Source organism: Polypterus senegalus, chromosome 6 (genome assembly GCF_016835505.1).
Source record: "Polypterus senegalus isolate Bchr_013 chromosome 6, ASM1683550v1, whole genome shotgun sequence".
NCBI lineage: Eukaryota > Metazoa > Chordata > Cladistia > Polypteriformes > Polypteridae > Polypterus > Polypterus senegalus.
Genome location: NC_053159.1, coordinates 109,487,046 through 109,541,070, shown reverse-complemented (window position 1 = coordinate 109,541,070; position 54,025 = coordinate 109,487,046). Strand labels below are relative to the sequence as shown.

Sequence of the window (54,025 nt, the reverse complement as noted above, 5' to 3'; positions counted from 1 at the left end):
TGAGTTAGAGAAGACTTCTAAATTGTAGTTAAGATTAATTGTCAAAGCCAAAGCAGGGCCTCCTCTTCTGTCACCTTCACCCTCTGCCAGTCTCCTTTGGAGCCCCTGTTGCTAAGTTTGTCTAGTAGTGTAACGGTTTCATCCTGGTTTAGTTTAAACGGAATTAAAAACTACAGTACTTACATTAAAAGAAACAAAAAAACTGAACTTCATTCTCACGTTTCCAAAGTAAATAACTGGTAGACAACATACTGAGGTGGAGTCACTTTTAGCAACATTACTTATTATGGTAGGAAACGGGTTCATTAATTAGGCCTTTTCACATCGGCTGGTCCTGATCTCACAAACGTTTTCTGCTGAATATCTGAAGCACTTGGAGAAGATTTTGTGTTTTATTGCAGTTTTAAGTCTTAAGGAATACTCCACCCAAAAATATTTTTTTTATATGTTACCTAACCTATTTAGTTTGTAATGATGGCCAGAATAATTTTTAATCTCATGTTTCCATGTAGAACAGAGAGAAAATTATTAATTTCTATTACATCATAAATTGTGACCAGTGCTAAAACGATGTGAAAAACGAAAGACATTACTTGTGTTGAATAACTCAGTTATCTGGCTATATGCTCAAAACTTGCAAAACGCATGCATTTTTTGACAAAATATTGTTAAATTACTTCTGGAACAAACAGAGCAAATCATAAATAGAAAATGCAATTCAGGCTTTTAAATTGAAGGTTAATTGGTCAAGAGTTAATGCAGAAGCGCAGTATTATGGGAATATGTTTCTGAGGTGCGCTAAACTATATGGATTAAAGTGGGAAAATACGCTCACGCCAACAATACATCTAGTTTATAACACCTGCTGTAAGCACATTTCTATGCAATTTACCTTTATTAGTCATGTCTCATTTATGAATGTGCCTCATACTTTGCCCAGTTGCCCTCCTGACACAACCATGTATGGGCAATGCAAATGAGCCTCATACATATGCAATCACAACACAGCCTCCCTCCAGATGCATTCAGACTCCCGCTGCACTCTGCAACTGAGAGAGCCAAGAGCATGTGTGGCATTGTATCACCTCTCCTCTGCACTCTGGGGGTGGGAAAAGCATAAGGTGCCAGTGTATGAGTTGGTAGCCATTAACACCTGGCACATGTAAGGAAATAATTGCTGTTACAATGAACAGCACAGGCCATATGAATCACTGAGGGTTCAGCCAGGCACCGTTGCCTCTGTCAAAGCTACTTTGTCTCAAAATAAACAAATCACGGACTGACCAAGGCCACGGAGATGTAAAGCTTCACTGGCAGCTAATGGGTTCCAACACAGCAAGAATGAAGGAGTGAAGCTTGGCTGAGATATTTGTCACCCACCGGCCAGTTCCCTGAGGAATGACAACATGTAGCCAATATAAACTAATGAAAAAACAATAAAGTTCTTCAGGGCTATTGTCCCTCTAAAATTTGGAACTTAAAATATTCTGTACATCACATTCATCACTTTTAAGGTGTAATATGTTTAACTTCCCTGCTTGATCAAAGGTGTCATCATTTTCCAGTTTCTTCAAAATATTGTATTTGGATTGGTCAGAGTTACCATAAACGGATGCATGTACTCCTATCAAGTTTCTTTTAGAAATCCTGACATTTGCGTGGAAAGCTGTGTACACAACCTTTATAAATCTGACTCCATGCTGTGCAAAGTTTCCATCTCAACAACTGAGACTTTAAAGAAATAAGGTTTGTAATCTACTGGGGAGTTGGAGCAGTGCCTGCCAATTTAAACCCTCGGATAAAGAGGAATCCAAGGTGACAAAACACGGGAATGTGCTGCAGTACCAGGAGTCAAGCCAGAATTGAGGGGAGAAAACAGAAGAAGAAGCCCAGCTGGCTGGCGAGTATGATGACTCGATGGTAGAGCTGGGCTGTGATCCAGAGAACATTACTTGTATATCCATCTCTTGATCTTGGACTTCTAAAAACATTACCTTCAGTGTGTTTTGATCTGTCCTTGGTCTACATGAACTAAGTACCTCAGAAATACGATGATCCACCACCAATACACTCACTGCTGAACTACTGGAGCTTTGGAAATATGTTATATTAACCACTTCAACATTTAGCTTTGAAAATATAAGGTGGCACTCATGCATTGCTAGCTCTATATATGGAATTTTGGTGGACTTTTGGTTTATTTCAGTCTCAAATGTTTGGTCAGATGTTATGTACAGTATAGCAAACAAATACAGTTCAGTTGGAAAAGAAACAACAACCAGAACAGTTGTTCAGTGTATAAGGAGGGCAGTATCAATAAACACATGGGGTTTTACCAACTCTTGATTTTAGTAGATGGGGGGGTTGAATATACATCTGTTAGTGCAATATAAAATGACAAGGGCCTTCACAGAACAGCACTTGTCTTGTATAGAGAAGGCTGCTGCTGCTTTTTTCATCCATTTCTGGAGTGTCTTCTAGTTTTTCTTGAGTTTGGAAAGGACGTATCATAAGACAAATGTCCAACAATGAAAAATTTACGATGTTAACGTGAAAAATGTCAGTAATTGTGAGGTTAACAATGCCAATGTGTTGCTATTAGCTGTATAAAGTGAAAGACAAAGCAGGCAACATGCATTTCCATTTGAACAGAAGAGACAGAACAGGGTGTCACTTCGTGTGTGTGAAATGTGCTGCCACACCACACACCCTGAAAGACAAAGCACTGAACAAAAGCGTTCTTGGAAAAGGGGGAGCAGTGAAGGAAGAGGACTTTAACAAGGCCCATTGTGTTTCCAAGGAGGGTTGGTCAACAAGCCAGGGTCACGTTTGCATTCAGTGGTTGTGTACAAAATAGAAAAAATAACATTAACTTTCTAGTACTATTGCAATTTATGAATCACTGGAATGAGGATGCAATCCCCAACCCATTCTCAAAGGAGAACAAATGGCCCCCCTTGTCAATACTGGAGGCTCAGAATAACTTAAGAGCAGAGAAAAATATATCAACACTGCAACACATACAGTCATATGGAGGTCAGGTGACTGTCTCATGAACCTCTGAATAAGAGTCCAGAAACACTTGGACACTGCAGTGTACTACAGCATTAGGGGTTACTAAGACCCACACCTGCAACAGGGATACCTTGAGCCAGCCCACCGGGCTTAATCCACCTCCTCAAGTGTGGCTCAGGTGGCAGCATAAAATGGCTCTTGAGGGATGGGGTGGCACTTTGCTGGTGCAGACAGATTGGTCAGAGCGTTAATAATCCATTATAGATGCTGTTAAACATTCCTGGAACACACACACCTGGCCTTCAGCATGGCCGTTGTAAGTTTCATGTCATTCTTGACTTGACTTGACTTGTGAAACAGGCACTAGGCATATACTGTAGGGTTACGCAAGCTTCTGGTTGGGTGGCGAGTTTCTGATAGTTACAAGTAAATGATTTGTTTTTAAGTATGCACACACTATTTACACCACTTACTAAGAGTAGCTTTTGGGATTCCAAACAGAACCTACCAACTTTAGTAAGTATTTGTAGATTTCAAGTTCAAATTCATTCAGAATTAACTAGGAGTGATAAGACTCCTGAAAGACTGTGACCAAGAGGAATAGCCTGCTCGATTTGCTGCTAGTGCTGGATTGTTTACAACAAAAATACTTGGCTTAAATATCGGCTTATCCATCAAATGCACACACACACACGAGTGACAAGTGACAGAGGTCCTTAATATCCGGATGCTCATGTAAAGTGTCAATAACTCTGGTCAACAAAGATTTTGCTTCCTGTTGTGGATTTTGGCCTGCTAATCATAAAAAAAATCACCTTTAACTTTTCCTACTATGGACTGTTTTATGGTATTTACCTATTTTAGTGATTTCCTCTCATATTATAAATAATACATAACTGGAACATCTGTGGTGATCTTAAAGTAGTGGCCCTGTTGCTAAGAATGCAGTTCAGATATACCAAGTCCTGTTGCTTCATTTGTGACTAGGACGGCCACGGAAAAAAAGTATCAGTGTAAGTTCAATTTAACAATGATGGCAACTATCACCGGACACTGAAAGAAGCAGCATCAGATGACGAGAACCGATGAAAACGACCTTTTTAGCTGTAACTGATTGATGCAATTTGTCAGTATCAGCATCAAACATGAGAAATTCAGTAAAACTTAATTTCATGCTTCTGCAAATTCACACAGATGAGGAGGAAGATATTTATCCAAAAAACAAAGCAGCAAAGGTTACTTTTTTTGTTGTTTCTTGGTTGAAAAAGCCAATTTTAGTATCAAAGGAAAGCACTATACACGAGTATGAGCAGGCTGGAGTAATGGTCACCATTTTCAAAAACAGGCAAGAAGGGAGCACCATGCCATTTATCTTTGTATTTAAAGAGTGAGAAAGGAGTCTGAAATATCTGCATTAAGGAAAACCTGATTAACGTGGTTGAAAAACTACATGAACGCTGCATCTTTCCTACCCCCGCATTCATGGTTTTATCGATAAAATTTCAGTGTGCATCAGAGACTTGTAGGGCACCCAATTGATAGACCACAGAGTTGCATCTCTGACAGGCATAGATGACATTACTTTAGATGACTTTAGTCGCATTCTTTGTGGCCGGGTGTAAAGCCTGATAAGCAGATTTACTGATGTGCCACCAGATAAACACCGAGTATCTAATCAAGACGGTCCTTGACTCATGACCACTAAACAATAAATAAATTAAATAAATAAAGCCAGATGTTCCTTGTAAAGGGACAATGAAGAAGCTTCAGTTGATGAGCAAGCTGAGGATGTCCCAGTAGTAACTTTGTGGAGAAATGTCTGGGGCCCTCTACTTCACTGGCTACTACTGCGACCTTCATCCCAGATGAAGTCATGCAGATTTAGGAAAAAAAAAGAATAACACAGCCCTATGTTAACTGTAGAAATTCTGAATGTCACAGGATAAATGTAACTGCATTCCTCTTCGTAGGTACTGGTTCTGGTATGTGGTAAAATACAGTCATGCGTCTACTTACAAATTATAAAGGGCATTGCAAACTGGGGCTCTGTGGGTCTGGTGTGTGCAAACTTTAACTGCAGGTAGGGTGTGGCACAAACCAATCTTGACATCCACATGGTGGGTTCATGTAAGAGAGTGTTTCTCAAACAATGCTGCGCTGTCAGTAAATTGCTGGTTTGTTGTTGGCATGCGAGTGGGTCGCCTAAGTCAATGTTTTTGAACCACTTGGTCGCAAACCCATGTTGCTGCCAATGAGTCTCAGATTTTGTGAGTGGCTCGCCACAGTGATCAGCAGCAATGTGCAATGTTTCCCTGTTTCACCTAGTGGGGCCCGTGATGAGGTTAGTTTCACCATGAGGCCGGTTTCCAATTGATGCTAGGGGGTCGTTAATGAACTTGAGGCAAATCTGGGTCGCAGAACCATAAAGAGTGTAAGGGAAGGCAATGTGGGCCATGTGGTGATGCGCCAATCAGCACAAACCTTAAAAGGGCTCATCAGGAGTCAGAAAATATATGAAACCCTGTAAAATATTAATGATAATGATAGATTACTGTGACTGTTTCTTGTAATTTCCAGAACATTACTCCCCTACTGCTTTGCTATGGCCCTCATCTGTCAAGTACGAATCGGCTTAACTTGGCCAGCCATATATCACCACATGACTGTACTTAAAAAATCTACAATAAATTCTACCTAAAATATTACATTAGGAGTATGACAGACTTTATGAACAGAGAAACACCATAGTTAAATCCTCACTAAGAACTTGTGGATTTGTTAATAAGCCACAAGTCAAACTTAAGACACTGAACTGGAAATCAGCATATGAAGAACATGAGAATATTCAAATCATTGGGAACAGAAAAAATGCTACTTGATAAAGACAAAAAGCCATAATTTCTTTGGGACTGTTTAACTAAAAAATGACAAACTGGCAAATTTGGAATATGTCAGTCAAATAAGGATATGGATACAAAAGCAGATGTCACAGTTACAGTCATATGAAAAAGTTTGGGAACCCTTCTCAGCCTGCATAATAACTTACTCTACTTTCAACAAAATATATATTAGTGGTATGTCTTTCATTTCCTAGGAACATCTGAGTACTGGGGTGTTTTCCGAAACAAAGATTTTTAGTTAACCAGTATTTAGTTGTATGAAATTAAATGTGAAAAATTGGCTGTGCAAAAATGTGGGTCCCCTTGTAATTTTGCTGATTTGAATGCATGTAATTGCTCAATGCTGATTACTTGCAACACCAAATTGGTTGGATTAGCTCGATAAGCCTTCAACTTCACATTCAGGTTTGTCCAATCATGAGAAAAGGTGTTTAAGGTGGTCAATTGCAAGTTGTGCTTTTGACTCTCCTCTGAAGAGTGGCAGCATGGGATCCTCAAAGCAACTCCCAAAAGATCTGAAAACAAAGATTGTTCAGTATCATGGTTTAGGGGAAGGCTACAAAAAGCTATCTCAGAGGTTTAAACCGTCAGTTTCAACTGTAAGGAATATAATCAGGAAATGGAAGGCCACAGGTATAGTTGCTTTTAAACCCACGTCTGGCAGGCCAAGAAAAATACAGGAGCAGCATATGCACAGGATTGTGAGAATGGTTACAGACAACCTGCAAAGACCTGCAAGAACATCTTACTGCAGATGGTGTATCTGTACATCGTTCTACAATTCAGCACAATTTGCACAAAGAACATTTGTATGGCAGGGTGATGAGAAAGAAGCCCTTTCTGCACTCACGCCACAAACAGAGTCGCATGTTGTATGCAAATGCTCATTTAGACAAGCCAGATTCATTTTGGAACAAAGTGCTTTGGACTGATGACAAAAATTGAGTTATTTTTTCATAACAAAAATCGATTTGCATGGCGGAAGAAGAACACCGCATTCCAAGAAAAACATCTGCTACCTACTGTTAAATTTGGTGGAGGTTCCATCATGCTCTGGGGTTGTGTGGCTAGTTCAGGGACTGGGGCCTTTGTTAAAGTCAAGTCAGATGAATTCAACCCAATATCAACAAATTCTTCAGGATAATGTTCAAGCATCAGTCACAAAGTTGAAGTTACGCAGGGGTTGGATATTCCAACAAGACAATGACCCAAAACAGTTCAAAATCTGAAAAAGGCATTCATGCAGAAGGAGAAGTACAATGTTCTGGAATGACCATCACAGTCCCCTGAATAAAATATCATTGAAAATCTATGGGATGATTTGAAGCAGGCGGTCCATGCTCGGCAGCCATCAAATTTAACTGAACTGGAGAGATTTTGTATGGAAGAATGGTCAAAAATACCTCCATCCAGAATCGAGACACTCATCAAAGGCTATAGGAGGTGTCTAGAGGCTGTTATATTTGCAAAAGGAGGTTCAACTAAATACTGATGTAATATCACTGTTAGGGTGCCCAAATTAATCCAATAAACTTAATGTCACTGCTGAAATACTACTGTTTCCATAAGGCATGTCATATATTAAAAGGAAGTTGCTACTTTGAAAGCTCAGCTAATGATAAACAAAAATCCAAAGAATTAAGAGGGGTTCCCACACATTTTAATATGACTGTATCTACTGTGTATTAGATGAATCCATACCTAAAGTACATGTACACAGAAGACTGCTAAATATAAATGGTTAATACAAGCACATCTTGCTATATGTATCCAAGTTATTCAATGGAAAAAAGTAATTAAAAATCTTACTGTCCTAAATGCTGATGTTTTGAATGGGATTGGGTGTTTAATTATAAACAATAAATTAATCAAATGCAGAACTGTAGTATGTGAACCATATTAAGAATACAGTATTTATAGCTTGAAGCTAATTGGCTGACAACAAAAGAAATTACATGATAGGGAGATTATAGTAATGAAACCAAAAGCTGCAGGAATCCAGCTATGCACCAAACATGTTTAGTCAGTTGCATATTCTTGCAATATCTGTGCTATTTTTTTTCTTTATGACAATATTAATATAATTAACACTAAAATTATGAAATCCTACGGAAATTCATAACCGTGCTGCTGTAAACGAATTCTCGGTAAAACCATGTTAATTTTAGTATAATGCAAATTAAAGTGTTAATATTTCAAATCAGAGGGAAACTTAATCACAAAACGTAGGTTATTAGTCATAAAAGGTTTTCTATAGGTATTAATTACATATATATTTACAGAACAATGGTGTAAAAACCAAATACTGCAAAGCTGATTAACTGTAGCATAAGACATTTATGAATAGGTAGGTATACATGAGAACACAGGTTTCCACAGCAGAATTGTCAGCCTCCTGTTTTATCAAACAATACACATTAATGTTGGTCACAAAAGAATAAATATAATTTACCTGTGGACTGATATCCAGTGTCTTAAACCAAAAAACTTGATTGTGTAGTTAAGAATTCAGTGCGTTCCCATTATTTAAAAAAAAAACTTTTTAAAATTAGACCATAGTAAACAAACCTTTCCAATTCAGCTATTTTATGTCAAGAAAATTATGACTATTAACTCATAACTACTAGGATTTACAGAACCAAGCAAAAAGTCATCTTATGAGACATGAGTGAAGTCCTTTGGTAGAGAGCTGGAGCTGCACCTGCTAAAACATTGTTAAGTGCAGAGTCCAAATACTTCATGGCATCTTTTATCACCTAAGGTTTCTTAAGCTGTAGTTACATATATTGGACATTAATGGCAATTTAAGTTGCCTCCAATATTGGATTTGGCACTTAATTATAAACTAAAGAACATTCCCAGTCCAGCAAGTGCAATCCCTTCTATAGCTATAAACTATGTATTCAACTTTAAATGGACCACACAATACCCTTCCTTCTGCTACAGTTTTTCTTTCTGCTATAAAGACAGACTCTGGTATCTAATAAACATGAGAATACCAGCTGGTCTCCATACTAACTGAAAGTTAAATGGTTTAAAATATTAGAGTGCCGTTGTCTAAGTGTGTTTAAGTGCATGTCCTGTAAGGAAAGATACAACTTAGTGTTCAAAGCTTCCCTTTATATAGGTGCAATTTTATCCAAGTGTTACTGACAGATCTCAAGAGGTGACAAAGAAAACACTATTCATTCAGTCATGCCTTTCTCATTTTGGATAATGTCTGCATTTTACCCTAGCAGATTAACAGATTACTCTGGATTGCCCTGTAGTACAAATTTCTATTCTGAATGGTAAATTAAATGTGTTTTTGGTGGGAACACCACAGTAAAATAGTAGACCACTTAACCTTGATTTTCAGCCAGATATTTTCTGAAAGCTGTACTATGCAACAGAGGCATCTAATTTTGTTAATGGAGGGGTATAGAGTAGTTTTGGTATTAATTTCCCATCAATGAACCAAGGAAGTGATCAAACAAAATAATTAACCGGTGTCTAATCTATGGAATGGTGTTAATGAAAAGGTACTAAAAACATCTGGGATCATCTGTCTGGCATTGATGTTTGTCTTTAGCATTGTCCAATCAAATGATACTTTACTAACTCTAAATGTTCACCTGTAAAAGAAATGAGTACAGTTTTATACTTGTATATCCCCCCACTTCAAAAACATGTGCACGAAACACTGGTCCACAATTGCTAAGCAAGATTTTTTAAACATACAATATTATTTTGCTACACTCCTAAAAAGCAATCCTGGGGAGAAAAGGTGTCACATAATGGTGACATTTCACTGGTAGCTTTTTGAAATCAATTATATTTTATACTGTTCTGGTTGATCACAATATATATTTATGTTTCCATGGTGCAATGAATTCAAGTAAAACTCCTTCTGTAAATAGACATACTCAACCTGTGTATATCATACCCTTTTGGTATTTTTTGTTTTGCTTAACTATTTTAAAAGTGCCATGGTCCCAAAAAATAGAGGACAGAAAACAGACCAAATGAAATCTGTGTTTAAAATTTGCTTGAAATAGGTTAAATAATCTTTTAAGACAACACATTTCCTTTGATAATGAATAGGAAAGTAGAGTGTGATTACAACAGTAAGCTGCTGGTGTTAAAAAGACTTGCTCATTATTCATCACTGAGAGCTGCCATCTACAAAGAAGCAAAGCTCAGTCCATATGTGAACTGGCAGTCCAGGATCTCTGTTTGTCAACTCCTCCCCAGATTGCTGGGAAATGGGCTGCAGAATAGCATTTCACAGTATAAGATGTCCCCCTTGTGCTATAAGAGGCAAATCTGTTTAAACAAGTTCTGACTTTAGCAGCTTGGTCCTTCCAGGCAACTTTGAGACAGGAGAAATGACTGGACCACTTCTTCTGTTGACTGCATGCTGGTGTTTACATCTTCTAAAGCATCTGCAACAGTAAACTGACGGTCTCGCAGGCGGTTCCAATTTGACAAAACATTGTGGTATTCATAAACCTTTTCATAGTTCCCAACAGAATTATACAGTTTAATGAGGCCTCTGTAGTCATATTCCAAGCCACTGTATCCTTCTCCAAACAACTTCTTACCTATAAAATACAAAAAACATCAGGCATGTATATGATTCAAAAACACATTATTTCAAGGTAGCCGACTAAATTAAAATGTTTGTTACCACACCAAAAAGTAACATTTTCAGTTTTGCTTAACAGCAAATACTAAGCAATATCCCATCAGGTTTCACTCCAACAAAACATCTGGTTAAGAAAGACATTTCTGGTCAATCTCCGATTACAATGCAATAGTAAACTCTATAATGTACTACAATGATAATTTTCAAGTACAGTGGAACCTCGGTTTACGAGTGTTTTGCAAGACGAGCAAAATTTTTTAATAAATTTTGACTTGATAAACGAGCGATGTCTTGCAATATGAGTAGTATGGATACACTTTGTCTGCTGAGCGTCATGTGATCACAACTGAGCTGATGGTTCTTCTCTCCTTATCTCTCTCGCTGGCGCTGCGCTCTCTCTCTCTCTCTCCTTATCTCGCTCGCATCTCTCTTCTCTTGAGGGGGCAATCGTCTCCTATTCTCCGTATACTGTTTACTACAGCATTGTGACTGTGTGTGTGTGCGCGCACGCTGTTATTTATTGTAGCGGGATCTTTATAATGTTGCTTGTATCACCCATCGACGGCAGGCGCTTATAGCATGTCTGCGATCTTTTTGGATACGCTTATACGGCGAACTGCTACACCGCTGGGAGACTGCGATTGCTTTGGGATACTCCTCCGCGTGTCGTCCCGTTGGGTGGAATCCCACATGAGTTTAGAAACTCACTCACACCAGCCATGATTCTTTTAAAGGTTAAGTGCAAGTTAATTTGTTTTATGTATTTTTATTTTATATTTTGTATTAGTCATTTTTATATGAATAGTTTTGGGTTGTGAAACGAAACATCTGAGTTTCCATTATTTCTTATGGGGAAATTCACTTTGATATACGAGTGCTTTGGATTGCAAGCACGTTTCCGGAACGAATTATGCTCGCAAACCGAGGTGCCACTGTATTCTGTATGTGCACTGTACACTTATTTCTGTAAGCATCAGTGAAATTCAATCACTAGTTGGTCTGTTACTGTACTGTGTACTTTGAGGTATTTTAACCTGCTCATGAAATACTACTCTTTTACTTATTTTACTGTGCTAAAGTTTACATTTACAATGCACAATTTCTTTTTGTTTTATTATTATACTGTATCAAAGAGTAAGACAGTATTTCTTGGGCTCTGCCCAAAACAAAAAAAAAGTTTAAATTTAAAAAAAAAAGTGTTACCATGCCCTGGCACTTGAAACTGCTAAACCCTAGACATCCTGAAGCACAACTACTGCTGACTAGTACCACAGTGGGACTTTAGAATTTTTGCCCTCCATAACTTTCTACCTTGTACATTTCCATGCTCGTTACAACACCTGGACAAGATAACAGCTAGAGAACTGAGAACACCCTTAGCTAACAGAGAGACAGCATCCTAAAAGCTACAGCAACATTCACCCTGATATTTGATATGGGTCTCCTGGCAGAACTTTAATTATCTTCGAGTTGTGTCTAAAACTTGACAGGAGTCCACCTGAGGCAAAATGAACTGATTGGACATAGCCTAGAAAGGCACACACCCGTGCATAAAAAGCCCCACAATTCACACTGCAGGTCAGAACAAAAACCAAACCAAAAAATCCAAAAGAGCTCTCTGTAGATCTTCACAATAAAACTGTGGAGAGTCACAGAACAGGGCAGGGGTATAACACAATTTTTTAAGCTATAAGTGCTCCCAGCAGCACAGTGGCCTAAATAATTGTGAAAAAAAAAAAGATGTATGAAACTATGAGGACTCTTAATAAAGCTTACCATGTGGAAAAACTGAGTAACCAGAAAAAAAAGGCCTTGGACAAGGAAGAGATCAAGAGATGGGAGAACCTGTAAGAATTACTACCATTTCATGATCCCTCCAGCAATCATGTATTTTTGGTAGAGTGGCTAATTCCCACTGGGAGTTTGACGAACAGCAATTAAAGAAAACTGAGAGCATGAGGAAGAAGATTATTTGGACTGATGAGACAAAAATTGAACTCTTTGGGCAGAACTCCAAGCACTATGTCTGGCAAAGACCAAGCACTGCGCATCATCTGTATAATGAAACATGTTGGTGCTTCTTAGTGACAGGTACTAGGATATTAGTTAGAACTGAGGGAAGAATAAATGCTGCCAAATACAGAGAGGTCCTTAAAGAAAATCTGCTCCTGACTTTACGCGACTTCAGACTGGGGAGACAGGTCACCTTTCAGCATGATGACCCAAAACATCACTGGAGTGGTTCTGAGACAAGTCTCTGACTGTAATTGAGTGACCCTGCTGAAGCCCAGGCTTCAACAGAATACTGAATCAAGGGTCTGAAAACTAATATAAATGAGAGGTTTCAGTTTTTGATTTTTAACAACCTTTCTGAAAACATGTTTTCACTTTGTAATTAATGAATGCAAATTTATAGGCAAAACCAGCAAATTTGTGAATTTAAAATGAAATCTACCACACAACCAAGTATGCAGAAAGCGAAGTAGTCTGAATACTTTCTGAATCCACTCTATGTGCTATTTTTCCTTCTTGTATGAACTGTGTATGGTCTGAATAACATGGAATGCTGCCTTTCAGGAACCAATTGCTTCTTTTTGAAAACATATACAGTAATTGGAAGTATTTATAGCACACCCATGTGATTTCAGCATACATGACTCCACAGAATACAAGATTAAATACCGCTTGTTGTTCACTGATCTCTCTTAAATGGAATGTTAAATGAATAAATTAAAAAAAAGATATATTGCATAGTATTTTTTCAGCTATACAAAAAGAAACTTGTTTTTTGTGTGAAGGACAGTTGTATACTAAAGTTCAACAAACAACAGTAGGCTTTCAGTCGCCACCTACAATGTGGTGTTTTGTACTGTACACAGACAATAAGCAAAAAGTAGTGAACAATGAAGTCTAGCAGTTAAAAAAAATAGTGACAACAGCATATCAGGGTCTGTGTGTCCTCTAAGCGTGTTGTGCAGCAGTTTTGAATTGCATTGCTCCCTTGCCCATCTACACAGAAGTTTGGAAGTGCCGCACAGCTGTTTTCACATCTTTCATCAGTAACACAAAATTCACCAAAATATTTATGCTGAAGTGAGTACAGCAATCATTTGTGAAGCAGGATTAGGTGAAAGGTTTAAAGGGAGAGGGGGGCTACATAAGTGTTGGCATTAAATCTATTAGGTTCAATAATTCTAAGGAACAGTGGGACCATGGAGGAAATAAGGTAGAGAATATGAGCAGGTTGGAAAAAGTGGAGAAAGTGTAATGAAAAACTGTGTGAAAATGATAGATTTAAATATCAAAGGAAAAATGCACATGATTTTAATTAAATAGGCAATGTTGTACAATGCAGAAACTTAAGAGAACAACTACATGTATGACTGAAAAGGATGGGCAGGGTTAAGAAATTGTATCAAATAGAAAACAAGTACAACAGGGTGGGTTATAAAGTTGGAAGGGGATATAGCAGAAGATGATGAAGATAAGACTCCGCTGGGCTGAACGCTTGTGAAGGCAGAAGAAAACAGTGTACTAAATTATGGATAAGTAGTTGCCAGGAAGAAAGGAGAGGGATACCAAAAACCAGATGGAAAGATGTGGTTGTGAAAGATAAGCAGGAGACAGCGTGCAAGGAGAAGCTGGCCTAAATTAGAAAGCAATGGAAAAGAGAGATGCACTTTCACTGGAACCACCCTGAATAAGAGATAGAAGAAGATGAAAATTTGTACTTAAATGTAGTGGTGATGATTTCACATAATATGGTAACATTATCTTTCACATGCACAAATTAAAAGTTTTGCTCCATTCAATATAGTATTAGTGCAAAGAGTCCTCTTTGTGACTTGTATATTGCTATGGTTCAAACCACAGTATAAAAATTTTAATAAGCACGTCTTATCACACAGAGAAGGTATATTACTACTATTAAAGAAATTTAAGACAGCCTACTATACTTCTTTAAAGACAAACTCCTACCCTAACATGTACACTCACCTATTGCTATTGATCTCAGATATAGTTTCTCTGCATCTTCATATTGGTTCATATCGTAATTGTACAATGATGCAAGGTGTCCAACAGAAAGTGCTACCTCATAATCTTCCTGGCCCAAAAGTTGCTCTTTTATTTTGATTGCTTTGATATGCATTTCTTCAGCTTCCTGTTGAGAAACAGTTAGCACAACACTTAACACGGTAGCTAAAACATATTCAAGAAAACTAATTTATTTACACACCCCTCACCCCACAAAAAGGTATAAAGACATTATAGCTTTGAACATGTGTTGGTTTTTGTTTGTTTTGTGTTAACTATACAAGTAGCATCGCTTCTAAAGTATTTATTTGGTGCGGACTCCACAAGTGCAAAATAATAACTTAAACAGAGTTTTAAAACAAAAACAATCTTCGTCCGAGCGGCACAGTGGCGCAGTGGTAGCGCTGCTGCCTCGCAGTTAGGAGACCTGGGTTAGTTTCCCGGGTCCTCCCTGCGTGGAGTTTGCATGTTCCCCCGTGTCTGCGTGGGTTTCCTCCGGGTGCTCCGGTTTCCTCCCACAGTCCAAAGACATGCCAGTTAGGTGGATTGGCGATTCTAAATTGGCCCTAGTGTGTGCTTGGTGTGTGGGTGTTTATGTGTGTCCTGCGGTGGGCTGGCACCCTGCCCAGGATTGGTTCCTGCCTTGTGCCCTGTGTTGGCTGGGATTGGCTCCAGCAGATCCCCGTGACCCTGTGTTCGGATTCAGCGGGTTGGAGAATGGATGGATGGATGGACAATCTTCATCCATGCTAGAGCTTTCACATTATTTACAAAACTAACTGTGTGCATAATGAAATGCCTGAAAAAACATATGGCATAGACCTTCACCTTCACTGGGTATGCGTACATTGGTGGCAAACTTAATGAAAGGACCATGTAGTGAAAAACTGAAGCCCCGAGAAAATCAGATTGTGCTGTGCTTTGGAAAGAATCAGCACATGGGAATGAAATGGCTTAATGAGCAGGATCAAATCAAGGAAGGGCCACAAAATGGCTCAGCATTTACAAAAACCTCTGCCTTCAACTATACAAAACAAAACACTGTGCCTAAAGTTTCAGACGTTTACAACTCTGGAGAGCTTTTTTCAATAGTATAAAATTTTTTTTCATAGTATAAAATGCCTGCATTTTTAAATGAAAACATTAATGTGGACAGGGCATAATTTAGTCAACCAATTTAGTGTTTAAAATTTCATTAATCAAAGCAAAACTTCGTAATCATTGTTTTCCAATTGTTCAGTCCTATCTCTCATGCACATACGGTCACGTACTAAAATGCTTTCATCAAGTTTTCAAATAATATCAAGGAGAAAATAATTGCTCTCATTTTAATACACATCACTCAGTAGATTTGCATGCTTTTATTTACACATGAAAGAATTTTCTTAATCTGAAATTTGTAAACTATGCTATTCCACTATTAAAATATATTTAACTTTATTTATAAAAAGAAAATGTGGTCGGAAACTAAAAATCTCTCACCTTGAATTTCCTCATAGACTGATAGAGCCTGCCAAGATTACCATAGTGTTTTGCTGTCTGGACATTAAATTCTCCAAAAGCCTTTTTGGCTAGTTGCAGAGAAGACAGGTGTAAGTCATGTGCTTCTTGAAGTAGCCTCTGTTCAGTTTCTTTGTTGTGGCAGTCTATTGCTATTTCTTCAAGAATAAGAGCTTAAGTAATAAATGTTAAAGAAAAAAGTCAGCATGTTTATGGATATTGTTTTAGACAATCTCCAAATACATATTTCTTTAACACTTAATATAATGATAATGGTTAGGCAAAAAAATCTCAGAGAAGGGAATTAATTATTATGGACAACTTTGTTCATGCTATTTCAAATGTATTCATTTAAAGGGAACATGATCTGGGTAGAAGTACTATATGTCAGAGGAGGACTGACATTTGTGTTACTCTTGAAAAGGAACACACCAACTACATGCTCTAAGTCAATTAAAGTTCCTTTAGACCACCCACACCTTTGACCCGTTTAGATGAGGCCAGCAGCAGATGATCCTCTGGTAGAATGTGAGTAATGATGTCTATGGCACGTTCAGCATGAAATCTAGAGAAAAGAAAGACAAATTAAATCTTTTACTGGTCTTCCATGGCATAAACAGTGCTGTTTACTAGTTTCTAATTTAAGATGTTTTGCTTGCAAAAGCAAAGTAAATTCTTGGCTAAAACTTAAAAATTTCAATAAAAACTAGGGTAAAGTATAAACTTCTCAGAGGAAAAAAAAATATTTTTCATTATAAACAAGATTAACTACACTAACATGCACAAGCAGCCTATTACCAGACATTGAGTAGTACAAAGAAGCACAGTGAAGGCTCACAATGCATTGTCAAATTTGCCAGAGCTGTACTGGTGAACATATGACGAGTAAGCCAGGTCTTCATGGGCTGTTGCTACATGAATATTTTTTCCTCCAAACACTGACTGTCGAATATCCAATGCAGTCTGAAAAGAGGGAGAAATCACATAACTAGCAACAAATGTAATAGTTTTCACAGAAGTAAAGATATCAATTGATAAATTATCTTAACACTGACCTGATAAATTGCAACAGACTGACATATATTGTCCACATTTAACAAGTAAAACCCATAATCAAGGAGTGTATCCGAGTATTTTGGGTGTTTATTTCCAAAATGTTCTCTGGAAAATAAAATGCAAAAAACAATATGCCAGTGAAAGAGGAGAAATATGTCCTGGAAAGGTATGATTCAATAAGTACAGTAACTCACCTTGCTAAATAGACTGCATGTTTAATTAATTGTTCTGCTTTTCTAAATTCACGTTTGACTACACATGCCTGAAAAAGAAGAACAAAACATTCTTACTGCATTTGAAGCCATGATTTTATTTATAATTTTACTGTACGAATCAGTTTCTACTTAACAGTGAGTGCTGAGTCAATTGCTAGATTAAAGAAAGCTTACTAAAAATAGATTTTATATACCAGCGAATAGTTCTCCTAAGTGTATAGTGGTATAACGTGTGGGTCCAACATTAGAGCACTGTTGAGGATTTTGTAGGAAATCTAAAAATAGTACCAAAAACTTCCTCCAGCTCATAATGACCTAGTGCAGACAATTTCAAGATGTACAATGTAACAAGGATCAAAACCATGATTTTTACATTTTTTAAACCGTAAAGCTCTTGAGCATTGCCAAATTAAAGGAAAGGCTCTGTATTTTTTTTTCAAATCAAGTTTTTTTTAATAACTTCATAATCCTGGTAATATTTGTTTGCCACATGAAATTGTATTCAAAAGTGAAGTATATTTTATAAATGTATATATATTTATAAATAAAAAATAAATAGCACCTCTTGAGTTTTATAATAAAACTTATAGATACTGTGGTCTCATCATAAAAAAGCCATTGCACCCCAGTGGCACTTCAAAAAGAACTCGCTTAGGAGCGATCATTAGCTAAATCATCAACCGCTTTAATAAACATTTGAGAACTCTACACCTAAAAGAATACAGACAGTATTAAGAATTTGCATAAGCAATGGCCACGGAGATAAGCAAACCTATTCTCAGTCAGCTTTCAATAACAGCAACACTTAACTTTGAGCATTACAGTATAAGTAGCAAGACAGACATAGATATTACCACTAATATAATGGAAGAGATAACTAACCCTTTGAGACCGAAGATCCAACAATCCATCTAGGCATACCCTGGAATTTTTGTAATAATATATCACTCTATCATAAACTACCTTATATGCTCAGATTCAGCATAAATTCAGTCATTTCCACTCATGCAAGTTATGAACTGTACTATGCAATATAAAATATAAAAACAGCGAGAGAGAAAAAAACTGACATTTTTAGCATTTTTATTGGAAAAGCAACCAAAATATACTCAATAAAACAAACTAAAACCAGTTTAACTCCGAATTAAAAAGATAAAATGGCAGTCCATTAAAAATTAAAAGCATTGCTGAATAAAATCAAAAACGTCATTTCATTATAAATAAAAAGCACTGCTCCTCTTAATCTCATGTATTATCTTTAGTACTATCACTGCCAAATGTCCTCTTATCAATTATAAGAAACCAAAATTTTATGCACAGACACAGCATACCACCACCAAGAACTCACTTTCAAAAATCAGTTTTTTAATACAGTTTGAAAATGACACTGAATGTACAGCGCTCAGATTGGTTCTAGAAAATTGCAAATGATCCCCTGGTTGAGTGCACTGTTAGCAGTATAGCTTCTGGCTGGATGAGGAGGGTTAATAAGCTAACCTCTAACTAGTCAAACTTTTGCTGCATGTCCTACAATTGGCAAAGTTTGACATCAGTCTACAAACATGGGTGTGATGCAATCTGATGAACAGGAAGTAAAATGGAATATATGTAAACATGGAGATTTCAGGGGAAAGCAAACAACAAATGGAGAGGTGATTTATCTCTTTAGTAAGCTACAGTTCTCTGCTTTTACATGTCAAATTAATGTCTTGATTTCTGAAACTGATCTTAAATGACACATAAAACAATACACACAAAAAAACAGATACTAAGCAAATATGTCAAAAAAAATTATCATACAGTACATAAAACTTGTTTAAATGTAAAATTTGTTAACTCAAAATGCTAAATGGTAAAATATTTTTCTTAGATATAAACATCTTTAGATATTTAGTGCAACAGGAGTCTTAACAGTGATACAACATGACTTTTATTAACTGGTCAGTGTAGCACAAATGCCCATCTTAGGCTATGCATTTACAGCAAGCACTTATGGTCAATAGTGTCATTCCATGTTCCTCCAATTCTATGCTCACACACTGACATAAAACAACATCTGTCTGTGTCTATATATATATATATATATATATATATATATATATATATATATATATATATATATATATATATATACACACACACATATTATATATATATATATATATATATATATATATATATATATATATATATATATAGACACAAAAACAACAAACACAAAAAAAAAAAAAAACACAGATGCAAGGTCTAGAATGTCCGAGAACAAAGACAACAAAAAACACAGAGGTAAGGGCTAGAATGTCTGATGAATAAAAGCAACAAGAGGGACAGAAGGGCTAGCATATCTGGTGAAAAGAGGTTTCTAAATGCATAACGTGATTGAAACAGACGGACTTACCATTGTACCCATTTTACTTAACAGGCATTTTGCTGAGGTAGTGTTAAATATTTAAATAAAAAAAATATATCACTCATCACTAAACAGGCAGTGTGGCACATTGGTCAAGGTTATGGACGTCAAACCCTGAGGCTGTGGGTTCAAATCCCACTACTGACACTGTGAGACCCTGAGCAAGTCACTTCACCTGCCTGTGTTCCAATTGGAAAACCAAAAGAAATGTAACTCTCAGACATAAAACAATTCATAAGACATTAGGTTCAAAAAGTCAGAATGACAATCTAGATGTATCTAATTGTAAAGACTATCATTTAAGTCATCTCCGTCATCTACCCATTAGACTCTGTCTTCTGTGAAAGGTATTTCCTTTTAATTTTCATAAGCTCTAAATACAGCCAAAACCTCAACTGAAAACAATTATGTAAACACTTGCCACCAAGTCTGTCAGCTCAGAGAATGTCAAGGTAATTGAATAGATTAATCAACAACTAAAATAAAAGTTAACTACAGAGATAAACTGAATGTTTGTGTTATTCTTTGCTTTACCTTTGATGCTTGTCTTAAAACATCCACTACCACCTTCACTGGTAAACCAACTGTGATCTCCTTCATTGCTTCGATGCACCATTTATAAGCCTTCAACAAGGGGGAAAAAAGTTTTCAGCATAAATTATAGTTTTCAGTTTAAGAAAATGTAAAAAAAAAAACTCCTGTTCAAAGGTATTCTTTAGTGGCATCATATAGCTATTAAAAGATTTATGCCACTAAGGTATAACTCACAGCCTAACTATTAAGGGCCATCATTCCTTCACAGAAAAAGGGTATACCGTAAAACTATTATAGTACATGCATTTGGTTGTTCAGCTTACTTTTGAAGTAATAAACAATGTATTGTAATGAAACCCTACTGAGCATTTTTAGTGTTTCAATATTAAGATACCAAGCTTCTCCAAAAAATGCATCTGTTTACACTGAGCTCAACATAGCACAAGATCACACAACTTGCTTTGCTTTTTAAAAATCTCCTATTCCTTAGAAGCACAGGTAAAAATACAACAATCAATTGCTCACTTTTAAAGAATCCCCTTACAAAACCACCAGTTTAGGAAGCAAAATATTCAAGCAGAATTACTACTGAGTTCTAGTAATGAATTAATTTTATTTTTATATCTTTAACTCATTATTTACTACTGCTTCACTTAGTGTTAGTTTGCAAAGACATAATCTCCCAGAAAGGCACTTGGCCATAACAAAACGTATAATATTACACCCAGATAATGCTCATTTCCTCAAAAAGTGTACACTAATGTAGCCTGAATATGTTTAGGAAATGCCCTACATGGCGAAGATTGTTTGTTACAGATCTACATAAACATCTACTTCCCACAAATCAATCCACCCATTTATTTACAATATTAGTTTTTTTTTTTCATTCGTTAAAATAAAATGATAATAATACCTGCCTGCTCTGCTAACATGCTACAATAACTTGCAGCAGGGAAGTGATCAGTTTTTGGAAGATGGGCCAGATTACAAAAGCAATTCTAAGGTTCATTTTAAAAATCTACTTATTTACATTAATGTAATTGTTTGGAATGATGCCCATTGAATTTTCTAGTTATTTTCAGGAATACTTCCCTCTAAAGCCATTGTCACATTATGCAACTTCTAGTCATTAGGTATGTCGGACTTGCCAACTGCAGGTGCTAATCTCATCACTTGTCTATGTTAATTTACAGGACCGAAAATCAATGGGCACGTCACAAATAACCATCCAGCACACTTGTGCTCACCCCTTTTTTGACAGCTAATAATATGCTACCTGACGGAGCATGTGCTGTACGAATGCTTATAAGGTACGGCGAGTTCAGTCACAAATGTGGCCCTTTTCTTAATTTTTCCATTCTCTCATGGTACATAAAACTTGTGAGGTGTAAAACATCCGAGTTCCTTATTCCTCATAACTGCATTATATGTATGCATAGCATTTCCAGATGAGCATGCATTGATTGTCCACTCTCATGCACACAAAACATGCCTAAAGGCTGCCTGCCTAAGACTAAAAATAAAATCAAACCTTTCTGATTTTGTCAATATGAGAAGTGGATTAGTTGGTCAGAGTCACTGGGCACTCAGACTCTCTAAATTTATATAAATAAAGTCTATGACTGAAAATCACTGGAAAGGTCTTCCAATGTGACATTGCCTTAAGGCTAGCTACCAACTGGAAAGTGTTCCATTGTGTGATAAGTGTAAGCATGTGTGTGTGTGTGCGCGAGTGTGATCTGTGGCAGAATGGCATCTTGACCAGGCTTGGATGCTGTGGCAGTTGCCAGTTGCTTTGACTGTTTTGAATGAGGTAGGTACAGCCTAACATTATGCCATATCAAAACAACTTTAAGAATAAAAATCTGGTTTAAGTATTAACACAGTGAATTGATCTAAAGTTTAAACAAGCAAAACATCATAAAAGGACATACCTCATCATAGTGGCTTTTAGCAAACAGCAATGCACAAAGTTCTCCATAAAGGGCAGCCTTATTTGCTTGGTGTCCATGCTTTGCAAGTTTTTCCATGTAGGACTGTGCAAGCTTAAATGTTTCTTCACCTAAATGATACTTACAGTTGCCATTACGTACATGAAGTAACCTATGGGGACAGGATGAATTGAACATTACTTTGTCACATTTATTATTCAAGCATGCAAAGTGCCAATTCTTTACACTTTTTAAAGTCTATTGTAAACACCATGTCAAAATGTAACTATAAATAACTTTTAAAGATATGTTATGCTTGCAGAAATTCTAATTCTAGTCTATAAAAAAAACGAACCACAGGTGGTGTGGTATGATGTGTACAGAAGTCAATATTTTCTCCCTTGGACACCAATATATCAGTGAAATATTCCAAGCAACTAAAATATATGGAAATCATGAAAAATATTTTGTGTATCAAGTAGTACTTTTTAGGACAGCAGTTCCTAGTAAAAAAAAAAAAGAAACAGACAGTGACCTGTTGATTCCTATCCTCAAACCAAGGCATATGAAATGCCATGGAAGAAGCAACACCTGTTTTAAGTTAGCACCTGCTACTATTAAAATCTGCCCCTATGCCATTTTCATAGTTATTACAAAACTGGCAATGACAAAGTAGCAGCTTCTGAAATGGAAAGAAAAATCATAATGTATCGAGAGAATCATCTGCACATCCCCTTAAAACTGCTGTTTCAATCACATTTTGAGAAGGGCCTTAATTTGAATTACTGTCCCACTGATTTGGCTTAATTAAGCCCCAATTTTCAGTCCAACACCCATACTCTCCTCCCAATGCCAATTGTGTTGGATATATGCATTAGGGCTGAACAATTAATTTTGAAACAATGTGATCAGCAAATAGTAAAGGCTACGATTTAGGGTATACATTAGGCAGAGTGTCTGACCAAAAGGGCTTTTAGCTTGTATGTTGCTATTTGATTGTAATTCGAATTTATTAAAATAAAAAAAAAGGTCTTATTCGAAGGCAAATGCTGACAGTTGATTGTAAAAGAACAATTGTTTAATTTTACCCACACTAGTTCTGGTAGTGTGCTACTCCAGATGCACCATGCAAAGCTGTGGTATTTTGTAAATTTGTTTTTGCACTTCCATGATCAACTTTTTTGTAATTTTGAACAGTTAGCTTGTTTTCTTCATTAGTAATATACTTACAGCTGGACCCCTAAATAGTGCTGGGCTGTATGACCAAAATTCTATATCATGGTATTTTTCAAAATTATACCGGTTTCACAGTATTCTTTTCCGTGCAGTAGACTGGTTAAGAATAACCTATTCTATTGTACAAAAAAACATTTTAATGTGCACACAAGTATGAATACAGGTTTGCATGGCCCCATAAAGTGATAGTTTTCAAGGGGATGGCACTAATGAAGAGAAGGAAACACATTGCATGACAGCTGCAGTCAAAATATAGAACCTTTTTATGGAACAAATTTTGTAAACAACTTAAACTATAATTTTGACAACATATTTTCAACCATCCAAAGAGGCATTCAGACTTAGTAAAATATCCAGAGGTGATTGTCAAAAGTTGTATTGCACTGAAACTATCTTAGAAAAGGAATAGTCAATATTTTTTGTAAACCAACTACACTTTCTGTTAATGTTAACAATCTCTGTCCACTGACACGTTAAAGTGACTTTTTAAACAACGTTACCATCATTAAACTGCATAATATTTAAACTAATAAATAATAAAATAAATATAAAATAAATAATAGTGAAACTTCCAGTAATAATACTATTACTTCAAGGCTTCAAGCCAAGGTACATTACACAGTATTCGCCAAATAAAAACGAAATAAAATAAAACAAGTGCAACTTGGTGATGACATCTTTACCAACTGATCCATCATATTGCAAACCACATTAATATGCACCTTGCTTCAAGCTAAGCTATATACATAAACAATAAAACTGCAACTTGCATTTATAATGCTATTTGTGATACAGCAGGTCTGTGGCTTCAAAAAAAATATCGCCAGTTTTTAAATCCAGTTATCTGTGTCGGTTTCCGTGGGCGTGATTGCATGACCGCGGGGAGTTGACGAGGTAATTGGGGCAAGTCGCACCTGCACGTGCCAGTGTATCATTTTGAATTGCTTCATCAGCTTCCTAAGGCGTGTGATTAAGGCGCTACGTCCACGGAGACATATATTTATGGGCCGGCAGAAGACAGAACAGAAGGAGCTTAATGGAGGGGAAAAGGCAGTCATGGTAGATGAACCAGACACCAGGAAGGAGAAGGCAGCTCGAGCTGGGGCTCTGTGAGGGAGCGCACAGGCTGAGGTGCTCTAGGGGCTGGTTCGCCCCACTGACTAAACGTGTAGAGTGGGGTGAGCGAGATGTAAGGCAATAATAATAATATTAATTCATTTTATTTATAATGCACTTTACATAAGTAGTAAATCTCAAAGTGTTACATAAAAATATTTAATAAAGACAAAAGTTAAAAACAGATAAAACGACAATAAATATTGGCATTCTTGTTAATATGCTTTCCAAAATAAAAAAAGTCTTTAGCTGTTTTTTAAAACAGCCCACAATCTGCTGTGTTCTTAAGTTCTCTGGTAGGGCATCCCAGATAAGTGGAGCAGTGACTGCAAAGGCCTCCCAAATGGATCTGAGCAGCGACTGAGTGTGCGCTGGACGTAGCCCCATTTCGTAATTACATAACTATCTGCCTGATATTTCAACAGAAGTTCCTCATTTAGGCAACAGAATTCAGGTACCAAATGGTATGAGCAAAGTCACTAAAGAGAGTCATACTGAATAATATAAATAAGCCAAGTTCGATCACTGTAGATGATCTGGGCATGGAAAATGATAACCAAGTTGTACTGAGGGAGCTCTATTTCTGTACTTAGCTGTGTGTGGGTGTGTACGGTGCAGCTGCTGCTATACATCACTTTTGCTATATACATAAATGCTATCTGGCTTGGTGATGCACTGTTCTGATATCTAGTGTGTTATTAATATAGTCTGTAGCATTCAATTAATATTCTAAAGCCTGCAATGTGTTTATGGACTGGTTTTATTACTATTTTGAGGGCATCGGTTTAATGCTGTTCTTTGGTTAACTCGGTTGAGTGGTGTGTGTGCAGCAGACAAGCTCAAATCAATAGAGCAGATCTCTTGTTCAAAGTGGCACTAACCTCTCGTTACAAATCATCTCTTCAGACTAGCGCTTGATTAATTATCCTGTAAGCATCTCCGCTGTTCATTTTTTTTTAAATCAGTTCTTTGTAAAAAGGTGCAATAGGATTCACTATATTTAAAATTAGAAATTCACACTGACTAGTGATCACCAACAGAAATGCAAAGGCTTTTCTTAAGATTTGGTCTGGGTGACATTTCTGCCATGAGTTTTAGTGATGTAAAAGTATAATTTTGCATCTGAATATACTGGAGGAGAAAAAGTAGACCGATTATATGACCCTGACTCAATACCATTAGGATCACACATTTCTGAATGCACCCAAAGGTGCAGAATGGCTTTTTTTCTGAATGCTGTGATATTAAACTGTATACTGAAATTGGCCACTATGTAGTGGCCACCTCCAAAATAATAAAACAAGTCCTCTTTCGATATGCCTGCTGTACTTTGTTCATTATTCACACACTGTCACGGTCTTACTAACTGACTGGCCATTCTTGATTCGTCAGGACAGGGAGCCAAAAAAGCATCCATTAAAAGATGCCTAAATCCTTACAAGGTACAAGAACTGGGGTGAGGGATAAGATTGTGCTTTCGCACCAAACGATGTATGTGGTTTAAATGTAAGCATCTAGCTATCAATATTAGACTGGAAACAAGATGTTGGTGTTAGTGCTTCCTTTTTATAGGGTGCTTGGGATTGTGATTACTCTTGCAACTGCAGAGTACTGCTGCCATTTTTTTTAAGTTGGTGTTTGTTTTTGCGGTCTTTACCATTATAGTAAAGTATAAAAAATCATGTACAAACTGTCAGTGCCACATGGGTTGGACGAGCATCCAGACCAGAGGAGGGGATGGTTCCTTGCCTGGACGAGAGGCTCCAGGCAGGCAGATAGGGATCCCAGCCAGGAGAGAGGAATGAGCCAGACCCAGAAGAGATGGACAGACAGCCCATGAGAGATAAAAGATGCCACAGGGGATACGTTATTACCCCAGGACATGAGATGGTAGCAGCCCTCTGTAGTATCGACACTCATTTGGGAACCAGCAGGGAAAGCTGGGAGATGTAATATGGCAACACAGCCCTGCTCATCTATCGTGGGTGCCACAAAGGGCTGCTGTAGGGAGATGCGCTCCTCAATTTATGAGACTTCCATGTAACCCACAAGTGCTTCCATTGGCACAGGAAGTACTCCTGGGTTCTAAATAAAATTGACCAGGCTCCTTTATCCAGGCAAGTCAGAGCTGGGAAGCAGGAAGAAACACAACACTTGACTGGAGTTTGCCATCAGAGAGTCTCTTTAGTGCTTGGGGAAATACAGTCAACATGTCTGAAACCAGCAAAGGTTAACATGCTAGTGAGAATCTTTAAGGACCACAATGAGTGTTGAGAAGATGATGCCAGGAAAGCAAATATTTTATAAGGCGTCTGTCATTTGGAGTAATTTTAACATTTTAGTTATTATTTACTATATCCTACAGTGATAGCCTATGTGAGAAAGGTTCAATAGATAAATGCTGGTTATCTACAAATAAAAGTTTTGCTTGAATGTGCAATATTTAGATATTTTGTGTAACAGGTTTAATTTCTATTATATTTAGTGATCACTTTTTTGATAATTATTCTGTGGTTTGTTAATGTCCAAGCTAAATTTTGGATAATAAATAATGTTCTATTGATTACAGATTGTGTAATATTTAGATGTTGTTCCTAAGCCATAAATCATAGCTTTGGTGATAATTGTGCTTTTGTTTGATTGTTCTATTTCAATTAAAATATGTAATAAATATGTCTTCCTTGAATTAGAAAATAAAGCAGTTCATATATTGATATCTCGTGGTAATTAGGTGTGTGCAATGTGTATTGTCTGGGATAATATCTTAATTGTTGTTTTATCGATATGCATGCTGAAGCTATCACGTATGTCACTCATTTAGCAAAAAACAATCAAAAACACACCTTGAGAGTCCACGTCTTCAATGTCTCATGTAACCTAAAAGGATAGACTACTGCGCGTGCAAAACACGAGCACATAGGCGTCCATGATCAGCAGATGTATGTTGCCCCGTTAAGTGTCAGGCAAAAAAAACAGTTTGAAAAAATTACATAATTTGTTCAAACAGACTATTATTTTCGTAAGAAGCATATGCCTATCGGCTGGGGGAACGTGATTTCAAAGCACTTTTTTTCTTTCATTATTTAAACACTCACTCACATCCCCACCACCAAACTGATGTATACATCTTATCCAACCACAGTTGGGTGAATAAGAAAAAAAAGAAAAAAGTCTTTTGGCAGCTATTTAAAAAAAACACAGGAATTCAGGGAAGGCAAGTCTCTGCACACTGCCATTGAAACAGAGATCAAGGGCTACTTGATGATACCTGAGGTGGACTGTGATGTAAATCCACTTGAGTAGTGGAAAACACAAGAAGTGCATTTCCCCAAAATGGAGAAACTTGCAAAAATGTATCTGTGCAATCCTGCCTCAAACAGCCCCTCTGAGGGGGCTTTCAGCAAGAGAGAAAATGTAACATGTGACTGTGCTGCTCTGAAGCCAGAAACTGTGGAGATGCTGATGTTTAATTTATATTTAACTTAATTTATTATTACCCTTGTCTTATTTTATTATTTATTTTAACTGTGTGTTGCTTTTGTTTTGCACAATCTAGAGAGTGAACCAGCTTTTCATTTCACTGTATGCTGTACCTGTGTAACTGTGTGTGTGTGTGATGAATAAAACTCTTGAATCTTGTTTCAGTCAAACAACTTCACATTTCCTCAGTAGAATTTTACAATTTTATTTTTCTGATGTCTTTGTGCAATATTGGACAGACCTTGAAGTTAGTAATCTGTTTAAAAATGTTACAGGTTTGTTTTTTGTTTTTTTTATCTTTGTGCAATATATGACAGAAGTTGTTTATAAATTCTACAGTTTTTTTTCTCAGTGTAGTATTTGGCAGAACTTTGGATTTTTACACAAAGGTACAGTATGTTAAGATTTTGTTCTTGCTTGTATGCTGCACAATTCACCTTATAGCAGAGCAGTTTATGTTTATGTTTATCCAGACTGTAATGTTTATACCCTGTAGTTCATTTATGATTAATATCTTATTCCCCCCCTCCTCGGGACCGTCACCTTATCGTGGTGGAGGGGTTTGCGTGTCCCAATGATCCTAGGAGCTATGTTGCCCGGGGCTTTATGCCCCTGGTAGGGTCACCCAAGGCAAACTGGCCCTAGGTGAGGGATGAGACAAAGAGCGGTTCAACAAACCTCCAATGAAGAGCTAGGGAAGGAGCCTGAGCTAGTACGCGAGGTCGAGAGGTTCCAGGTAGATATAGTCGGACTCACCTCGACGCACAGCTTGGACTCTGGAACCAATCTCCTTGAGAGGGGCTGGACTCTCTACCACTCTGGAGTTGCCCCCGGTGAGAGGTGCCGAGCAGGTGTGGGCATACTTATTGCCCCCCGACTTGGAGCCTGTGCATTGGGGTTTACCCCGGTGGACGAGAGGGTGGCTTCCCTCCGCCTTCAGGTGGGGGGAAGGGTCCTGACTGTTGTTTGTGCGTATGCGCCGAACAGCAGTTTGGAGTATCCACCCTTTTGGAGTCTCTGGAGGGGTGCTAGAGGGCATACCTTCTGGGATTCCCTCGTTTTGCTGGGAGACTTCAATGCTCACGTGGGCAATGACAGTGAGACCTGGAAGGGCGTGATTGGGAGGAATGGCCCCCGATCTGAACCCGAGCGGTGTTTTGTTATTGGACTTCTGTGCTCGCCACGGATTGTCCATACGAACACCATGTTCAAGCATAAGGGTGTTCATATGTGCACTTGGCACCAGGACACCCTAGGCCTCAGTTCGATGATCGACTTTGTGGTCGTGTCGTCGGACTTGCGGCCATATGTCTTGGACACTCGGGTCAAGAGAGGGTCGGAGCTGATCACCACCTGGTGGCGAGTTGGCTTTGATGGTGGGGGAAGATGCCGGTCAGGACCTGGTAGGCCCAAACGTGTTGTGAGGGTCTGCTGGGAACGGCTGGCAGAGTCCCCTGTCAGAAGTAGCTTCAACCCCCACCTCGGCAGAACTTCAACCACGCCCCGAGGGAGGTGGGGACATGAGTCGAATGGGCCATGTTCCGTGCCTCTATTGTTGAGGAGCAGTGGCTGTAAGGTGGGTGGTGCCTGTTGTGGCGGCAATCCCGAACCCGTTGGTGGACACCGGTGAGGGATGCCGCAAGCTGAAGAAGGAGTCCTATAGGACTTTTGTCCTGTGGGTCTCTGGAGGCAGCTGATAGGTACCGGCAGGCCAAGCGAATCGGCTTGGTTGTTGCTGAGGCAAAACTTCGGGCATGGGAGGAGTTTGAGAGGCCATGGAGAATGACTTTCGGACGGCTTCGAGGAGATTCTGGTCCACCGTCCGGCGTCTCAGGAGGGGGAAGCAGTGCAGTGTCAACACCGTATATGGTGGGGATGGTGCGCTGCTGACCTCACTCGGGCGCTGGGTCGGTGGGGGAGTACTTCAAGACCTCCTCAATCCCACTAACATGCCTTCAATGAGGAAGCAGAGCCTGGGGACTCTGAGGTGGGCTCTCCCATCTCTGGGACTGAAGTCACCGAGGTGGTCAAAAACTCCTTGGTGGCAGGGCCCGGGGTGGATGAGATACGCCCGGAGTTCCTCAAGGCTCTGGATGTTGTAGGACTGTCTTGGATATCGGGGACAGTGCCTCTGGATTGGCAGACTGGGGTGGTGGTCCCCCTCTTTAAAAAGGGGGACCGGAGGGTGTGTTCCAACTATAGAGGGATCACACTCCTCAGCCTCCCTGGAAAAGTCTATTTGGGGGTTCTGGAGAGGAGGGTCCATCGGATAGTCGAACCTCAGATTCAGGAGGAACAGTGTGGTTTTCGTCCTGGTTGCGGAACAGTGGACCAGCTCTACACCCTTAGCAGAATCCTGGAGGGTGCATGGGAGTTTGCCCAACCAGTCTACATGTGTTTTGTGGACTTGGAAAAGGGTTCGACCGTGTCCCTCGGGAATCCTGTGGGGGGTGCTCCGGGAGTATGGGGTACCGGACCCCCTGATAAGAGCTGTTCGGTCCCTGTACAACCGGTGTCAGAGCTTGGTCCGCATTGCCGGCAGTAAGTCGAGCCCGCTTCCAGTGAGAGTTGGACTCCGCCAGGGCTGCCCTTTGTCACCGATTCTGTTCATAACTTTTATGGACAGAATTTCTAGGCGCAGCCAGGGTGTTGAAGGGGTCGGTTTGGTGGACTCAGGATTGGGTCACTGCTTTTGCAGATGATGTTGTCCTGTTTGCTTCATCAGGCCGTGATCTTCAGCTCTCTCTGGATCGGTTCGCAGCTGAGTGTGAAGCGGCTGGGATGAGAATCAGCACCTCCAAATCCGAGACCATGGTCCTCAGCCGGAAAAGGGTGGAGTGCCCTCTCAGGGTTGGGGGAGAGATCCTGCCCCAAGTGGAGGAGTTCAAGTATCTCGGGGTCTTGTTCACAAGTGAGGGAAGAATGGGCCGTGAGATCGACAGGCAGATCGGTGCGGCATCCGCAGTGATGCGGGCTCTGCATCGGTCTGTCCTGGTGAAAAAGGAGTTCAACTGTAAGGCAAAGCTCTCAATTTACTAGTCAATCTACATTCCTACCCTCACCTATGGTCATGAGCTATGGGTAGTGACCGAAAGAACGAAATCGTGAATACAAGCGGCTGAAATGAGTTTCCTCCACAGGGTGTCTGGGCTTTCCCTTAAAGATAGGGTGAGAAGCTCAGTCATCCGGGAGGGGCTCAGAGTAGAGCTGCTACTCCTCCGCATCAAGAGGAGTCAGATGAGGTGGCTCGGGCATCTGATCAGGATGCTTCCTGGACACCTCCCTGGTGAGGTGTTCCGGGCACGTCCAACCGGGAGGAGGCCCGGGGAAGACCCAGGACACGCTGGAGGGACTATGTCTCCCAGGTGGCCTGGGAACGCCTCGGGATTCTTTCGGAAGAGCTGGAAGAAGTGGCCGGGGAGAGGGAAGTCTGGGCCTCTCTGCTTAAGCTGCTGCCCCTACGACCCAACCCCGGATAAGCGGAAAAGGATGGATGGATGGATCTTATTCCCTTTGGATTCATATCTTGTTTACATTAAGGGAAAGTGTCTGTTTAAAATGTTCTCATTATAATAGTTTTGTTGGTCTTTCGTATAAATCCTGAAAGCCACTTTGAAATGGTTTACTCATACTTGCACTGTTTGATCTCAGTAATACTTTGGTCATTTAAATGTTATGTTATTTTTTTTCAGTTTTAACTAAAAAAATAAGACGTGTTTTCCTTAACTGTTATTTCCATTAATCTCATTAGTAAGCTAAAATTAATATCCTATTAAGCTAGATCAATACACATATAAAAACGCATTTTTAAAGGATGCAAAATATAATCTAATTACCATTATCGAAGTCCCAGAAAATATAGAGATATCATTTTCTGCCAGTATCACAGACCCCTAGAGGTAATGCTCCATCATGTTTTAAATCTATTACAAATTAAAATGAACTGAAGCTTGAGTTTAAAAATTATATCACAGATTGAATCACAATCGCAGTATCTGTCAGAACAATCACAATTAGATATTTCCCTCGAATAGTTTAGTATTTGATGAATACATGTTAGGACTGAACATATGGCCTACCAAATGATTTCCAGTTTTATTTTAATACAAGATAACATGCATAATAGCAGAAAATGTCCATTAACGTTCAAATCTAAGCTAATTTTTTGTGGAATGTAACAACAAAAATAAATACAGATTAAAAGACAGCACATGTATGAAATAAAGTTTTTAGTTTGGTGAATAAGCAGATTCATAATAAAAAAAAATCCCACCTTACACAACATTCTAAAGCGCGATACCAGTGAAGCACCTCATCATGTAGTGTGCAAAGTTGTAAACAAGACAGAAACACTTTTTCGGCATCACTGTACCAGCCTGCATCTGAAAGAAATCCCCCTGAAACAAAACAAAAATAAGATGTAGAAATTTTCCAACTTTCATTGTTTTAAACTGAATAGATCAAAGCTAGGCCAATCATTTAATAATGAACTGAACTTCAATTTTGGAGTTAACTGAAATTTTTTTATCTTGATTTTAAATATAACAGCAGAACCACAGATACTATAATACAAGTTGATAAGCATATAAACAAATATCAGTCTGTTTTACATGTGCTGCATTTAAATATCTTAAGAGAGGGAGATAAGGTAGTGCACAGATCCAGTGTTCAAATCTTTCAGTATCACCAAATGTGTGCTGGTAAGGCTAACTGGTGATTCCAAAATGCTTGTGTGTATGTTTGAGTGACCCTTGCAACATACTGTAACATTTACCAGATCGGTTTTCACACAAAAAACAATGTATAATTTTTATGCCGATTTTGAAGGCTCCCCGCTGACATTAGCAGCAGGTTAGAAAGCATCAGTCTTTAAACAAATACCTTTAAAAATACCATAAACATGCAACCTAATAACATGAAGGAACATGCATTTTGTATAAAAAACCAAATGATTAAATACAACAAACCCAACACAACTTACTATTGTTAAAAAAAAAAACTTAAACTAAAACTAAAAAAAACTTAAACTAAAACTAAAAACTTCTAATGTCTGGAAAATCTTCAGATTTCTAAATGATCATTTCACAGACAAACATTTAGGTCTTTAAATAAATAGTAATGAACACATACAAGAGTAAAGAAAAGTCAGGTGAGTTTTCAAGAAAAAAAATCCTTACCCAATACAAATCCAAATTGGATGGCTTTTTCTTTTACATGGGCATCTGACTCCGCTATATACGAGCAGCGTCTGCTAAATGAATTTGCCAATACTGATGCAACTTTTACTCCATGGTCCATTAAAGCCTGGAAGCAGTGATGAAGGAGATGTCTACAAATAAAGCAAATTATTAAATTTACTTTTTGTTTCAATAAAATGCTTAACTATTGAATGGAATAAGCTACAGGAACATGACATTCTCAGATTTATTGTTAGCTAATATACAAAAACTTGGTTGGTCCAGGACGAAGTGTTGGAGATGAGATCAAATAAAGAAGAGTGGAATAAGGCACAGCACCATGAGATTCTCTGATTATTTCTTTGCTAAATTACAAAAACTTGATTGGTGTAGGAGGAATAGATGGTGAAAGTGAAGAAGAATGGAACAACAGCAGCAGCCAGAAAAGACAGCCTGTCTATCCACCAGTAAGGACATATCTATCTTCATGACTTCTGATTCTTCTCTGATAATTCATTAACATCAACTGATTTACTTTCCAATGACACAAACAATTTTTAACATTTCACATGAACAAAGAATTGAGAATTTTAACATTTTGATTATATTAATAATGTTGTACTACATTAAATGTGTTTAATTTGATTAATAATTTTACCATTCTTCCTACTTTGGAGATTTATTCAAGAAATCTATTGAGTATTGAACTTTATCTTCTTTATTCTTAGTATTACTAAAGGACCCTTGGTACTTTACCCCACCACCTCCATTGAGGCCATCTTTACATTCCAAATGAGCAATACAGTAGACACAGTAAGTTCATAGTGTTTTATTAGTCTGGCAATGAAATGTGCTTCAGATCTTGAGTGTACTTGAATGGAAATATGGTATAGTACTGTATTATTTTAGTTGTACCTCATGCCACCTACTTACTTCTCTAACTCAATGTACTCATCAGAATATGCTGATTGGATGATTTGCACATAGTGCAGGGTCATCTCTTTGACATAAATAAATAAATGTTTGACATATATAATACTTATTTTCCGTACCAGCCAAAGGTACAAAACTGACTGAATGGAATTTTTCATGATCTTAAATACATTTTGGTCTAAAGGTTTATGCTTAATTGCTTAAAATTGATTTAGAAAAGCTAACAAATTAATGACTATGCATGAACATCCTTCAAAAACAATTTATTCGGACATAAAACACTGAAGCAAAACACAACTTCTTTGGACAAATAAGATTAGTATACACTTCATAAACAAAAACTAAAATGATTTTGAAATGCTCCTATACAAGTCAGTGTTACCCATACAATTTTAAATTTATAATTAATCTTCCCAGAAATCTTACATGTTCAGTAATCCATAGACACAACCTTCAGGAGGAGAGATTAAAAGAATTGTGCAATCTAATTTTAAAATGAAATGAACTGATTTTTTCAATTGAAACGAATTGTCAAAAGGGCAACCGAGTTCACATTGTAACAGAGTTGTACATTTACTTTTGTGCAGTGCTCCTGTACTGATTCTGGCATTCTTTGTTGACTGGCTACCAAGGTTACCCTAAGCTTGCACTACTCACAAAAGACAGCTTTGCATCAGTGTGAAAACCTGGAAGCAGGTTTGTAATTAATCATACAGCACAATTCACTTAAGGTTAGATCTCCGGCAAATGAAGAGTGGCAAGAATTTAGAAATGTGAGTCCTTAAACGTCCCATGACTTTCATCTAAAACACATCTAAATTTTAAACTGTCTTTAGGCATTAACACAATTCTCCCTTGTCCCCAATTCTCAATTTCATTTATAGTACAAACCAAACAATAGTGTTTCTACCTCTTGTTTACCATAGTAAGATAGAAAATATTACTCAATAAAAAAAAAATATGCCTGCTTTTTTGTGGAGATATTTCTATTGCAATTCAATGAAAACTTTGTATGTTTTTGTAGTAAAATTGTATTATTACATAATATATATTGTGAGATCCTGGCAACCCCGAAATACCCCAACAGGCATTCGACAACCCTCCAATTGCATTGTGCACTAAAACTCTGTTAAAACAGGCAGGGATGGTTATCCACTTCCGGTTCAACATTAAGTTCGCAAGCTCACTGCTTAACATGTCTGTCACCCGATGGTTGATGTGGGGAACATTTAGAACTGGGCACTTGCCTGGCCTTGCTCACTTTCTCTCTTCTTTCTTGTGCACTCTGTGTGCTTAAGTGACAGCTCCCATATGAATAAATGCTTTGAGAATGTTCCTGTCTTCAAACAATAAAACTGATTTTCTTGGAAGCCTGGACTCACCTCTGTCTCTCTTGTGCAAGTCTATGACTCACATTTCACAAGATAGAGTATTTTAACATTGTTTAATATCATTATTTATTAGTTCCATAATCAGTAATCAATGCTGCCTACAAATACAAAGTGTCTAGGGGAAACCCTGCAGGTACTTTTCATTTTAAAATTAAGTGAATTTTAAAGATTAAATAATTTAAAGGAGGAAATGTTGAACCACAATCATTATATACAACACTATACTGCCTCCAGTTAATTTACAAAATATCAATGCCTTCCATCCATTTCATTTACTGTCCACTCTCTTAAATAAAAACAGCTGCCTTTGTAGTTTGTCGTTTTTGTGTGTGCATTATTTAATGGCTGTGTATCAGTTATAAGATAAAGTGCAGTACTAGTCATTTGACTTTCATTTTGAGTTTGCATTTTTTATTTATCTATTGAATAAGCAACTAACTACAATAAAGGATATTCAACTTATACCAAATTAATTTTGCTTTACTATTTTTTAAAATAATGTCCTGGTAATCTTTGAATTCATTGAATCCGATACAATTTACTTCATTAGTATTCAAAATAATGCCGTTGATGCATCACATGGATTTTTCATTTATTTGGCACAAAAATAGTAAAAATACTCCCCATTACACCATCTCCCTTCTTGTAACCAGTTAATCTAACTTACATGAGTTATAAGGAAAGGGAGGAGAGAATGACGTAGGGGAAGGGACTGCAGTGCTAGCTTGAAATGTCAAAATTAAAGTAGCGGATGTAGCATAAGACTGTGACAATTTTCAGTGTGCTATGAAGGGCAAGTAAATAGGGTGGGGGTATATATGGTGCATTGGCAGTATTATATACTAAAAGCAGTTTCAGAGGCTATGGATTGTTGGTCACTGTTTTATGTAGTGTTTGTTATTACGCCATATGTCTGGTTCAAATCTGTAGCAGAGGTGGAAAAATAGATTTTGCATTTAGTTTAATGTGCCTTAGTGAGGAAGAATTGTTTTGCATAACATTATTTTTAAGTGGTTTGATAAATTTCAATCAACTGGCAGTGTAAAGAACATTTTGCTGGACCCCTCGGAACTGTAACAACTGCAGAAAATTTCCCAAAGGTTGAGACAAGATGTAGAAAATTCTGAACTCATCCGTCAGTAGCACTAAAGATTTCAAACTGGACTGTACACTGAATTATTTGTCAAGATTTATCCTATCATCATATAAAATACAAACAATGCACACATTTTTTAGAGTTTAGCTACTTTTCTAAATCAATTTATTGAATTGGCAAATGTATCGATTAATTGTTTTTAAGTACTTTATTCCTCCTCTACTGCCATGAATCAAATGACTTACGTTAAGTGATCATTCAGACAGTCCTTTCAAAAATCAACATGTACTGATGCTACTCCTGTTATATCATAAATTATTTTTCTCAACTTTACTGAACATTAAACTAATTATTTACTCTGGCAGTAATATACCTCAAGAATATATTCCTTGTTTTGAAAGATAATGATAGTTTTATTAAAAATATATCTGCTCTCTACTTCTCTTTTTGGGCCATTGTTATTTGCCTTTGAATGGCTCTCCTATAATTCGCTTCCTGGGTCTCAGTAAGGTAACATTTTCTTATTTGTGTTCTCAGATTATAAAGTTTCAGAACCCCTGCTAACAGAAATGAGAAGTCAGGAACCTGTTAAGAACACTGTATGCAAAATATGAGTTACCTGGCCACAAATTCAGTACTTCCTATGTTGAAGAAATTTTACATAAAAGAGAACCTCTACATATCATACAGTTACAGGTGAGAAAAAGAACATATATGTAAATATCTAATTTGGAACCATTACAACTAATGTAAATCAAAAAACAATACGTATAATATGCATATGTATATGCATATACAAAAAGTTAAACAGAAAGATTGCCATGTTTACTGACTGCCAGACACAGATGATAACAGACACAACTATTCATGAAATTATTACATTTTGGAGGGGAAAATTTGTTTCCTAATATCTCATATTACTGAAACTGACTATACTAGGTTTTGAACTATATACAGTATACAATGTCTGCAAGGTGCTGAACTTCAATCCTCAAAGTGCTTTAAAAGCATATCAAGAAATATCGATCATCACATTTTGGGCCAAAATAATCACAACAATATTTAAATATCTATCGCCCAGTGCTAACTGCTACTAAATTGAAAATAAGGATATAAGCTTAAAGTGTAGACTTTCAGCATTAAATCAAAGGTATTTACATAAAAAACCAGTGGATATTATAGGAATTGCAGCATTTCTTACAGTCTCCAGTCCCCTACTTTAAATACATAAAAGAACCAGGACAACTTGCTGCTTAGCTGGTGTGTGTTACTGCATCATCAAATTATGCATAATTATCATTCTAAAGGGCCTTTTAACCATGGCAAGTTATTTTCCTTTGGAACCTGTTGCTGTTGTCAATCAATACAAGGACCGAAGAATGCCAGCAGAGGAGACCATTACGATGATGAAAACAAATCAGTAAAAACAATTAGATACACACCAAAGAACTTAGTTTACCAAATTAACTGATACCATTCAAGTCATTTAGTATGTAGAATTTAAGCTTTCTCTGTATCTTCATAAGAGGTTTACTTGTTTACCACCAACTGCCAAAACAGTGCATGTTAAATTGACAAATAGTTTAAAACTGGCCTGTGATGTGCATGACACTGTGCCCTGCAATGACAGGCAAAACCAATGCAGGGCTGGTTCATGCCTTAGACTCAGTTTTGGCAGGTCAAAAAAATAGGATAAATTACATGCAATAAATATGCATGTAGGACAGGACACTCCATACAATGAATGCTGATATGAGTAACAAATATCCTTTTTTTTTTTATTTACAGTATACTTCATGCATTAATCAAACCTTTTACTTCAGAATTAAGCAGGAATATCTGCTTTGCACATATTTCCTCCTTTGTCCTATTAAATTCCATTTGGGACACCTCTTTTTACATTTATTCTTAACATTTATTATGTATTTTTTCTTCATTTATGGTATTAAATAATTAATTTAGGTGTTGATCTATTTTATAATTGTAATTCTTGTACTTCTTTTAAAGCACTTTAATTTACACTTCTTGTATGAAAATGTGCTTTACAAATAAACGTTTTCAAAATGTTTGCAATTAGGCAAGTCTATTTTGAATTTATCACCAGTCTAAACTTGGGCTAAAGAACATGTGCCTTCCTTAATTACGTGAAGGTTTCAGGTAAAGACAAGATGCTGGCATATATCTTTCAATTAAGATTTACATCAAACCACTAAAATAAAAAGTCAGATTTTCATAACTTATTGAATTTAAAATATAAATGAGTGATTTATCCTGAAAAAGAAAAAACATAAAATCCAATTCACATCAGGAACAGTGATGAAATTGCAATTGGAACTTTATATAACATGTTCTTTACAAAGCATATAATCCTGACATACTATAAAAACACATTTAAAAAGTACCTTTTATCAGCAGCCCGAAGTACTTTTGCAAAAACTTCAAGTTCACAGAATTCGCCTCCAAGTTGGCAAAGTCGTCCTTGTTGATAAAGCTGAAAAGAAACACAACTTTCAAATAAAGGAAGTCTACTGCATTTAAAAGAATTTGCATCACAGTATTGCCAAATTATTAGTCTAACAGATATTCACAACCCATTATGCCACCTTCATTTGTTTAATTATGGTGTATTTTTATAGGAGATTATGAGCAGGTGCAATCAAATGACATATTGTGTAAAAAGTTTCCTGTAGCTATCCCACTGTCAGCAATTGGGTCTATGGGTTTTCAATCACAGTAATAGTTTCTTATTTTGCTCAACTGAATATTTACACTGCTGTCTGAAGATTGATGTATTTTTATTGTTGTACCATTAGTGTAAATACAGCCTCAATTCCAATGAAGTTGGGAAGTTGTGTAAAACGTAAATAAAAACAGAATGCAATGCTTTGCAAATCCTTTTCAACAATATTTAATTGATACACTACAAAGACAAGATATCTAATGTTCAAACTGATACATTTTATTGTTGTTTTGCAAATCTTCACTCATTTTGAATTTGATGCCTGCAACACATTCCAAAAAAGCTGGCACAGGGGCAGCAAAAGACTGGGGAAGTTGAGGATTTGAACATTCCACAGGTGAAGAGGTTAATTGGAAACAGGTGTTTGTCATGATTGGGTATAAAATGAGCATCCTCAAAAGGCTCAGTAGTTCACAAGCAAGGATGGGGTGAGGTTCACCACTTTGTGAACAACTGCATGGGCAAATAGTCCAGCAGTTTAAGAACAACGGTTCTCAACGTACAATTGCAAGAAATCTAGGGATTTCATCATCTACTGTCCATAATATCATCAAAAGATTTAGAGAATCTGGAGAAATCTCTGCACGTAAGCAGCAAGGCCGAATACCAACACTGGATGCCCGTGACCTTCAATCCCTCAGGCGGCACTGTATTAAAAACCAACATCATTCTGTAAAGGATATTACCACGTGGGCTCAGGAATACTTCAGAAAACCATTGTCAGTTAACACAATTCGTCGCTACATCTACAAGTGTAAGTTAAAACTCTACCATGCAAAGCGAAAGCCATATATCAACAACACCCAGAAAAGCCACCAGCTTCTCTGGGCCCAAGCTCATCTAAGATGGACTGACACAAAGTGGAAAAGTGTGCTATGGTCTGACGAGTCCACATTTCAAATGGTTTTTGGAAATCATGGATGTTGTGTCCTCTGGGCCAAAGAGGAAAAGGACCATCCTTATTGTTATCAGCGCCAAGTTCAAAAGCCAGCATCTGTGATGGTATGGGGGTGTGTTAGTGCCCATGGCATGGGTAACTTGCACATCTGTGAAGGCACCATTAATGCTGAAAGGTACATACCAGTTTTGGAGCAACATATGCTGCCATCCAAGTGACGTCTTTTTCAGGGACGTCCCTGCTTATTTCAGCAGGACAATGCGAAGCCACATTCTGCATGTGTTTCAACAGCGTGGCTTCATAGTAAAAGAGTGCAGGTACTAGATTGGCCTACCTGCAGTCCAGACCTGTCTCCCATTGAAAATGTGTGGCGCATTATGAAGCTCAAAATACGACAACGGAGACCCCGGACTGTTGAGCAACTGAAGTTGTACATCAAGCAAGAATGGAAAAGAATTCCACCTACACAGCTTCAACAATTAGTGTCCTCAGTTCCCAAACGCTTATTGAGTGTTGTTAAAAGGAAAGGTGATGTAACACAGTGGTAAACACACCCCTGTCCCAGCTTTTTTGGAATGTGTAGCATGCATCAAATTCAAATTGAGTGAAGATTTGCAAAATAACAATAAAGTTTATCAGTTTGAACATTTGATATCTTGTCTTTGTAGTGTATTCAATTGAATATAGGTTGAAAAGGATTAGCAAATCATTGTATTCTGTTTTTATTTATGTTTTACACAATGTCCCAACTTCATTGGAATTGGGGTTGTACTTAAAAGTCTTAGCGGCTAAAAAATAAATATACCGTAGATCCCGTTATATAAGCCGAGAATTTCGACCTAGATTTTTGGCTTGGAGTTTGGGGGTCGGTTTATACAACGAGTATCGTTTCAGATTCAAGATTTCCAGCGCAATGCTGGTTTTGCCAATGAATACGGAAGTAAATAATGACGAAACCACAGAGCCATCTTTCAGATGAAGAAGTAACTTTGCATGCCGGTACTTTAAATTAAATAAAGAATTTATTCAAAAAAGTGTTTTAGTTGTTGATTTTATTAATAAAATTTATAATAAATTATCGGGAAGTTTAAAATAAAATTTTTTGTTTTGATTTACGACCAACATCTTGTGTTACGAAACGGATGCGGTCACGTGTATCCGCTTGCGCGATTGTAAACAAACAACCGAGAGCGTTAGTAGCGTCAGTCGGAGCTCAGATACATGTGTTTGTGGATGTAATTTCGGTCATTGCAGCGATTTACCCATATATCTATATATATATTTTCCCATTAATCCTATACCCTTGTTAGTGATAAAGAACTTGACGATTGTCATTACTGATAAAATGGTGAAATTAACCCATGTTTAGAATGGAAAATAAAAAGATTCACATAAGTAAGACTTGTTTTTGAGAAAAAATGGACCATTAGGATACAGGAAATATAATTTTTAAAATGTCCGGACATTCCCACAGTGCATTAAGCTGGTCTGAAACTTAGACCCAAAATGATTTTTTCGCATTTGAGCAGTTTGCTGGTCAAACCCTGATGCAGTTTCTTGTTTGTTTATAAACTTTTGAAAAGCCCTATGCAGGTATCTAAACATGGAATTTTTTTTCAGCAGGCTGTATTAGTTAGAGATATGCTTTCTGAAAGACTAAACATGGCAAAGCCAAAGACTCAAAATATTTTCCCCATTTTTGAATGTCTGCTCTTACCAAATGTTGTCATCTGGAACAAACATTTTGATTTTGTTACGTACTATACTTATAAAGGTACCAGTATAATTCAAGCTTGTTAGGTGGTTTAGTTCTTGAGACAAGGTCTTGTGAAACTGATGAAAAACAAAGCCACGTCAAATTTGACACCCTCTCGCCTCACAAAATTGGCTGTATCTTGTAAAGTATTGATCTTATACCAAAACAATTTTACAGGATGTCACCTGGATAACATGTGTACACCTGGTATTTTTTTCTCTATTTTTTCACACAGAAGTGCGAGGGATTTCTGGAAAATGGATTGATTTGACAAAGAATGTCTAGGGTGTAAGAAGTCTAGATACCATTATTACTACCACTGTAACTAGCTATCTCTCCTACTTTAACCCATCAAGTAAGGACAGAATTCCTTAATTTCTTATATATACCAATACCAAATGGGATCTGTAAGGAGACTGGTAACACATTTATGAATGCAGTTGAAATGGGGTGTTCAGTTATCCAAACGGGGTTGTATTTTATTGCTGCAATATGATGTAATTTGCAAAACATCTCTGATAAAAATAAATCAAATCAAGCTTCAGCTTGACTGCTCTTTTACTTTGCTTGTTATTCTCATCCTGTTGCAGTCTTACTAACTGACCTGTATTCCTCGTGATCCTTGTCAGGACAGCAAGCCATAAAAGAAGACATGAAAAGGAGCTTAAACCATTAGGAGCCACGTGTGCTGGCAGAGCACTCTGCTACATTATTAATATTTTTTACTTATTACAATGTTGTGTGGGTCTTGTAGCAGTCAGCTGGTGTTTACGTATAATGAACAGAATCTCTGACCTGAATTTGAATATATGCAAATATTTACTTATTTTAAATTGGAATATTCAAACCTTATTTTAGAGCTAATTTGACAGCCCTATTGCATACGACATATGCCCCTCTCCCTCATTCATTAGTCAAGAGTTCTGCTTTTAATTCAAAAGTGTGACCTCATGTGAATAGGCTGGCTGTTTGTGAACTACTTTCATTTTCAGTAGTTATTTAACAATATTTTAGCAAAAAACACATACGTTTTCCAATTTGTGAGCATATGACTAGATGGCCTGACGTGGATTACGCAACACAGGTGAGATGTTTTTGATATTGTTTGTTGTTGTTCAGCATTAGTCACAATTAAGTCCCATTCTAAGACAAACTTTGTTATATCCATGTTCCATGAACACGTGACTGAAAAGTTTTCTCGACTATGACTACAAACTACAAGGGGTATGTACAAAAATTTAAAATGTGGATTGTTTCTTTTAACACCCTAAATGATGCCTTTCAGACATCTGACATACAAGTTTGTGGTACCCATTTTACACAGGAAGACCAATACCGCTTAAGTACAAAGGATGTTTTTGATTGACCATTTCTAAAACAAATCACTGCTCTAAACAAGTAGGTGCTAAAGTTTTAGCAATATTTTCTCTAGAAAACTAAATATGGACAAATAACGGACATGTAAGTGATTCTGTATCAAGAAAAACACCATCATTTGTCCTTGACAGAAATTATTTCACATTTTGTACAGGTACACCTGAAATTACCTGTTGTCCCAAGATTAACAGTAGATACAGGCTGTAAATGTTCCTCTCTCTATTTATGACAGCCATGTCATTTCAGCATATTTGACCTTATACACATTAAGGTCTAGCAATAGAGGTTTAATACATTATATCATAATTACATTTGCTTTTTGGCTTGGTAAACACCTTTATCCAAGGCAACTTACAATACTTCTGATACAGTTGGTTACATTTTTTGGTTTTGCAATTGGAGCACAGGCAGGTCAAGTGATATGCTCATGGTCACAGTGTCAATAGTGGGACTTGAACCCACAACCTCAAGGTTTGAAGTCCATAGCCTTAACCACTACACCACACTGCCTGTAATCTTTGTAACCAGTAAAACCCCAATTCTCTAAAGAATCGCCAATCCAAGAATGGCAATCACTTTTTGTTTTTTGTTTTGGGCACCATCTACTGACACTGGGAAGCTGCTGGGTTTGACTCTGGTGCACTGGGACATTGTGCATGTGTGCTTTCGGCGCCACCTAGTTCCCTGATGGTGACGGCGGCAGATTCACGTGCTGAAGTGACCACGGCGGCAGATCCCAGCTTGGAGATCTACATTAGTAAACGAAGGTTGTATATGCGGTGGTGTGCGCGTTCGTACGGCGGTTGTATTGTGCACGGCTTGCTTCTGGCCTCTGGCATCCGTGCATATATAAAAATTTTCGTTTAGTAATGTAGATCAGTGGTAGCTCACACAGATAGGAGCTTGTACATCTCAAAAAAATTTAAATTTCAATGGAAAATGAATAACCTAAGGGATATAATCATTACCAAAGTAAAATTGCAACTGCTTCTGCAAAAATATGCTTTCTAAAATCAAGCTGATCAACAAATCATTTTATTAGGCTTATGACAGTTACTGCTAGATCTAAACTGCATTTCTAAATTCAGGAAATGTGATCACTTATGAGATTTACCTTGAAAATAACCAAGAGACGACATTTGCTTTTACACAAATCTTATAGACAATACTGCCTTCCAACAATTTGGGGTTTGCTAAATTATTTTTAGCACTTAAGCAGACAATTTTAGCAACCACAATAACTGTGCTTCTCTGTGATTCAGTATTGCCATTAATGCATTACATAATGCATCATTCCAGCAGGACTCCCTTGTGCTTCCTAGCATTATCATGAGCAGAGCCAAATAAATGTCTCACCAAAGCAGAGGTTTGCAAATACTGGCTCAAAAATTGTATTTTGAAATTATCACAGAATAGAGAGCATCTTATTTAGTCACCATTGAAGAACAGAAACAGGTAAAGGCATAGCAACTAACGTGAAACCAGAGTCTATTCTTTGCCACAAGTCAGCTATCAATGCCTTTGAAATCTCCACATTCTGTCTTTGCTTCAGCATGGAGCTTCCCTTTAGGCACTCGTTTTCCACCGATATCCTAAAGAAAGGCACATTATGCTGAATGGTACCTGTAAATTAGCCTTGCATGAGTGAGTGTGGGAGTATGAGTGGGTCCTGCGATGGATGGGCACTCCATCTAATGTTGGTTTCTGCTATGCAACTAGTGTTACTGGAAGACACATTAGCTCCCTGCATTCTTAAAGAAGATAAGGAGGTTAGAAAATCAACAGATTGAAAACTATATTTTTGTCTTTAGATTCAGGGGAGAAATGCAAAGACTCATTTTTTTATCTTTTATGTGTACCATGTTTTATTAGCCATTTCATTCCAATTTTCTCATTCAGCCTGATTTGATAACTTCCTAGCTGCAAGAACATACACGTTAAATTGTTCTCCTAATATTGAATACTCATTGATCAAGGTTAAGCTTTTTTATCATCTCCACTAGCCAAGAAAAACAATGAGCTGAACTATCCTTATACCATTACTGCAGAATACAAGTGTTTACAGCCTGATGGATTATTTATTGTTACTGGGGACTGACTGATCACGTTTATGTTTTCTATGCTCCTTTTGATCAAAACAAGAAGTCTGCATTCAATGCAGCACCACACGATTCATCCTTTTTTTGTTTCTGTGCATAACATAAGGAGGACTTACATTAACATCCATAAGGCATCTGACCCAGACAGAATTTTAGGGCAGATTTTAAAGAGCTGTATCAACCAATTAGTTAAAGTCTTCAGTGACATCTTTAAGAAGACTAAGGGAACCCTTTGCTCCTGTCTGTTTCAAAAAGGACAGAAATTATCCTTAAGCTGAAGAAAACAAAGGTGGACTGTCCGAACAACTAAATAGCAGTAGTACTCACTCAAGGATGCCAAAGTGCATTGAAAGACTGATGCTGGAACACAGTAACGACAACATTCCAAGATAATCATGATCAACTTATTTCCACAGAAAATGTTTTATACCTTGTACCTCCCACCATCCTGGCACATGTGAAAAATATAAATTGCTATGCTAGAATCCTATTTATAGACTATAGCTCAACATTGCTGTACTATTAAAGCAGACCATCAAACTCCTCAATGCAGACTTAAGGCTCACCCTCTGCAATTTGATTTTGAACTTCATAATCAACAGACCTCGGCATGTAAGGACAGGCAGAATCATATCATCCAGGCCGACTTTCAATACAAATACTTGACATGGTAGTGCGCCACGGCCCCTAAAGTACAGATCTGACTATGAGGCCGGACACAGCTCCATCTCCACCATTAAATTTAATGAAGAAGCAGGCCAGATTACCAACAATGATGAGCCAGCTTACAGTGAACAGGTCTACCTGCTGACTCAGTGGTGCAAGAATAACTTCACCATTAATATCAGCAAAACTAAGGGGCTGGTCATTGATGTCAGGAAGCATAAGGGGATGGTGTTAAGATGTGTACAAAACATTTCAGATCACCAGTTTCTCTACTTCAGATATCTGATGACACCTCATATTTTTATACAAACTTATAAACTTCTACAGGTGCATAGTGGTATATGTTCTCATTGGTTGTATCAAATCTTGGTACAGAACCTGCTTGGCTCAAGATCATAAAGCACTGCAAAAGACGGTGAAGGCTGTTCCTAATACTACTAGCACCCAGCTCTTCCCTTCAAGAGATGTACAACATTCACTGACTTGGAAAAAGAAACAGGAAAATTGAAAAAATCAGCCACTCTGGATGGTCACTTTTCTCACTACTTTTTTAGCAAATGGTACAGGGTCATTGGAACTCACACCAATTGATTCAAAAATCCTTTCTACCCACAATTCATAAGATTGCTGAATAGTCATGCATAAGATTTAAAATGCTGCAACATAAAAAGCAGCATGTAAAAAATATATATGTGCAAATATATACTTGTATACAATTGCATATATATGTTGTAAGCTTAACATGCTTCTCATATTTATTTTTGTATTGGGTTTCTGTCAGCTATAAAAACAGACATATACAGGTATACAAATTTCATTGTACCATGTACAGACAACAATAAACATCACTTAACCTTATTTGACAATAGAGTTGCTATGATGTTCACAAATGGATAGCACAGTGAACAGCACTATTGTTTAACAGCTATATATGTCCTGGATTTAAATCTCAGCCCAAGAACAGCATATGTCAATGAAATGTAATTGGTGACCTTACAATGCTCTCCACAACTTTCTATGTATGAGTTTGGTAAGTGACAGACTGGACCCCCATGTAAGACTGCTTCCTGCAAAATGCACTCTGGGATAGACTCTGGCCAAGGCTACCCTAGGCACAATTAAGTGGGTTCAGTCATGGACAGGTGGATGAAATTCCATGATACTCCTTGCTGGATGGCTACAGCATTTCACTCAAGGGAATCTTCATCTTCTGCATTATTTTTCCACTTTATCTCAACAGCATATTAAGAATCTTAAGTTGTTAATTATTTATGAATGTCTCAAATATAATTACATTGGTCAGCATGAAGGGAAAAAATGCATAGGTAAAATATAAAAACATACGTCTGTCTACTAAAACTGTCACAGAGGTGCAAGAAACTGGGTTTAAATCCTTGGCAGGTAACTATTTAAGGGCCATTTGCCTTTGTGTTTGCTTAGTTTATTCCTCTTCTAAATTGCTCCAGCATCTGTATGTGTAGCTAGGGTAGTGCATGTGCCCTGCAACATATTGATGAACAGAGGTGCTGGTCCCTGCCATGTGCTCCATGCTGCCAGAGTAGGTTCAAGCTTCCCATAATGCTTTATTAGTGCAAGCAAGCAACCCAAAAAAATATTATGATTTTAACTCATATTAATATGATCTGTACAATTATCAATTTAGACACAGGTGGGCCAAACTAATTAAATGAGAAACTCAATTAACACTGAGGTTCGGTTCTAATTTGTTTCTAACACACACCAGCGCCCATAGAGTGTCCACAAGACCAAGAATTAAAATTCCACACCTGAAACATAAATATCACGATATTATATAGCACATCCTCCAGTAAAAACTCGAGAATCACGGTTACGATTATTCATTTGACATTCTGAATCAATCGTGTGCACTGAGAAGTTGACAGAACCATCGTGACCTTCCCTGTCTTAAAATACAAGTAAAATCCATGCTTGTAGAATATAACCCTCTCATGAAAGGTAATGACTGCTGTCATATAAGGCTAGAAGCAAGAGTCGAGATACGTGAAGTAAAAAGCACAATTGTAGTTATGATGACCACTGCGTCATGGTGTGCCCTAGTACACCCCATACAAACCCCCAAAACCGGACCTCTTGTCAACATTCGAAATTGTCGAAATCTGAAGTCTGCCTGTAGAAGAAGCTTAAATCAGGTGAACCACCTAAGAACATGTGCATGGTATTGCAACAGTCTGGCGACCTGTAATGGCTGTAATTAATTATTTTGCAGTTTGAAATTATGAGTTATATGCGCAGCTGCGGTAGTACGAGAGGAGATGCAGCGATTGTCCGCGCTCTTGTCTCACCTTGTAGTAGACGTCAAACTGAATGTTTTCTGGAAGTGAACGGATCTCCCTTCGGGAGCGGCTGTAGTTATCAACAACGGCAGAAATGGCAGTGTTGTATAGCGTCTCCGGGACCCACTCCAACTCCAGTGCCGCCATGTTGTTTTTCTTCTCGGGCTCCACTCAGTCCCACCCGCCCGACTCTGCACCTCACTCCAGAGACAGGTTCGCAGCTTCTTCGATTACCGGATAGTGTACTTTGGACTACTTTTTCCTCTTCTCTACTTCTTGACCCACTATTTTCTAGAGGTATGTAAAGCCAAAGAGCTTTTCCCGTACTTCTTGCTGTGTTTTTTTCTCATCCGCTTTCGTCGACGCGATGACGCCACCGACAGATCCGCTAGAGGCGAACCACGTGACGAGGGAGGCATACCAGGCGCGTGTCCTGAAACTCCAAAGGCAAAGGCAGAGACTGCAGTGACAGCGAGCGGCCGGCGTTGGAAGAGGATTCGCTTCTCCTTACACTATTTGGCAAGCAGTCTTCAATGCCTTATGACCGACAGCGTAAACCACAAACACGATTTATGGCTAATTGGGCCAGACGTTTGTCTTATTACTGTTTACAGTGTATCATGTTTTAGTATATTTTTACAGGTCTATGCTTAAATATGTACAGACTTCATCTCATACTTAACATTAGAGATAGAATTGCACATTAATGGATACTACACAGAACGTATTTCACATCCATGCAACCATCCATCCATTATCCAACCCGCTACATCCTAACTACAGGGTCTCTCACATCAAGGGATTCAAAACAATATTAACAGACCTTGAAGATGCGAAACCTGGCCCGGGAAAATTTTGGGGTCGGTTCCTGACTCCATATAAGACCTACACAACGTCAATCACACACACACATCAAGAACAAAAAATATATTTTGTCCATTTTAAGGCTAAACGAAACAGTGGAAAACTGGTGTGTCCCGTTACAGGCAACAGGCGGGTGAATCTGAGAAAATCTGCACAAGTTAGCTAGACAACAAACTGATCCATCACAATAAAAAAATAAAAATTCCATATCAAACAACTGGAACAACAGGCCATTGCTAAACTACCAACAATAACATCCATGCTTGAAGCATCACTGGAAGAGAGAGTTGGCCAGTGCCATAAATGGAGCAGATTACTGTACCAGATCGAGCATCGCAGCAAGTGTTACAGAACAGCTTGTCGTCCTTGCCTGGCTCTTCCCATTGCAAACTAACATGAGCTTATGTGTAATGATGGGCCAAGCAACCTGAAAACTCCGGAACCATGCAGAAACATAAATGTTCAGTATTCGAATGCAAATAAGTTAAACACCGGGATTTCCAAATGTTCCATTGTTACTGTATATGATAATACCACAGCAGTTTCTCTCTGAACTGCAACAAATTGGGCAGGCACAGTGCAGGTGTAATTTAGACTCCAACCCAGTTGTGTTTGGAAGAGGGGCCTTTGGAGGCTTAAGCCCCTGACCTTTTTCTCTTTGAAATGTGAAAGAATAATAGCAGTTAGCTCCTGGGGCCTCATGTATAAACGGTGCGTACGCACAGAAATGTTGCGTAAGAACTTTTCCACGTTCAAATCGCGATGTATAAAACCTACACTTGGCGTAAAGCCACGCACTTTTCCACGGTACCTCATACCTTGTCGTACGCAAGTTCTCCGCTCGGTTTTGCAAACTGGCGGCACCCAGCGTCAAAGCAATGCTACTGTTCCTGTGTGATTACTCCTTATTTTATTGATGCGGCTTTATAAATACACTAAAACTAACTGCATATTGTTTATTAGTGTAATGCATCTGATTGTAATTAACTTGTAACAATATAATGGTCCAGGGAATAGCCATAGTATTCCAAATACCATAACTGCTTTAGCATTGTTACTCTAACTGCACCTTCTTCTTTCAGCTGCTCCCGTTAGGAGTTGCCACAGCGGATCATCTTTTTCCATATTACTCTCACTGCACCACTCGGAGTATTTATAACACTGTATCTGAGTGTGAATCACAGCAGCAGCTGATCGGAAATAGAATTATTGGTATACAGCTTCAAGAACAAGCCTCAGAACAGTTTCAAAGCCTTTCCTGTACGGATCTCGCGGTTCAGAAACAGTTTCATCCCAAGAACTTTCAACACACTCAATCAAGTGCTCCTTGTAAAACTGTTTGTACTTATACGTACAATTACCTCACTGTAAACTTGCAGTACAGCTATAATATTACACAACCTGCGCCACTTTATAAAGCGCGTATTTACATATGATGACGATATCATTTTTAAGATGAAATGCAGCAAAATATGTTTATTATATTATTCAGATAAAACTTTAACTTCATTTAAATAATCTATATTCTTCACTGGGACTAGCGTGAAGGATAGAATAATTAAACATGTACTACGAAGATATTTCAATGTTCGTTAAACGTTTTGAAGAATCGGCGCTCTAAGCTTACAGATAGCTTATCATCTATTACAGAGCTGATTGTGTGGTGATCGGTTACTTGGAGAAAGAAAAGCAAGGACTGCAGGGGCGGCCACGCCAATATATATATATATATATATATATATATATATATACATATATATATATATATATATATATATTATCTTTCTTTATTAATTTTATTGCAATCCATACAAATCAATCAAGTTTTTACAAAAGGAAAAATTGAGTTAAGGACAGATCGATCCCCACCCCTGAGAGAGAGAGCAAGCCAAACGACGTGAAATTTAAGGCTTGTAAACATACCTAAATTAATAAATTCTCTGTGCTTTATGAGCTTATTTTAAAATATTACTGATTAGATCCTGCCATGTTTTGAAAAAGTCTGTACGGATCCTCTGAGTATTTGATTTTTCCAATTTCAAATAGTATAACACATCGGTTTCCCACTGACTTAAAGAGGAGAGTTTGGGTTCTTCCAGTTTATCAGAATAAGTCTGTGTGCCAAAGTGTAGTGAATGCAATCACAATTTGTTTGTCTTTCTCCACTTTAAGACCCCTCTGGAAGAACCCCAAACACAGCTGTTAATGGGTTAGGAGGGATTGTGAGACCAAGGCTGTCTGAAGGTAATTAAAATTTTTGTCCAGAATAATGTTAATTTGGTGCAGGCCCAGAACATGTGACCCAGTGAGGCTGGGACTTGTTAGGTTGCAGCGTTTGCAGGTTGGATCATGCCCTGGAAACATTTTGGAGAGTTTTAGTCGAGACAGATGTGCTCGATATATAATTTTGAGTTGTATAATTGTATGCTTTGCGCATATGGAGCTCAAGTGAATTCTCTGCATTGCTACTTTCCACTCCTTTTCTGATATATTAATTGAGAGATCTTTTTCCCAGTGTCCTCTTGGATCTTTGAAAGGGAGGGATTGTAAAATGATTTTATATATTGTAGAGATGGAGTCTAAGTCCTTGAGTTTGAGCAATATTTTTTCCAGCATGGATGAGGGTGCAAGATGAGGAAAATCTGGAAGGTTCTGTTTAACAAAGTTCCTGATTTGAAGATAGTGAAAGAAATGTGTAGCTGGAATGTTAAATTTGGAATGTAATTGTTCATAGGATGCAAAGATGTTGTCTATATAAAGATCTCTAAGCAAGTTAATTCCAAATTTTTTCCAGATATTAAAAACTGCATATGTTTGTGAAGGTTGAAAGATGGTTCTCTTGCAGAGGTGCCACAGATAGAAGCTTCTCCGTCTTAAAATGCTTTCTACATTGGTTCCAGATTCTAAGTGAGTGGAGCACAATTGGGTTATTAGTATATTGCCGATAGCGTGTGTTTATTGGAGCACAGAGCAAGGAATACAAAGAAGTACTGCAGGATTTTACTTCTATTGCAGACCAAGCCTGTGTATGTTCTTCTATTTGTGTCCAGGTTCTTATCGCCTGTATATTTGCTGCCCAGTAATAAAACTGGAAGTTAGGTAGAGCCATGCCGCCTTCTGCCTTTTGTCTTTGTAGGGTCGCTCTTTTGATGCATGGATGTTTTGAATTCCAAATAAATGAGGTTATTGTTGAATCTAATTGCCTAAAGAATGATTTATTAATGTATATTGGAATGTTTTGAAATAAAAAAGGAGCTTAGGAAGAATATTCATCTTAACAGTGTTAATTCTTCCAGCTAGTGTGAGATGAAGGGTTGACCATCTATGCAAGTCTTGTTTAATTTTTTCCATGCAGACGGCAAAATTTTGTTGATAAAGAGCTTTATGTTTACTTGTGATGTTTACCCCTAGGTATTTAAACTGTTCTGCAATGATAAAAGGTAGGGTATCTAATCTAATATTATATGCTTGAGAATTCACTGGAAAGAGTACACTTTTATTCAGATTAATTCTGAGACCAGAGATCTTTTGAAATTCTGTGAGTGCTGCTAAGACTGCAGGCACAGAATTTTCTGGGTCCAATATATACAGTACCATATCATCTGCATATAATGAAATTTTCTGTTCCAGTCCTTCTCTGCTAATCCCCTTTATCTGATCAGTATTTTGACAATGTATTGCCAGTGGTTCAATGGCAATTGCAAACAGCAGCGGTGACAAGGGGAATCCTTGTCTAGTACCACATTCTAGTTTAAAGTAGTCTGAGCAAATAGAATGTCAAATGCATATCTACATTTAATATAATGCGAAACGCCAATATATATTGAATATAAAACAGAAAGAGAAAATAACGACACAGCTAAAAATGCAGCGGCAAATTTCGACAAAAGTTAAACGCTTGTGTCATGAGCACGAGGCGGTTATGCAGTGTCCGCAATGGACGTGGCCATTCACCATGTATAAGATAACATATTGACATTGGACTTTTTCTATTGGACATAGAGCCGCCCATGAGTACTGCTGCAATAAATAATTTCATCGAAGGTCGCACACAATCACTGCATCGTGAAACCCATGTTTAATAACGTGCTTTAACTATCATCATGAAAATGATATCACGTATACATCTCAGTATTTTAGTTATTCAGAGAGCTGTAATATCATGAATGTAATGGATTCTGTGTCCTGTCGGAGGAAGACAGCCGGTTTAAGGAGCACATAGTGATTCACACACATAGAGCACATAGAAGATCACATACAAAACAAAGCATTTAACGTGCTATACTTTAATTATGATGTGATTTGAGAAACTGGTTAATTAAACAATTTTAAGATGAAGTTTATGATGTTCTATTTTAATGACAACATAAACTACGTGATTAAAGTGGAAATTTTGAGATTGAAGTTGAAATTTCGTGCTTTTTCCCCACTGTGTGCCTTTTTTTCCTCTGTACCCTAATAAGCTTTCATATGACACTCAGACAGTGGGCTACAACTCGCCTTTTCACTGTGACTTTGATATGTGACTTCTTTTTTATTTCCGGCACTGTGCGACTTTGTGAATGTGAGCTTTCAAGTTTCTCCAACACGCTATGTCACTGGATCAACGTCCTTTTGTTGATTATACCACAGTTTAATTAAACAAATAGTATGTTTTT

General features: G+C 37.7%; 1 protein-coding gene across 1 annotated transcript; it reads right to left on the bottom strand.

The window, feature by feature from the left end:
• Window positions 1-7,739: 7,739 nt before the first annotated feature.
• Window positions 7,740-48,917, bottom strand: appbp2 (amyloid beta precursor protein (cytoplasmic tail) binding protein 2). Its single transcript, XM_039756741.1, has 13 exons — window positions 48,513-48,917; window positions 39,055-39,143; window positions 33,233-33,384; window positions 32,329-32,452; window positions 22,227-22,395; window positions 20,293-20,382; window positions 17,328-17,395; window positions 17,133-17,238; window positions 16,916-17,040; window positions 16,557-16,642; window positions 16,060-16,250; window positions 14,539-14,704; window positions 7,740-10,498 (listed from the first exon to the last, which is right to left on the bottom strand). Exons 1-13 carry the CDS (start codon window positions 48,648-48,650, stop codon window positions 10,242-10,244), a joined length of 1,761 nt encoding a protein of 586 aa, XP_039612675.1. The 5' UTR covers window positions 48,651-48,917; the 3' UTR covers window positions 7,740-10,241.
• Between the last annotated feature and the right edge of the window lie 5,108 nt (window positions 48,918-54,025).

Coding starts and splice junctions, on each gene's coding strand:
- appbp2 (XM_039756741.1), bottom strand. CDS start 48,650: ATGGCGGCACTGGAGTTGGAGTGGGTCCCGGAGACGCTATACAACACT. Junction 33,385..39,054: donor CTTCGGGCTGCTGATAAAAG/GTACTTTTTAAA, acceptor CTTTATTTGTAG/ACATCTCCTTCATCACTGCT. Junction 22,396..32,328: donor GCTTTAGAATGTTGTGTAAG/GTGGGATTTTTT, acceptor CTGTCCCCATAG/GTTACTTCATGTACGTAATG.